Source organism: Protopterus annectens, chromosome 7.part0 (assembly GCF_019279795.1).
Source record: "Protopterus annectens isolate FY-2018-M chromosome 7.part0, PAN1.0, whole genome shotgun sequence".
NCBI classification, from domain to species: domain Eukaryota; kingdom Metazoa; phylum Chordata; order Ceratodontiformes; family Protopteridae; genus Protopterus; species Protopterus annectens.
This window is the reverse complement of record NC_056739.1, coordinates 116295001-116367089: the sequence shown is the minus strand read 5'-3', so window position 1 is coordinate 116367089 and position 72089 is coordinate 116295001. Positions and strand designations below refer to the sequence as shown.

Genomic DNA, 72089 nt, shown 5'->3' with positions numbered 1-72089 from the left:
TCCAAAATGAAGAAAAGCCAGGCTGAATATGGGACTGCTCAAGAAGAGTTGTTTAAAAAAATAACAGAGTTAGAGGACAGAGCACTTAGGGAAAACCTGAGATTTTCAGCTATACCAGAGAATCTGGAAGGAACAGACTGCATTAATTTTATGAAAGCACAAATAAACAACTGGACTGGTATTCCACATCAGGAGCTGTTAGCTGAAAGGGCACATTGTGTGTATGCTTCAAACCTGGCTATAAGAAAGCAACCTAGACCTTTAATAGTAAAGATGCAATCCTATCAAAAGAAGGAATTGATTTTGACAAAACTGTGGCAGAAGGACAAAGTATTAAAATGGGAGACAGTGGAGTGTTTGTGGAGAATGTGCTGCATACTAGCCAGAGAAGCAAATTTTTATTCCACTATTCAGGGATTGTTGAGACGCAGGTCTTTGATTCAAACTACTGTACCCAGCTGTCTTCAAAGTCCCCTGGAGAGACAAAATCATTTTTTGAAGTACATGCTGAGGAGAAAATACAAAAGTTAGTCTAACAAAAAGTGAACTATGAAACAGAAAGAGATTCTGCTTCTTGTGCTTCTGGTAATAAAGATCGCAGAGAGACTGTACCTTACCTGTGAAACATTTTCCAGTGTTTCAATGGAAAATGTTGGACTGAAGGAATGGAGCATGAGAGCTGACTAGAAGAACTGAGAGTACATTGGAAATGAAGCAGTGACAGGATTTGGGAGATGGAGATTAACAGTAATCAAACCAGTAACTTAATGTGGGATTACAGTGCAATAATTATGTGTGAAATATGACAGTATAAGAAAATCTGGAAATACTAAACGTTTTCAGAATGTGTTGGACTTGTGGGGGACTCTAAAGCATATGCCCTACTTCATGTCAGTAATGTTCAAAAAATGCTTTGGGGAGGGGAAAATGAGGGAGAATGTTAACTGTAAGTAAAGAAATGTTTTTCTTATTAGCACTATTTATGTGGCATGTGGTTTTCTTTGCATGCTAAATAATAAAGTTTTCTCAATTAGTTTTAAGTATAACGGGGACTGTAAACAGGTGCTGCTGTTTTTTTTTTTTCTTTTCTTTCTCTCTTCTCTCTTTCTTCTTATTCAGTTTGAAGAAATGTAGGCAATGCAACGAAAAAAAGACTGGTTAAAAGAGCATGACAAAAGAAAAAATAATGTACTTTTTCTCATTCTTGTATGGAGAAATGTCTGGATTAAGGACCTTAGACTGGTTTAGTAACAAGTCTTAAGAGTAAGCAAGTAAATGAAAAAGAATATTGAATATTATGAGGCTTTTTTCTAGCAAAGCATGTATGCTGAGTAGCAATTCTGCAGCCGGTCTTCATTTTTCCATTTATCTAGCCATACAATCTGATAAAGAGAAACTGGCTGCCTGGTTCTCATGTCTCCATGGAGACAATCTGACAAAGAGAAACTGGGTCAAGAACAGATTTATGAAAATATTTGTCATGGCAGATGTGAATTTACATATTATTCCCCAAGATATAAAAACTGGGCTAGCCTAGACAGAATTTACATTTTACAGGAACATGTGCATTTAATTGAAGGTCTTGATACGCACCCAATAACTGTTTCAGATACTGCACCGATAATAGCTAAAATAAAAACACAGGGTAATAAAATATAAATGAGATACTGGTGCTTTCCCACCTATCTGTTGAAAAGAGAGGAATTTAAGGAATGGGCAGAGGAAATTATTCAGGAGCTATTAGAGAGGATAGAAATTTATTCTGAAAATATAGCTAGACAGTGGGATAAATTAAAGGTGGGGTTTTAAAATAGGGTGGAAATAAAGGAAAGGGAGCTATGGTTAAGAAGTAACAAGTATTACTTAGAAGGACTGAAATATTAAAGTATTGCAGAATAGGGGGAATCTCACAGAACTAGAAGAGGATCAACTGCAGAATGCTAAGCAGAAAATAAGGGATTACCTCTTTAATATGCATAAGCTTAGAGAGATTGCTGTTAACCAACTGTTTTTGATAATAACTCTAGAGAATAAAAACTTTTAGCACAATGACTCAAGCAGCAGAATGTAGAAAGGGCTGTTGTCAAGTTTAGGGAGCCTATAATAAGAAAGGTAACAAGAGATCCTGTACAGGTATTAGAAATATTTCAGAAATTCTATTAAAGTCTGTATAAGGCAGAGAAATATGGAAATCAAGAAAAAATATTAATGGAAATATTTACAGAAGAATTAAATATGCCAAGGTTAGAGGTAGATGAGGCTCAATTACTAATGGTGAGGATAGGAGGAGATGAGATAATTGTGATGTATAACCAATCTACAGGAAAGTCCCCAGGAACAGATGGTATTCCTGTGGAAGTTCGGAAGCTAGGAGGGAAAAGACTGATAAAGACCTGGAAGGTTTTGTTTAACAGTATTTTAACAGGAGGAGAAATACCAGCATCCTGGAAGAAAGCAGTGGTAGCTGTAATACCTAAAGATTGTAATGATCCAGCAGATCCAGCTTCATACAGGCCCATTTCAATACTAACCATGATTATAGAGTGTTCATGTCTATAATGGCTAAACGAATGACAAAAGTAATGCCAAAATTGATAGATAAGGATCAATGTGGTTTTGTGGAGGGGAGGCAAACATTTGACAATATTAACAGAACATTGATGATCCAGAGGGAAGCAGAATGTAAGAAGATATCATTGTTGCAAAAAACTGCAAGCCAAAAGAAAAGTTCCAGAAGGAAAACCTGTGCACCCATGGCGCTCACTTGTATGCTGCTGGTAGTGCTGCTTTACTAGTATGAAGAACATACTACCGTCAGTTTCTCACTCTCAAAAGTTAGCAAGAAGGGAACTTCTTGTCATCTTCCTGGTCCTGGACGTTCAAGTTCCCTCTCTCACTTAGGTCAGCATCTGTGTCACATACACATACAAGCTACAATCACATGACAGGTTACTGACCTTATCCTTATCCCAAAGTTACAGATCTGGCTTGCTGACTTCCCTTACCTACATTGTTCTAACATGCCAGTGGCTGTTCATCTTGGAGACCTGCTGCGGATATGGCCCGGCATGAGCCTTAAAGGATGGTGAGAGCTCACCTGACGCCTCCGGAACTGCAATGCTTTCCAGGGCATGGGCCCCTCTCTTGAGGTGAACCCATTCCAGGGTGCCTTGCCCTTTACAAAGAAAAGAGAACTCTCCCAGGGGCCCCCCACCAGCTTCTCCGGGATTGTTTGTGTCACCTCATTGGACACTAGAGGCACTTGTCTCTGCCAGTCCAGATTCAGGGAAATGAACCTCACTCCCTTTTGATTGGCTGAGGGTGACAGAGGCCATCACCCATCCCATTGGAATGACACTTGCTAATTACTCAGGACTGACTGACCCATGTTCAACTGCTGTTCACATGGTACCCTTCTCCACTTCAGCCTTCAAAGCTCGTTTGAATATTTGCTACTTCCACCAAGATATGCACCTGGAGCGGCTCCACCCAGCCCTCATCCTGGGCTTCAGTGCCACCGTGGTGGCCCTCCTACTCATTGTGGTATATCCCCCTCAGCTACCAGTGATGACCAGGTATGGCCTGATGCTCCAGCTCCATCCATTTTCAGGCTAGTTGATTCAGCAGGTGAGTTGCTACACACTTCTTAGCAGATTCTGACTTCCATGGCCACCATCCTGCTGTTTATATCAACTTTAAATTCATGTGGTTAAATATGCAATGACTTCTAGAGGTCTTTTTCTGATGTATGCTCAGATTCTATTCTGATTTTAAAACAGCCTAGAAGTTTTTTTTTCTTTTGTAAGCCTGCGGTGGTGGTGCTGTGGTAGTGTTGTCACCTCACAGTAAGACGTCCTGTTCGATTCTCAGTTAGAGCGTCTTCTGTGTGGAGACATGCGTGAATGGGCGTACCTTCGTTGAAGGTTGTGCATCAGGGCCAGCAACTCGGCATGTAAAAATCTACTGCCAATCATTAGCGGACCAGAGTTCCACTGTGGCGACCCCTAACCGGGAAAAGCCGAAAGACACAACAACAACAACAAAGTACATTGGAACTTGAGCTGTGCACATATGTGATTGAGCTCCATGGGCAGACATGCAGCTGCAACAAGATGCTTAAGTTAAGTGAATCTTTTTTTTTCATAAAAACATTTTTACTTAAAAAAAAAGAAAAAAGAACATGTCAAACAAAAGTGGTGGTGGTGGGGTAGAGGGGTGGGAGCTGCATCTCAACAGTCCAATATCACGAGGTGCCCTGAGTGTTAATGAGAACAGCATGTAAACACAGTCAACTCCAGTACTCCTGGCACCAGAACTTTACCCAGGATAAGGTCATGAAAGGTGGAGGGTAGAGGTTCTTCTCTTGTTGCACTACAGACAGATGGGAAAGAGAGCACATAAAGCTGTAACAGGGCTTTGACTAAGGCTTTCATCATCCTATCCCAACTGATGTTGACAGTGGAGCTCTGTATCTATCTAGTGGACCACACTGACACTGCTGAATATGGTCTTAATCTTAAATAGTTAGATAAATCCTGCACCAAGGAGAAGCTCCCTTCTCTGTTCATCAGAAATGAGACAGACAGGACTGATATTTTCAAATGGGAAACCTCATCAGGAAAAGCAGTAACTGGTTGTTGTATAGTACAGATATGTGTAGAGTCCCTTCTGACAATACTAGGGGACAAGGGTCCTGATGTTGTAACGCATTGTCTGGGCCATGTAAGAATAATATCTCCAAATCAACTGAGAAGACAGATGGTTGAGAAGATGCATGAATCACATTGGATGTTAAAGAAAAAAGAGCAAGAGATATAATATTCAGGCATGGATTGTCAGCTTGGAAAAAAAAGCACTACAGAATAGAGTCATGTGTAAACATACCAAAACAGTGAGTCAAAAGAAGAAATGCTAAGTGATATACAGCATCATCACTCTAAACATAAAGAGTATCCCTGTCTATGAAGTGCAGTGTGCATGGATTTGTTTCAGATTAAAAAGCCACATACCTTATATTTGCAGATTATTATTCGGTGTACTCTGAAGTAATCAAATGACAGACACAACAACAAGTGTGATAAGTGTATCAAAGTATACATTCTGCAGAGAGTTAATACATTCTGATGTTAAATTGTCCAATTATGCCTTCGTTCTTGCTGGATGGGTTCGGAGCCGATCCTCGGCTCCGACTCAGCCACTTACTATAGCTCGAGAGCTCTTTACTGGCTTGAGGCTACCCCTTACCCAGAATGCCCAGTGCCAGCTACCCAGATCTCATTTGCCTCTTTAGCTGCGAGGTTGCAATCAATACTGGCTCAGGCTTAGTATAATTTTTTTGTCTCTTTTAAACTCAATATTGTGCTTAAAATTAAATATAATTCTTCTTTGGTAATAATTTGTAAGTTTACTTTTACTGCAAACCCCCTTATCTCATCCTTGTGCTTTACTTTTGTGCTGTGTTGGTCATCATCCCTTAGTCGCTAGACCTTCTGTGATTCACTGAACTCGTTTAACTTAGAGAGTCCCCCCCCCCCCTTAGGGACAGCTGTTTAAGTTAGAGGCTATCCTTTAAGGTCTTTATTAATTTTTAGTTTTTCCTATTGTAGTTTGACTTTTACTAAAATGTCTAAGGAAGTTAAAACCTCTGGTTTTAAAAAGTGTGACTCATGCTGTCAGAAGATGTCTCTGACAGATGGGCACATTAGTTGTGTTTATTGCTTGTGGCTCTGCACCTGCAGGACTTGTGTGCTATTTGTCGTGCCATTAGTCCAAGGGTCTTGCAGGAGTGGAAAAACAAGCTTATCCTCCATGGATGATTATCACAGGATTCTCCGGCTAAAGCATCTCAGCCAGTGAAACCTTTGAAACGAGTCAAGCCGTCAGCTCCATGTTCGGAACCGACCTGTGAGCTTAACAAACCAAGTGTGTCGGTGCCGGCTGGCAATGGCAAGACTATCCCTCCGTCAGCTCCAACTGTTACTTCGGAGACATCTCAGAGCCACAAAAGAGCTAGGTCTCCTTCTTTGGAGCCAATTCTCTCAGTGCTACAATCATCAATAATCCAAAGCAAGTCCAGTCATCGCTCATCTTCCCACTCCTCTCGATCCTCAAGGTTTTCAGATCAGGATGTGGAAAAAGTGGTCAGTAGGTTGCTTAAGTCACAGGCCCTTTCTAAAAATGCTTTCAAGCCCACCTCAACAGGCTTCGGCTCCATCTGCTTCAATTTTGGTTCCTCCTCCGACAATACTTAGTTCAGAGCCGGGGTCCATGGACACTCCGATAGTGGTTCCTTCAGCTTCAATGACATCCTCATCAGCTCCGATGTTGGCTCTGATTACCTCGATTCTTCCTCCCATTGAGGTATCTGGGCACCGAAGCTCTCTTGTCGGCTCCGAGGGGGGAAGTGGCATCGGACCCTTGTCCGACCCCACTCTCCCTCTCGGAGCATCGGCTCAGTTGAGCTCAGCTCCCACATCGGCCTCGGAGCCATCACCCTCGGTGCAGGGTGGTATTCCTGTCTCTTTGGAGCTGGAGCCATCCTTGTGTCGAGACTGTGATGCTTTCAAGGTCATGTGGAGAGTGCTGTCCCCACAGACGGCTCCAATATCGGTTCCATCGGCTCCACCCCCCTCTGTGCCTGTGACAAACTCTTCTCCTCCTCCAGCCCCAAAGAGTAGGGAACCTAAGCCCCAGGACACCCATTGGGTGAACCCTCTTCTTCCGAAGCCTCCCAAGAGCATTTTGAGCAAGTTCCCCAGAAGAAAAAGTGCAAGAGGAAGCACCTAGTCTCCCCTGAGTCTGTCACCTCAGATACAGACCTGGATGAATCAGAGGTGTCCCCAGGGTCCCCCTCTGAAGATGTTTCCTTTTTGGACATCCTTGAGATTCTCAGGCAGAGGCATAGCTGGACTTCCCTGGCCCCCTCCTAGGATGAGTCTGTATACCTGGACGCATTTGGTTCCCATCCTTCCACCTCCTGGGTGTCTCTGCCTTTTGATCCGCTCATGTCTGTAGTGTCTTGAAAGGCTTGGTCAGCTCCAGATTCCATGGAACCTGTCCCGAGGAGACCCAATAAATTCATCACACCTCCTCAAGACAAGCAATTCTTAACTAAAGTGTCCCAGTTGATGACATGGTAGTAGCAGCAGCCACAAAGAGAGAGTTAGCTGAAACCTCCTCATCTGTCCATCCACCGAATAAAGACTCTCGTACGATGGACAGATATGGGAAGCGAATGTTTTCATCAGCGACCTTCTCCCTTAGGTCCCTGAACTATCTTTCCCATTTTACTAGGCTTCAGAGGGATATCCTAAAAGAGCTTGGAGATACCCTACAAGATCCCATAGCTGAGGGAGCTTCAGCCAAGGTAGCTACCCAGCTGGCGACTCTAAATTCAACAGTCAACTCCTCCATGAGGCTTATTTCATACACAGCCGATGGAGCGAGTAGAGCTGCAGGAACAGGAGTGGCTCTTAGGAGACATTCTTGGCTGCAGCTATGTCAGTTTGCGGAACCTTAAGAGTGTCCTTCACCAATACCCCCTTTGATGGCTCCTCTCTCTTTGGGCCTCAGGTGAAAGACACACTTACTAGGTGCCAGCAGGAAGGCAAGACGCTCTCTGATGTTGGAGTCCATTTTTCCACTTCTACCAGACCATACTGAAAGGGCCAGAAGGGTGGAAAGATGTGGTTTCAGAAATCCCAGGGACCCTTGCCTGATGCACATGGTGAATTTTCTCCCAGGGGCAGAGGGGGAAATAATAACAATGGCAGACGCTGTCCTCATGACAGAGAGGGTCTGCAAAATCAGGGTGACAGAGGTATATTCTCTTCCAAACCCTATCAACATCCCTGAAGGGATGCCTGACTGCTCAACTCTTGAAGCAGTCGGGGGAAGGCTTTCATTGTACCCAATTGCCTGGCAAAATATTACAAAAGACAAATGGGTACTAGCCATTATATCCAGAGGTTACAAGATTCCCTTTCATCAACCCCCTTTTGTTTCAAAAAAATCCATCCCAGATGTTCCACCCAATCTAAGGGATCAGGCAGTCACAAAAGTTTCAAGACTGCTATAAAAAACAGCCATCCAGGAAGTCCCTGCAGACCAAGTAGGATCCAGAACTTACTCAAGATTCTTTTTAGTGCCCAAAAAGACAGGGGACTGGTGACCAATTCTGGATCTCAGCAGGTTAAACAAATCTGTACAAAAAGGAAAGTTCCGGATGGTAACACTGCAGTCCACTCTCCCCTTTCTGGGTCACGACAATTGGATTTTCAGGATGCATACAATCATATAAAAATGGACAGACGGTCCAGGAGATTTCTACGCTTCTAGCTAGGGGCCAGTCATTACCAATTCAGAGCTCTACCCATTGGTCCCACCACAGCCCCCAGGGTGTTCAAATGCATGGCAGTAGTCATGGCTCACCTGAGACGTCAAGGATTCCAGGTGTTTCCTTATCTGGACGACTGGCTCCTCACTGCTACCACCAGGCAACAACTTATAGCAGCACAAGATTACACCATCACATCCTGTGCTCAACTAGACATCACAATAAACTTTGCAAAATCTGCCTTGTAGCCCTGTCAATCTATTACATACATAGGAGCAGAGCTAAACACAAGAAACATGATTGTAAAATTACCTCAGGAAAGAGTTTCCATTATTCTAAAACAGGTGTCACTTCTCTTGAGGAGCAAAAGAATTCAAGTAAAATATGTTCTTCAAGTTCTAGGGTCCATGGCAGCAGCCATTCTTCTAGTCCCCTTTGCACGCATTCACATGAGAATCCTTCAGTGGCTTCTTTTCACACAATGGTCCTTCCAGGAATTACCCATGTCTCACATGATGCTAATTACGGAATTTTGCAAAAGACACCTTTCCAGGTGGGTGGTCTCCCCACTAGTTTCTCAGGGCAGACCTTTCATGGAACCCCATCCGGTCACCACAGTGACCATGGACCCTTCCGTGATAGGGTGGGGCATTATCTAGGGAAGACAGTCCAAGGCACTTGGCAACCTCACGAGTACCACTTGCATATCAACATCTTGGAGATGAGTGCAGTGCTCCTAGCACTGCAAGCTCTTCAAGACTCTCTCCCTGCCAATACTATTGCAATACAGACGGACAACATGTCAGTGGTTTCGTACATCAACAAACAGGGCAGAACCGGATCTTACCCCTTATGCCGAGATGCCCTCAGACTGTGGCAATGGGCGATTTCCTCCCAATGTTTTCTGATAGCAATGCATATCCATGGGACATCCAGCGTAATAGCGGACAGGCTCAGCAGGGCTATCCTCATGCCTCACGAGTGGTCTCTGAAACAGGAAATTGTGGATCTTATTTTCCGCAAATGGGGCCAGCCTTGCTGCGATCTCTTTGCCTCTCCCCTCAATAACAAATGCAGCAGCTACTTCTCCCTTGTTCCTCCTCCAGGTCAGACACCCAGGGATGCTCTAGTCCATGACTGGCCTCAGGGACTCCTTTATGCATCTCCCCCCTTCCCCATAATTCCAAAAGTCATTCAGAAAACAAAATCATTGGGTTGGAAAATGATCCTCATTGCCCCCTATTGGCCTCGACAGATTTGGTTTCCATTCCTTCACCCCCACCTTCTATCCCAGCCTTGGATTCTGGACCGAGTACTGGACCTCTTGATTCATCAGTCAGGTGGGCTACACCAATCACTCCAATCTCTCAAGCTCACAGCTTGGTTACTTCACTTCCAATCCTAGCTAGGCTCCCCAATATTTCCCCAGTAGTACGTGATATTATTGTTTCCTCCCATAAGACAAATACAAGGAAAGTCTATGCTAGCAAATGGAAAAGATTCTCTTACTGGGCAGAATCCAGGAATTTGGAAGTGTCTGTTCCAATGAGCCACCCAGGATTGAGGTGCTAGGGACGCTGTCCCATCCAGCAAGAATGAAGGCGAGCTTGGACAACTTTACATAATGAAGTTATGTACCTACCATAACGTTCCATGTTAGTTGTCCTTCATCACGCCTTCCTTCTTGCGTCCCACCCTCCAGCCCCCTTCCTCGAGGACTGAGAAGAGTTTCTCAATGGTTTCACTGGCTAATTTGTTTTGTTGCTTCTCAATCAAATCATGGCAATTAACTGTATATCCAGGTTTATTAATGGATTATCTTTTATAATTATGTCTAGTGCGAGCTATCTCAAACGAGATCTGGGTAGCTGGCACTGGGCATTCTGGGATAAGGGGTAGCCTCGAGCCATTAAAGAGCTCTTGAGCTATAGTAAGTGGCCAAGTCAGAGCCGAGGATCATCTCCGAACCCATCCAGCAAGAAGGAAGGCGAGATGAAGTACAACTAACATGGAACATCATGGTAGGTATATAACTTCTTTTTATGTCTAACTATGGTACATAACACAAAAGTCAGGAATTTGGAAGATTTATCCATGAGTGGGAGCTAAGTATGTCATAACTAATCTATGATTGTGAAGAGCATGGAAAGGTGGGAAAAATATCCAAATTGTAAAAAATCTTATGAGCAAAAGTAGTACAAAAATGCTAGGTTTGGCTTAAACAATTCTCGGCTCCACAAAGCCTGCTCTTCACTTTTTCCCTTAGATCTGCTCTATTCTCTCAAGTAAAGACCCTATTTTCAATCTATAACCTAGCACTGCTCTTACAAGCAATAATATAAGTTAGCACTAATAAACTAATAGCACTACCTTCTCATATACTCCCTTGGAGTACTCGTCCCCTATTGGTCCTTTTTGGCAGCCATAAAGGAGTTACTTATACTATACCGGCATGTCCAAAGGTCACTTGCTAGTTTCCTCTCCAGTCCAGCTGGTGAATCTGGGAATCCTGAGGCAATGTTACAACTGCCTCATGTACACAGACAACCCTCTCCTCCTCTCAACAAGTACTAATATATGCGAGAGATGCAACCATATAGCCAAACTGGAGGCTAAGCTCTCTCAACGCAGTACTGGCGCAGCCAGTCAGGAGGAGAAGGTAACCATACACACCACAAATCCAGTCGCACATAGACCTACCACATCATCAAACCAAACACATAAACACACTAAAACATACTCGGAGGCTCTAAATACAAATCTGCCTAAGCAGCAGAGACCTCCAAAGCAGACATCCAAGCAACCTCTACCACAAAACAAAAAAAATTAAACACATACTTTACAAAATCAGTGTGCCAAACAATCACAGCCCTTAAGGCCAAACAACACACCTGATACACTTGTAATAGGTGACTCTATTGTCAGGCACACTGACGTCCCACTCACCAGGCTGAAGAAGGAGAAGGTCACGGTGAGCTGCCTGTTGGGTGCCAGGATCCGCCACATAACACAAGCACTCAGGTCACTCCATAGCAAGTACAAATATGACTCTGTCATTGTCCATGCTGGTGTGAATGACCTGAGCCGTACCTCCCTGGACTACATGAAAAGAGACATAGAGGAGCTCTCAGATCATGTAGCCCAGACAAGTATGACCCTGACCTTGAGTAGCATCTTACCCTCAGCAAAAATGATGCCACAGTATAAAGACAAAATGATAAATTTTAACAATTGGCTAAAGTTCTGGTGTCATTCAAAGGGATTCCAGTGTCTGTCAGCCTGGGATGACATGCTCGACAAGCCACGCTGCTTCGCTAGGGACGGCTTGCACCTGTCACCTCTGGGCTTTCGGATACTGGCAAAGGCTCTTGCCACCCCCATAGTGCCTTTTTTAGGCAAGGCTCAAAAGACAAACCCACCTCCATAGACAACACAATGAAAAACAAACTAAGGGTAACGCTGCTCAACGCCAGAAGTCTAAACCTCAAAAGGCAAGCACTCAAAGCTCTCCTCAGCATGGAGAATATCGATGTCTGTGCAGTAACAGAGACCTGGTTCGAGGCTCCCGAGAGCACCCCAGCACTACCAGGTTATACCTCATACCATGCTTTTCGGCCCCAAAACTCGGACTGAACCACAAAAGGAGGGGGAGTATCCATATTCATCAAGGATACCCACACCTCCAGGTTAGTGGCACTGCATGAAGCATCGGAAGCCATCCATGTGCAACTAACAATGGGCAAAACTGCCTTTCAGTTTGTAGTCTGCTACAGACCACCATCCCAGACTCTGGAACCTCACGTGGCTTTCCTGAGAACATTGGAGAATATGAAGGTCTCTCCAAATACCTTTATATTGGGTGACTTCAACTACCCAAACATAGACTGAGAGCACTACTCAAGCCCCAACAGCCTAGCCCAGAGGTTCCTAGAATTTATAAACTCAAATGTTATGGAACAACTGGTCACCATGCCTACAAGAGGGGAAAACATACTGGACCTGATCATCACAAACATGAGGACTCTATGCTCTGCACCAGAGATACACCCCTCATTGGTAAGATCAGACCACAAATTAATCTCGCTGGACATCCACATCGCGACCCCACCACCACCCCAGAAAACCACAGTAAAAGATTTCTCCAAGGCTAATTTCACACTTCTCAAAACCAAGGTGAATTCACTCAAAGCCCCCAGGACAGTGGAAACTACGGCCCAGACTGCAGAATCCTTTATAAATGCATTCTATGGACATCTTCAGGAATGCATGGATCATGAAATCCCAAATAAAACCAAGACCCAATCCTCCAAAGGCAGGCGTCCTGTCTGGTGGATCACTGCCATAAATAAGCTATACAACAAAAGGAGGAAGCTACTGCAGGATAGAGCAAAATCCCTCAATAAGAAAGCATCACTGATCAGTACTAGCAAAAGACTACGATCCCTCATAAAATCTTCCAAGGCCAGCTTCAAGAGAAAAATTGCACAAGACACTAAAGATAACCACAAGGCCTTCTTTAGTTATGTTAGAAACCTAGGTGGCAACTCCCAGATATGTTTGGAGTTAGTCCAAAATGACAAAAAATACACTGAACCCACAGACATTGCCAACATCCTTGCGGATAGGTTCAGTGCAAACTTCTCCCCCCCTTCCCCCCAAAAGAGCAAATATCTATCCCAGCAGAGAGTTGTCTCCCTGTCATCTCAGATGCTCAGGTGGGAGCTGCCCTCTCCAAAACAAAAAACACAGCATCAATGGGACCGGACGGTGTCCCGGGCTGCGTCCTTCAGGAGCTCCAAGAAGAGCTAAAACCTCATATTAGGTTACTGTTCAGTCTCAGCCTTACCACAGGATATGTACCTAAGGAATGGCGTACAGCAACAGTGGTCCCACTCCACAAAGGTGGAGCCTCAACGGACCCTGGAAACTATCGCCCCATAAGCCTGACTAGCCTGGTCTGCAAAGCTATGGAGCGGATCATCATGGAACTCATAAACAAAGACATTGGGGAATTACAGACGCTACATCCTACACAATCCGGCTTTGTTAAAGGCAGATCCTGCCTCTTGAACCTGGTAGACTTCTTTGAAACTGTCACCAAGGCCATAGATGAAGGGAAGGTAGTCCACACAGCATACCTGGACCTCGCAAAAGCCTTTGACACCATACCCCACTCTGGCATCATAGATAAGCCTAAATATTAACCCTATGTCATAAGATGGGTTGCAAACTGGCTCAAGGACAGAACCCACATGGTCAGAATTGCGGGAGCCATGTCAGACTCTAAACCTGTTACAAGAGGCATCCCACAGGGCTCAGTCCTGGGACTGCTCTTGTTCGGTATATATTTTTCAGAGGTACAGGCCAACACGGGAGGACTTTGGCTGACCAAGTTCGCAGATGACTGCAAACTGGGTGCCATAATTGACTCTCCAGCTGACACAGGCATCCTCCAAAAGGGTCTCACAGAGACGGACAACTGGTGACAAAGCCATGGCCTAAAACTAAACGCCAAGAAGTGTATAGTCATCCCCTTTGGGAAAAACAAAGTGCCCACAAACTACCACATAGGCGGTAATCCATTAAGTACGGAGGAAGTAATTAGGGACCTGGGAACCCAAGTTGATAGTAATCTCTCCTTTGACAACCACATTGAGGAATGGAGAAAAAGTGTTTTGGTACCGATTTTTAAGAATAAGGGTGATGTGCTGAGCTGTAGTAACTACAGAGGGATTAAATTAATCAGTCACAACATGAAGTTATTGGAAGAGTAGTGGAAGCTAGGTTAAGAAGGGAGGTGATGATTAGTGATCAGCAGTATGGTTTCATGCCAGGAAAGGGCACTACAGATGCGATGTTTGCTTTGAGATTGTTGATGGAGAAGTACAGAGAATGTCAGAAGGAGTTGCATTGTGTCTTTGTGGATTTAGAGAAAGCATATGACAGGGTGCCTAGAAAGGAGCTGTGGTATTGTATGAGGAAATCAGGAGTGTCAGAGAAGTATGTAAGAGTGGTACAGGATATGTACGAGGGTAGTGTGACAGCGGTGAGGTCTTAGGTGGGAGTGACGGATGCGTTTAAGGTGGAGGTGGGATTACATCAAGGTTCAGCTCTGAGCCCTTTCTTATTTGTAATGGTGATTTACAGGTTGACAGACGAGATCAGACAGGAGTCCCCGTTGACTATGATGTTTGCAGATGACATTGTGATCTGTAGTGAGAGCAGGGAATGGGTAGAGGAGACCCTGGAGAGGTGGAGATATGCTCTAGAGAGAAGAGGAATAAAGGTCAGCAGGACTAAGACAGAATATATGTGTGTGAATGAGAGGGAGGATAGAGGAATGGTGAGGATACAGGGAGTAGAGGTGGCAAAGGTGGATTAGTTTAAATACTTGGGATCAACAATTCAGAGTAATGGTGAGTGTGGAAGAGAGGTGAAGAAGAGAGTACAGGCAGGATGGAGTGGGTGGAGAAAAGTGTCAGGAGTGATTTGTGACAGACGAGTACCAGTAAGAGTGAAATGAAAGGTCTACAAGAGGGTAGTGAGACCAGCTATGTTATATGGGTTGGAGACAGTGGCATTGACAAAAAGGCAGGAGTCAGAGCTTGATGTGGCAGAGTTGAAAATGTTAAGATTTGCACTGGGTGTGATCTGGATGGACAGGATTAGGAATAAGTATATTAGAGGGTCAGCCCAGGTTGGAAGGTTTGGAGACAAAGCCAGAGAGGCAATATTACATTGGTTTGGACATGTGCTGAGAGGGATGCAGAGTATATTGGGAAAACGATGCTAAGGATGAAGCTGCCAGATAACAGGAAAAGAGGAAGGCCTAAGATAAGGTTTATGGATGTGGTGAGAGAGGACATGCAGGTGGTTGGTGTTACAGAGCAAGATGCTGAGGACAGGAAGACATGGAAACAGTTGATCTGCTGTGGCGACCACTGACGGGCGCAGCCGAAAGAAGAAGAAGTAACTTATGGTAGTTACAGTTAAGTAGTTTCTCTCCTTCTCACCAAAAGTAGAAGGCCAGCAGTTATAATTTTATAATTTGATAATTCTGTCTATTCCTACCCTCCTAGCTGTTCTGCTGGCCCATTTATTCGTCAGAGGTGATTGCCCTATGATCTGTTTATTCCTTTTGGGCATCAGCTGAGTAGATGTTCATGGGTGTGTACTAAGCTAACAACCACTGGGGCCTTTATAAGTCTAGCCATGCATCCCAAATCTTCTGGTACCCCTGGTAAGTGTACGCAGGGGTTTTGGAGATGCAACATTTACAAACAGGGACCTGGGAGATGAGGCATTTTCAAGCTGTCTCTGTCCATTAGAGATAGAGATGCCAAATCAGGGGTGAATTTCCAGTTCCCTATCCAGTTGCCCAAGTTACTTGAATTGGGTTAAAGAGAAACTCTGCTTTACCAGAGGACAGGTAGTCTCTGTCTCTCTAGCAGGTCCTATTTATATCTCTGACAAGGTTTAAGTCTTTAGAATGGGTAATTCTGGTGGTTTGTTTTTCAGATTTGCAGAAGGTCCATCAGGGTGAGGTCTAAAGATGCCTTGTATGCCAGGCATAGATCTCCACTCAAAAGCCTCTAAGAGCAGAATGTAAGGATAGGGATTTGGGCTACTCTGCATATGACATGTTATTTATGCTGACCATTTTTTTTAGTGAAGAACCTCTGTTGATGTTCCAGTTGTTGGATGTTCCTGGTTAAGTACATTACAAAGGGGGCATTGTAGTCAGTGATAGGTCCAGTAAGTGCTAAATACAGTGGAACAATAAACTCCTTGGACTTAGATACCATACTTTTATTTATAAGCTGCACAACATAGAATGATTTCCTCACTATCACAGACATATGGTGGTCAAAGGCTATATTACTATCTACATGTGTCCTCAAGTCCCTGACTACTGGTTTGACTCTTAGAGGTGTGCTATTAATATGGTAGTTACTAGGGGTGGCCAACTTCCTAAAGGATACTGTTTCTTGGCATTTAGTATTAGTCCATTCCTCTGGTGGCAGTTATTTGTCTGTGTCCGCCCTTCATGGAGAACATTAGTGTCAGTGGGGGATTCTATAGCTGCTTGTAATTTGCAGTCATGCCCTTGACTTCAGAAAAGTAGATGCCAAAAAGGAGTGATCCCAAGACCGATCCCTGAGGGACTCCACTAGTGACTGGACTCTTTGTAGAGGTAGACTTTCTAACTTCCTGGGTCCTGTCTATGAGTCAGCTGGCTATCCACCGAGTAACATTAGGGTTTCTGCCCAACCTCTTGAGCTTATCAACAATATCTGAGTGGAGTATTGCATCAAATGCCTCGGTCAGGTCAAGGTAAGGAGCATGAATTATTTTGCCTTCATCTTTAATGGAAAAGTCCACTAGGATGAGTAGGCATGACCCGCCCTTGACAAAACCAAACTAGGTTGGGTCCAGTGACTGGAGGATTCCTATGTCATTATTGATCATTTCCATGATATTTCTTTCCATGGTTTTGGAGAAGAGACTTATGGGACTGTAGTGTCTAGGGTCCATAGATGGGATGGCCTGTCTTTGCGCAGACGGATGATGGTTGCCATTCTCCATTCCTGAGACATGAAGTCTGTTTGGAAGCTATGGTTAAATAGTGACTCCAGAGGGCCTGATAAGTCATGTTTCATGCTATTTAGAAGGCAGCCTAGACACTGTCAGGTCTTATTGATGCAGTGTTCTTGGCCTTAAAGAGAGCATTGAGAACCTGTTTCCTAGTGATAGTTGGGGGAGTTATATTTGATGGTATTTCCTCAGGGGGTGCCGGGGTGGGGAGAAGGGTAAATTTAGATTTGAATTTATCTGCCAGTAGATTTACTATATCTTTTGGGTCATTGTAGGTGGCTCCATTAGCAGTGAGTGCTGCACACAATTGTGTTTAGTCTTTGAGTTTGCAAACTGGGAAAGGAAGCTGTCATCAGCATGTCAGGAATCGGGTATCTCTACCGAAATCCTTTCTGTGATGACTTATTAGCTATACAATTATTGCTTGAAAGGGCTGCATATGTGTGCTATCACACAAGCTAACCCCCTCATAACTGGCACATGTCTGCAGCAAATACTTGCTTGGCTCATTGCTAAGGATTTTAAACCTGTCTTCCTGCAGGTGTCACCACTACAGTAAACTGATATGTCACTCCCCCCTCCCCCCAGGATGGCTTAGCTGGTATCGGCTGCTCACCATCATCCTCCTGTCTAGTCTCTCCGTTGCCCATGCTACTAATTGAATGTGGCTCATTTGGGGCAGACTCTGGATTTCATTCCTCAATGCCATTGCAACTGACCAGTGTTGTGCCACTTCCCTTATACACACCATAAACATTTGGGACAGAATAATAAAATTCTTCATTAAAAAAAAATAGGCAACAAAGATTGAAAATTAAATTTGTAAACAAATTTATTTTTGCACAGAGAAATGTGAAGTAAAAAGTTGTGAACAGACAATTGTCATAAAAAAGTCTAGCACCTAGCTGGTTCTACCATTACCATTAAGCAAAGATAACTGTAATTTATCATCTCTTTTATGGACATTTTTCAGTACCAAAAGGCAAAAAGACAACATTTATAGACATGAAATCACTGAGTGTGAGTAGCAGGCTTTCTCTCTTTGTATTTTTATTCCACAGAAATATTTTCATTACTGCTCCCAACCTTGTTAAAAATCTATCAAATACTCCAAAAGGAAAGCACAAACTGATGAAATAACTGTTGAGCTGATTTTCAAACAGGAGTCATTTTAGGTAAGTATTAGGTTCATAGGTTAGTACTAGGCTAACTGCCCTTGCGAGCCATTTTAAGCCTAGCCAGTTATCCCTTGGGAGACTTGAACCCTGCACCTTGTGTTTGTAAGGCAAGCACCGTAACCATTAGGCCACCCTCCCAACCCTTCAGTTAGCAAAGTCTCTTTTAGATACCCCCCTCCTTTTCTACATTAGGAAAGAAAACTTTAACCAAAAATAAGGTAACATAGCTTATCATAGTAAATAGTAATCTAAGGAGACTAACATTCTATTAGTGTGGGTGTGCACATGCCTATGTGTGCTATCTGTATGTATCTGTGTGCACACATGAAACAGTTTTATTTTTCAAGCCTCTGCTGCATTTTTACATAAAACAATTATTTGTTCTGTACAGCATGACACATTTAATATATTTACTGAAAAAATAATGATTGTATACCTGTTTTCACATTTTACATCTTTCTGCATCTTTAATGAAAAAAATGCTGATTTTTACACTGTTTTTCATATTTTGCATCCTTGCTTCAGATTTTACTAAAAAAATGCTACCTAATCTGCCTGTCTTGATAAATTATCTGCATTTGTATCATTGACACCACCGCTGGGCTTGGCTATCAGAATGATTTGCTCACTGACCCTGTGTAACCACTTTAAGAGATTGCTATCTGTAAGCACTCTGACTCTTTCTAACATATACATAAGATTTACACTTTTGGAGAACCTAAACTATCACAAACATTGTTCTTCCAGAGTTGTGTAGAATGCCTCTGCTGGTCGAGATGTACAAATATGATAGACTTTTGAATGCTCTTCTTCTTTTGAAGTGATTTGGCAAACTCCGGCCTCTAGACTACTTTTTGAAACTTGTACTTGCATGATAATCTCTTGACAGTAATCAGGACTGGTTACTACATTGGGTCTACTCAAGGTCACCTTGAGCATTTGGAATGCCTGCTCAGATAAGCTATTTGGTCTGTTGTTTGGGTGTTTAAGATCTGTAAGAGGAATGACTACAGTCCTATGTGAGGTAGAAACATCCTATAATACTCTGTTGTCCTAAGGAATATCCTGATTCATGGAATGGGGAAGACCATGTGTTAATAGCCTCCAGCTTGGCTGGCACTGGCTGCATTTTGTCACCACTCACCTAATGACCAAGACACTTCTACCATTCCTACATGGTGTTTCTTTGTCTTGATAGATAATCGTGCTCGTTTTAGCCTGCTTAGCACCCTCACCATGCTAATCATGTTCCTGCCAAGACTTACTGTGAATTGCCACATCATCTATACAAACAAAAGCACAGGTGGCTCCCTATGAAATGTTGGCACTTGTAATGCTGAGTACCAACCCACCAAAAAAACATTGAAATGCAGAAGAAGAAATATTGAGCATCACACTCTTCTCATTTAAACTTGTTTTCTGCAGGGGCAAGCCCCCCATCATCCACAAACTCTTATATACCAACTCCAAGATTGCCACACCTCAGAGAAAAGGGAATATTCAGACAAATGGCCATCTCAGACTTGATATATGCAAATCCATTTTTTTCAGCCATTGATGGGACATTTTTTTTCATCCCAAAAGTAATTTTTGGTAAATTTGTACAACCCAAAAGAGGTTGCCATGAGTGTTAAGTGTACCTGCCAGTAATCCTTAGTTGTCTCCATAGAACTGCTTTAAGGCTTACTTTGTGCTCGCCATGGGAGAAGACTCCAAATCTGTGTGGCTGTTTAGTTTACTATAGTCTACACAGAATCCAGTGCTCTTATCTTTCTTTCTTTGGCACAAAGACTACCATTAAGGTCCATGGATGATGGATTCTTGAACTGCTCTAAGATCCAACATTCTGGAAGTTTATCCTATGTAGATCCCTTGATTTGCTGAGGTACATTGAGTTGAGCATATCTAATGGGCCATTAGATCTCTCTGTCCACATGATACTTCACCAGCTGAGTATACCTTGTTTTAACAGTAAGCATCTCCCTAAATGCCTGTAGTACTGTACAGATTTCTAGAACCTGAGTAGGAGATAGGTGCTTTGAGATCAGTATCTCATATACTGAGGTGTCAGACTGAGCCTTATTTTGAAGGTCAACCTCCAGATCCCCCTGTAACCCAGTGGAGCTACTGAGTGCACATACGTATCTGCCACTATAGGGCTTTACCACTTTAACTTGATATAATTGTTTTTCTGCCTGTTATCTTGCAACTCTGCAATATAGTTGATGTTGCTTTTTTATTACACTAGTCAAATAACTCTCCCATGCTGCCTACAACTTATTCTGTCAAACAGGAGCAAGCAGTCTCACTGTTTATGTGTATTCTCAGGTTCTATATATCTGGTCATATCAGGCAATTTGCTGCTGTTATGCTTGTGTTAGCTGCTTCCTTCTCAATCCCATGTGCTTTCTAAACCTGGAATTAAAATTTAACACATACTCTACTTCTCGTGAGAATCAAATGCACCCTTCTCTTATCACAAATTTAATCTAGGAGTCATTTCACTTTATGACCTTAAATGAAAGAGTCACAAACCCATGGACTCTTGGAGCAAAGAGGAAATGGAGCAGATACGTATCCCACTGCTGCTTAAACTGGTCTCTGAATGGCCTCAGCATGATCTTAAAGGTACAGTTAAACCTATTCATGGGACTAATTGTTCATGAATATTACAAGTAGTCCTTAGCTGTCTTACCAAACAGTGGTTCCACAAACAGTTCAGCAGGTCCAATTTCAATTAGTACCTGTTTCTAGCACCATTTTCTGGAGAGCGTTCATTCTGCAAAAAATTTCTACGAGAGCATTTGTTACTTTCTCTGTCTCAGGATATGTTGTTGCATGGTTTACCACCACCTAGCTATACATCTTTCCTGTTGTGACTGGGGTATTAAGAGGTCCCAAAACATCCTTGGCTACATTTTGAAATAGATTAATAACAGAAAGCACTAAAACAGCTTTGGATTAATCCTCTATCTTGTCAACTTAATGGAACTGCTCGCATATTTTGCAGTACCCTTTCACTTTATTTCCAGTACCTGGTCAATTCAAATTTTGCATAAGCCTCCTTTTCTGTGCTTTATGTCCACATGGCCTAAAAAGAAATATCCTGGGTTCTGGTCAGAAGTCCCTGATGGCAGACCTGTGGTCCTGCTAGCTACTGCACCACTTTTTATATCTTCTCTTCAGGAATCCACTCTGTCCAATAATCTTCTCTCCCAGTAAACATACTCCCTTGCCCTCAAGAACTGGGAACCTCTTTGGCTACCTACCTCAAGCCCTGAAAAGTTGAATTTAAAGCTGTACTTGTCTCAATCATTTCTTTGTGATCCTCCCCAGTTCTCTTCCAAAGGAAAGCTTACATTTTTTATATCTGTAGCTTAAATTCAGATTTGCTGCTACTGTCTAGCTTTTCCCCTAAAGTATCCCCTTCCAAAGGATGCCCAGTAACGTTTGATAGCTATGGCTCTAATGCAGGCTTGCTGCTACTAACCAGGTTTTCTCCTGAACTGGGAACATTACTAGCCTCTGTTGGCTGTGTGGCTATTGTCTGGGTCTGTCCTGCTGCCGTCCTCTTGCACTTGTTGCCATCCTTTGCTGTGTGTAACTGCATGTATTTAATCATTAAAATAATTTTCTTTTAAAAGATCTGCTAGAATATAATCAAACACTGCCAACTACTCGATTTCTCTCCCCTTTTCCATTCTAATTAAACTCTGTCCATCTGTACCTGAAAAGTTGTTCCTTCTATGGTTCTAATTGGTGTGAACTACATGAGATAGTAAAACTCCTTTCCAACAAATGAATGGTTAGAAGTTATGTCTAATGTGGTATTGCTTTTACCAATGCCCCTCTCCCCCAGCATTTGGTATAGGGTCATGTGGTAGTTTGGAATAGTTGCTGTCTCAAGACAACCTACTACTGCAGTGGTGCCACTTCTTTTATCTCTCTCACTTGTTTTTTATTTCACACCCAGTTACTGTGGACATTTGAAATGTATGTACCCAGATGGTTACAATGGAAACATTTAATCCTTAAGACCTGGACATGAAGCAACATCTTCATTAGTATATCCAGGTATACACATGCACCAAAATGAAACATTCTCCCAAGCAACCCCTTCAGTAAAATGTTGAGGTATGCACAATCACCAAAATCAAACATTTCCCCAAATGACCCTTCAGTAACATGTTCGAGTATGTGCAACCACCAAAATGATGCATTCACCCAAGTGACCCTTTCAGTAAAATGTTGAGGTATGCACAATCACCAAAATGAAACATGTCCCCAAATGACCCCTCAGTAACACTTCCCTGTATTGTGTAGCCACTAAAATGAAGCATTCACCCAAGCAACCCCTTCAATAAAATGTTGATGTTTATTCCGGGTGCAGGTGTAATATAAAACTGAGGCATTACCATCTGTTAGGAAAAGACCAGAATAATTCAATAATAGTAGTACAACACCTTTCCAAACACCTGCAGCAAACGGAGAGACCACAAAATATTCCTTACAAATAAAATTCAGGGTCTTCAAGATCTGTCTTATGCAAACAGGCTGGTCATTGTCACTTTACTCTTTGTCACACCGACTGCTCAGAAGTGACCTGTGCCTTGCATATAGAGCTATCTCTGACCCAGCTGTAATGGAAATCCTACACATTCACAAGTCAAATGGCACATGGATCACTCACTCAAAGGACCATAACCTGGTGTGTGACATCACCGAAACTGCTGGAGAGACATATTTGTCTCACAGAGGTTGCCCCACCTTTGGAACAAGCTAGCTATTCATGTTAAACAAAGCCCCTCGTTGGCCTTATTTAAGTGTAATTTGGACAATTGGATGGGTAACCAGGAATTCACCCCAGGGAGTCCACCTGTGTCACTCTTGGACGGGGGCAATAAGTGATGATTGTAGTGTGTACATGACCCAGACACCCTTGGGAACACGGGTTGAACTTGGCTAGGCTTGTAAGGGCCCTGTGGCCATTAGTCTAGTAACCTCCTATGATCCTATGAACTGTAACCTGTGGTTTCACCTTTTGCCTGTGGAATCTGCTTGGATGGTTTAAACTGTCCCTATAGGTTCCCTCATGCCAAAGTGTAGGTCACCTTCTCTTGTGCACCTGTGCTGTGTTGGCTGGCAAGACAGAAATCACTCTCTCTATTTTCTCAGCAGTATTACACTCCCAGCGCAAAACAACTCTTGTGTAGCTGTCTAATGCTGGTAAGATAGAAGTCACTCTTTCTATCAATTTCCTCAGCAGTGTTATTCTCCCAATCTGTCAAACTGGTTTATATATCCTTGGACAAAATACTGAGTCTTTGCACCCATTTCAAAAGTAGTAATTTGTCATCCTACATCTTACCTACTGAAGAGCTTAGTTCTGCTCTCTACGCTTCTTCTATGTTCTCTAAACATTTTTCCTGTAAGCTTCAAGAGCTAACTCTGCAACATTCCCAAAATGTTTAATTCATATATAATCCAATCTGGGTTGCTAACCATATACCTTGCCTGTCCATCAACGAAGGGATTAGAAACTGCACAAACTGCCTCTGGTCTACTTGGTGCTGATTCCACATGCATTTGACTACCTGAATAAAACTATTACAGTCGTCCCTCTTTTATACTGAGGAAGCAATTTAGTACTGACCCTGGCATCCACAGCTGGGTTTATCCATGCTACTGATATGCATCTGGTGAAGGGTGCGCATCTTATCCTGGCACTGCTTTTCTCTCCCACTCTTATTTTTTCAACCACTCTGCAGCTTTGACCTCTCTTGGTTCTCATCAGTTATACCTCAAGCTGCTTTATTCTGTTTGCTGTTTTGATAGCCTTGCATCTCAGCTCTATCTTCACCTCCAGTTTCCAAGGTTCATATGCATTTTGAGACCATTTCTGGATGTACTGCATTGCTCTTTTGTATTAAGATGCACACATGCTGTTCCTGCCAGGCTGTTTCCTGATTCAGCAGACTGAACTTCAGTTGCACAGAAGGTGGTTATGAGATCATCCTTGATTGAATCAACCTAAGTCCCTTTGGTTTACACTCTTTAACCAGCTGTGACACTGACATTTTGCAATAGTCTTCAGAACTCATGTATCCTGTTTACTAACTTATACTGTCTAACTAAAACTAATTGGTATGCAATTTACATTTCTGTATATTTCCCTTTTGCTTGAAAGGGCAACAAATCTATTTTGCAGGCTAGAAAATTTGAGTTTACCAAGTCCATATTGCTGTCAGCAATTAATATGCAAGGTATATACATGTACACTGTACAACTGACAACTTGTAAACTAGCTGCTTTGCCTTAACAGAACATTCCCTGTCCCCTTTTCCACTCCAATTAAAATGTCAAATGAGCTCTGATGCTTTGGGCTACAGTCAGTTCAAGCTACACCCAAACAAGTTTCATACTGAATAGCTGAAGAGTAGAATTATGAACACTGGCGCCCCAGAAATTTAACCACCTCACTCTCAGACCAGTGAACTTCAGTGCTATCTTACTATTTGTAACTGTATCTTGGCTAAATCTACTTTGCATACACACAGACTATGTTTTCCAGGAGGAGCTAATACTTTTCATTCAGTACTATTACCCCTTCCTGCTTCTGCAAAAAAATGCTGTCATCAACCAGACCATTCTGGCACACCAATGTCAGAATTACTGCTTACTCTCAAAATGAATCAACTGTATTATTAGCTTATGGTGACTATAGTTAAACAGTCTCTCTCTCTCTCTCTCTCTCCAAAAGGTTGATGTCAACATTATATTTCACTTGTTTTGTGCATGTTACCCTTAAGTGTATAATTTGAAACAGTTTAATAAAATTATTTACTAAAGGAATTAGGCAACACAGTTTGAAAATTAAATACATAAACGAATATATTCTTGCACAGAGAAATGTTAAGTAAAAGGTTTTGAACAGTCAGGTGGTATAGGAAAAGCAGTAACACCTGGCTGGCTCTGCAACTACCTTTAACTGAAGATAACTGCAGTCTGTTTGTCTCTGATTGCTATGGCCATTTAGGAGTTGCAAAAGACAAAGAGACAACATTTTGACATGAACTCACTAACTCTGGGCAGCAGTTTTCCTTTTTTCATATGTGGCCCATGTATAGATGATCTTCACTTGTCTCAGGCTTGTAAATGGTCCAAATACTTCAATAGGAAAACACAGACTGACTGAAGTAACTGCTAAGATGCTTTTCAAAGAAAGTATCACTTTACTTGAAGGACCTCCAGCATGGTATTCAGGAATGACTGACACAGGGAAACATTTGACTAGCACAGCACTTTAAGACAACCCCCCACTTTCTACACTAGGTATATAAGTCCTTATCCTTTTCTTCCTGCTGGGTATTTTTTTAATCCAAATAACTACCTGCAAAGCAAAGAAAGTTGTAACACCAAATAAGGTAAAGTATTTTTTTAAATGACTTAGGTGTATATATGCATGCCAGTAATTGCATTTGTGTGCAAGCATACATGCACGTGTGCAATTGCAAGTTTCATTTTTCAAAGCTCTGGTAGATTTCTGTAGAAGGAAAAATACTTGTTCTGTGCAGCTTATCATATTTTATGTCTCCATTGCATACTTATTCAAAGAAACAATTACAGCAATTACAGATTTTTTACTGATTTTTCATATTTTGCAACCTTGCTGTGTCTTTACTGGATAATAATTGCATATTTTGTACAGTTTCTCACAGTATCTAGTATAGCAGAGTACGCACATGAACTCCAATCACTGTGTTTTTCAGACGCTAGATTGTCACTAATGAAAACTCTACAGGATGGATTTAATGTGCTCTTGCTGTTGCTTAAACATAGTGAGCTTGTCTTTAATAAAAAATATATAAGATTATATATTTTGGCAATTAAATAGTATGACTGGCTCCTAGTACAAACAAGAGACAGCATACAACAAGGACAAACCCTTGATTCCCACTTTGCTTGCATCTGGAACTACAGACACTGTGATCATCTGGAAACGTTTTGGGCCTGGTAAAAGCCTATAGCTTAAACTTCAAATACCAAGTTCACTTAGCAGTTAGGGAAGTCAATAAGAAAGTCATGGTGCTACACCACATAAAACGCCAGCTCACATCAGGGACACAATGTTTGCTAGCTAGTACGGTACTTTAAACTACTGTATGGCTGTTTGTTCTTTGGTTAAACAGGACTGCAGAGTGGTTGTGGAAGCTTAAATAGTGTATAGGTGAATTCTTGGATTTGCTGATGGGATTTCTGCAATTTCTTATTGCTATGACACATTAAATAAACAGGAATGGCTGAACCATACCTTCTCAGCTCTTAAATCAAGAAAACCGAGCAAAGCCTTACATAATGGGGAGACAAAGGCCCAAAAATAGGGACAGTTTTTAAATATTGCTCTTATAAACTTAGAAGGTAGCTAGAGTAACAGGGTTTGTGTTAAAATGCATTTTCTAAAGGATATGACATCTTAAACTCATATTTATGTCATTATTTAGTAATTTCATTCCTCAGATCATGACAGTGATTTGCCAGAAAACCACAAATTTTATGAGGAACAGACCGACATTGTGAGGCAAAAATCTGGACATTCTGCAAAAATCTGTACAGTTGAGAGGTATGGGGTAAACTCAGAAACAAGATAGTTCAGAGATACAATTTATTTATTAATTGACATTTGATTACTGGGAAAGTTCTAGTGGGCAGGAGCCCATTTTCAGCAGAGACCTGGGAAGAAAAGCTCCAAAATACTACAAAACATTTTAAGAACAATAATCTAACAGTCTTTAAAAACAATGCAAAAAACAAATACAGTTTAAAAATTATACCAAATTAGACATATGGAAACATTGGTTAAGAATAGATACAAGAGTTACGAAAATTATTACTATTTAATAGAAAAATTGTTGCTGGTTTATAGAGAAATTAAAGGTAAGTCAGTATGATACAAACAGAAATTGTAATACAAAGTGAAAGAAAAGCAAGCTTGTGGTATATTTAGAGAGAAAGCCAGGAGGGAGAGAAATTGATAGAAGTAAGGAAGTGTGTGAGGAAGGGAGAATAAAGAGATGTAACGTATGAGTAGGTATTTGTCCACATTTAGGAATATAATTTATCCTTGTGTTGAGCAAAAACAGAGCCAACTTTTAGCTAGGAAGCCTTTCAGAACGGTTTTGAAGGATGGGAGGGAAGATACTGACCTGATGGATAAAAATTAAGAGTTTCAGGCCTTAGCAACATGGTATGAGTACAGACAATGCCCAGCAGATTTGACAGGTTTGTGGGCAGACAGGAGTTTTCAGTCAATGGATCATAATGACCAACTAGGAATATAGTTGTATAGAATGTTATTTAGTGCTGGACAAACAGATTCTGGATAATTTTATAGGTGGTAAGAAGCTGTGTATATGTTAGTTAATGGGGTAGTTCTAACCAATTTAGGCTTTACAGTGGTGGATTACTTCCGCAGTGGTGCAGTGGTAGCGTTGTTGCCTCACAGCAAGAGGTTCTCCCATTCGATTCTCGGCTTGGGTTGGGAGTGCCTTCTGTGTGGAGTCTGCATGTCCTCCCCGCGGTCGAGTGGGCGTTCGAAAGACATGCGTTGAATGGGTGTGCCTTCGTTGAAGGTTGGGCATTGGGCTGGCAACTCGACACCATAAAAAAAAAAAACAACTGCCAATCATTAGCGGACCGGAGTTCCGCTGTGGTGACCCCTAACCGGGAAAAGACAAACAACAACAACAAGTGCTATACAGTGCTGGGTTCTGAAAGGAGTATTTGCTGCAAACTTAACAACTTTGTTATAACATTGTTCAAGTTTTGATTTTTGCGATGCTTTGAAAGTTAGTAAGGATGGGAGCCCCATAAAGAAGAGCGGGGAGGAGATACGCAGTGGCAAGTGCAGCTTTAATTGTGTCAGTGAAAAAGCTTTTGGGTCTATAAAGCAATAGGTTTTGATAAGATTTTTCTTATGCAATTTTGTACAGGTCGAATTTAAAATGATCATCCACTATCATCCCTAATAATTTGCAATGAGAAGTGACTTCAGTGGTTGTATTATCAAGAGAGAGGACTTTACATTTTGCTTTTTTCATGGGGGAGGGATGTGAGGGGGAAAAGTAGTAGTTTGTTTTTTTTATGTTTGAGCATGAGTTGTGAGTTACAAAGTCATGTTTCTGTTGCTGTTAAAGCTTCTTGAGTAATTGTTTGGAGGTGTGCGATGTTGTCAGATGTGCAAATGAGTTTAGAGTCATATATGTACTGTATTGTTTTATTGAGATGGAGCCTGTCTGCTGCTGTTCTTCCTGGATCCCTTTTAGAAAAGCTCTTTTCTCAGCATGGTTATTCCAAATATCGCAATAAAGTAGGTAAATAAAAAAAATCTGTGGTAAAGGCTTTATTAATTTAAATAACTCTTCTTAAGTATTATTGTCAGTTTGTCTCACTGAAAATGATTTTACTTCTATGCTCTAAATATCCAACATGAAAAATTAAATGGCAGAAAACAATTTTTATTGGTAATTGAGTGGTTTTATTAGGCCTGTGGCTGATCTAAACAGTAGACCCACAATGCAGCAAATAACAAATATGATCTATGTACAAGAACCGCAAACACAGTATCTACCCTTGTATGACACTAAGGAAAACTGCAAAGTACACCTGGCAAAAAAATAACTATAATAAACATGAAGCAAATGGAAGAAAATGCAGAATATACAGCAACAGTGTAATTACAGAGCACTTACAATGCAACAACAAATGGGCAGCTTAATATTTGATTGGAAGTAGCAGAAGATTTTCAGTTTTAATATTTTTCAGCTTATACTCCTTTAAGAATTAGATTGTACACTTTACAGAATTCCATGCTTTTTGCTAAGTCATACAGAGTGCTTTTAGCTTAAGAACTTAACTGCATGCCTCCATTGTTTTACTTATTTTGTTTGACAACCTGTTATGTACAGGATTTGTTTTAGCCACAACTAGAGCCAAAATTCTCATCTGTCCTAATTTTTATGGGCATGATTAATTCTGGCTCAGAATTTTGTCCTTTCTCCTAAAATTGGATTTTTTTAGAACAGGTAGTACATTACAGTTGATAACTACTAATAATATTTAACAGTTTTTCTTTACTTCATACTTCAGAAAATACAAATTCATTCATATTCTTTCAACTTCCTTAATTAATAGTATGACTGACATTGAAAATGTGCTTATATTTTTGTGCTTTTTCACCTTAATTACATTTTACTTTGTCTCTACTTCTGGAGGTAAAACCCAGGGCTGTTGGACATGCTCCACTTAAAGAAATCCCAATCCCTCCGAGCTACACGCTCTAGGGACCTAAACCTTGTCACCACAATAAACAGAACATGCTGGAGGGATAGATTCCTATCTTAGAGACTTCCCATATTCTGGAACAAACTACCTATCGATATCAAACAAAGCTCCTCATCAGCACTCTTCAAGAAAAATCTTGATGATTAGATGGGAAATAGAAAATTCACCCCGGGGATCACTTCTGTGGCTCTGCTTGACAGGGGCACAGGAAAATAATTTTCTTGGGTGGCAAAAGCCAGAGTACCGTTTGGCTAGGCTTATATAGGTCCTGGGGTCAATAGCCTAGTACCTACCTATGAACCTATAAGAGTGCGGCACTTTAAAAAAACACAACAATTTTAGGCAAAACAAAGTACCAGATGATACCCCTCAACTGTACAGATTTTTGCAGAATGTCCAGATTTTTTCCTCATATTTTCAGTCCATATTTCATAAAATCGTGGTTTTCTGGTAAATCATTGTCAAGTAATTAAAAATTGAAGTCTGAAAATAATGACAGACGTTTGAGTTTCAGAATTCATATCTTCTACAACATGAATGTAACACAAAACCTGTTATTCTATCAACTTTCTAAGTTTGTAAGAAAGAGCAATATTTTTTAAAAAAATCCCTATTTTTTGGAACATTTGTCCCCCATTATTTATGGCTTTGTCCAGATTTTTTTGAAAGTAAGACTAGTAATTTCACAGTTTTAAGTTAGTGCAATTTTGATCATTTACACTGACTATCTCTACATGCCTGTGATATGTCGGTTACCTTCTAAGCATAATAGTCTAAATATAACATGATATATAAAACTGTATTATGTATAAAATGAATAAAAAAACATAGGCCTGTGTCAATCAAGTGCAAATATATGCCTTCGCACAGAGAAAAATACAGCCCAGCTGCTCAAGGGATGTTAAGATTCCGGTGTACAAACCACGCTGCAATGCACGCTTCATGCTGCCTTCCTTGAACGTTCTGACTTAACTATTCGAGCTGCTTTCTAAGAACAGCACCGTAGGAGACCGAAGGAGTCCCCTCCCCACGTCCTACTGTGCTTGTATGCACATCGTTCGTGCGTCCAAGCTGTAAGGTATAGAAATATACTTATATTTATAACACTAACGTAATCGTTTTAACATCTGATTGGCTGCGAGCGATGTTAACCGTGACACTACAATGTGAAGTAGAGGGAGAGTCACGTGACCGACTTTCTGGGAAAATTCCTGGAAAGAGGCGGCAGTGGCCTCGCCCACTTACACCGACACAATGAACGCTCGAGGAGCGCCGCGCGACATTCCAAAAGTCAGTGCAGGAACAAAGGGGCGTGTGTTTTGCTGGAGTCTCACGGCAGCGGTGGTTGAGCAACGATTCCAGATAAGGATAGCGGAAAGGGACTCCCCCCCCCCCAACCCCCAAAAAGGGCAGAGTGCTTATGAAAGGAGCGGGGCACTTTGTTTTCACTAGTAATCCCATCAGCTGGACACCGGACGCCTCAGGGGTACAAGGAGAGTGGACAACGGAATCAAAGAGGTGCGGCACAGGTGGCCCGCTCCAGAGTGATTCTAAGCACCGTTTGGTCTGGGTAAGGGTGCAGAAATAATATTTGTGTGTAATAGTAATAAAACGGAATCGTGTGCGTGTGATAGTTACTGTACTTAGGGGAGTGTTACAATTTATGTCTTACTCTTTGGGCACAATTACATTTGAAGTTTAGGTAGCAGAGTGGCTTCTTGCTGTTAGTTGTAGCAGCTGTTTACCCCGGTTATGGAGACTAACTTTGATATTTACTGACTTTGATTTTTACCTGAACCTCTTTTGAAGCCTCTTTAACGTGAAGCATTTGTCAAGCCTAATGCTGATCGTGGACCTTTTGTCATGCTCCCCTTTTAGATGTTGTATAATTCAGTTTAATCGTGAGGGTATCCATAAACAATTCCCTTGTTTCCTTAATATTTATTACAGAGTATTTGGACTAAAGTTATTTTCTTCAGCGTAGTTGGAGAAGGGTGAATCTGCGGTTTTTCAAGACAAGCCGTAACCCCCTTGTATAATCAGTTGTTGCATTTTCATTTATTACCAAAGTGCAGGCTGGCAACCGTAAATTTTAATTTTCTATATTTTCTGCTGATATGTTTTAAGTGCAGCATATAATTTTTCTGCAGCATTTCAAGGCAAGTTAGACATATTTGTTCTCCTACAGTATCAGGCAGTTTTTTTCCAGGACACTAAAATCCAACTGAGCAGGAAAGTGCTGCCTGGTGATACTTGAGTTTCTAGAGGTAAGCCCAGTACTCGAACTTTATCCTTGTGCCAAACCCCATCGAGCAGGATGCTGCACGTTCTGTACATCTTTCAATTGTTTTATTTGATTTAATTTGTATTGGGTAGTTATACCGGCAAATGCATAAGTAAAACAAATAGATCTTTTCGTTAACTCGGTTGAAAGGTTCAGAAGGAGAATCAAACTTGTCTTCTGCGTAATACACAACCACCTAAATTATAAGCCCGCTGCATGTTTTTGAACTTTGCATTGTACCTTAGCCAAAATACGTTAGATTATGAACAATGTTTTTTATGGTTTGACATGCCTGCCAAAGTGCATTTCAAGGAACCGTACATTTATTAATTTGTTTCACAATCCGTTATACTGTAGTTTGCTGTATAAATGTAAATTTCTTGGTTGTTGTTTATTTCTTTGGCAGCACAGTGGAGTTTAGGTGATTTAACCTTTTTGTTTAACTCTGCATTTTAAGAAGTATTATTCATATGGGGGTAGAAGGTCCCTGTCTTAAGGGACTATGCTATAAGATTCCTGCATAGAAACTCCCAAACCTTGTACATTTTGAAGCTTTCAACTGCTCGAAAACCCTTGCATATAATTTATTGTCTCAAAGAGAACCTTGAAAGAAACTAGATTATTGATTTGTGTGTGTGTGTTTCTGGTATGCAAACGTTAATTAAAGATCTAGATATAGCTAAGCAATAAGGGCTTTTCATTTTGCTGTAAGGAATGCTGAACTTGAAAACTATACTTGACACAGCATGCTGGCAGGGCAGGCATACATCTAAGAAATTTAGCTAAGCACTTCTTTAAACTTACCTGATGAGTAAGCCTCCGGTTTCTGTTTTTAATTGATTTAAATGTTAATAAATGCACTTTAGCATCCTTTTTACATTTTCTAGATTGTTAGGTATTTCAATAAATTTAGGCTTCTTGGAGAAATAACAGCCTCTTTTTTTTCTTTTACCTTCATTGCCTTTGCATGATTTTTGTTTCAAGGAGAGATCTGCTTTTGTGATAAAATAGCTCTTAAATTAGTATGACATTCATGTAGACTTATTTGCACTACCCTGTGTGGTATCTCTAACAAGACAGGCTGAACAGCACGTAAATGAAGGCTGGCAGTTTGAGGCTTTGCATAATTTCAAGTATTTTTCAGCAATCTTTGCATTTTAAAATTGCACATAATAGAAAAGGAGTTGTTTAGAACTGTCATTTCATCTATTTGTTAAATTAGAACTTTGTTCTAGAGACCCTAACAGACGGAAGCTATTAGCGTCTGATGCTCATAATACAAAAATTGCTTTTGAAGACTGACCCAGCAGTGCATGGAAACATTTGCAACGAACTAGTGCCCACATTGCACTGTAGAAGAAAATTAATGTTGCCTCCCGTTAAGGTTGGTGTCTTTACAACGTGGTGGAATAGAAAAGAGTATTTTATCAGTGGTACTAATACACTGAAGATATAGTAATTCATGGGAATTAGCTTGCTTATTCTCTGTTCCATTTTGAAACATCAGGAATTTCATTTTTAAGTTTTGCTTTTTTTCGCACTGCCAGTTATTATTCAAAATACAAAAAAGTGCAATTATTGCAGATCACTAAAAGCTGATCTACTTGGTCTGCTCTTCAGAAGTCTGATTGTTACTTTGTCGTCATCTCCCTCCTCTTTTTCCTTTGCATTGATCCATTAGAAGAACAAAGAAAATTGTTTTTCCTAGAAATCTTGATGCGAGAGATTTAGCTGGGATTAACTGAAAACATGCTTTTCTGAATCCCCCAATCCTGCAGCGTTTCAATATGAAACGTGTGTTGTTTACCCAGATGAGTTTTTTTTAAAAAAGAAAATCTGTGATAACATTATTAGGGGTCAGCACCACAGATATTTGTTCTATCAGGATGATATTGCTAACAGGAAGATCTTAACATGGTTGTGTTTATGTGGATTTGACCTAGGTAGTCTGCAAACCGGGAAGCCGTGTGCAAGAGATGTGACAGGAACTGCACCCATCGTTGTATGTGTTTAATACAGAGAACATTTTACCCTGAGTTTCTATTCTCTAGGAAACCTCCTGAGGGTTATGAATGTCCAAAATGCAGTACATATAATTTGTTATTTTGCCCTGATTCTTTTTAACTATTTCTTTTCTTGGTGTTTTTTGATTTCATGCATGTTACGTAAAATTTTCAACACTAAGATGGTGTCATAGTTCTCAGTCTTCCCTCTCTGATTTGATTAATGATTCAGTATTTACTTAAAAATCGTGACAAAGTATGCATGTAACAGATCCTTTCAGTATAGAACTGTGAGGAACGTGGATTTGTTTTAAGACAGAGTGAGGAATACTTGGTATCATTAGCTACACTTGAGAGATGTGCATAGCATAAATCCTGCAGCTTGCTGCAAGGTATGGGGAGCCTTTCTATGCTAAGCTTGTCCACTCTAGCCCATTTATGCCTGTAGGCAAAGACCTGGTTGTATTTTTGCCTAATCATGCAGAATGTAGTTAAGTTATTCCTCAATTGCAGAATAAACTTTTTTTTTCAGTTTTGATCTTGCTTTGTGGATTGTTTCACGGCCCATACCTATAATTTTGTTGAAAGGCAGTGCTTTTCAGGAGCCCCTGTGGAATGGTGCCCAGTGCCACCACTGGGAAATGGTTGACCACTGGCATTGAGGGGGCTTTGTAGCAGTATTTGTAAAATATAGGCAGCAGTAGGTCAGGAAAATGTCCTCCATTGGCATCAGTGCATAAGTGTGTGTGTGTGTGTGTGGGGGGGGGGGGGGGGGGTAGTTTAGAACCTGTGTAAGGACGTCTGTAGCATAGTGAGAGAGATAAGTTGTCTCATCCTTGACACTAATGGTGATTTTATACAACCAATATCGTAAAAGAATCCGTTGAATCAGAAGAGTGTAGGTGCAGTTCAGAAGGTGTCCATTTTTGTGTAAACACGACACTTTAAATGTTAATTGTTGGGACGCCATCAGCCAGTGGAATGCATTTCTGTCACTGGACAGAACTCTGCCCTTGTGCTTAAAGATTGGTTGTTTTAGCTCATCCAGTTTTCTGGCCTGGATTGTTCATCTTCTGGACCGCACTGTACTTAAGTAATTAAAATCCACTTAACTCATCGGTAATACTTGCATGTTTTTGTAAAATTCCTAGAAAAAATATATCTTCCTAGAAGTGCTGTGTTAGGCAGTAGGTTTGTACTTTGGATTTTTTTTCTTTTGGGGAGAGGACAGGGTTTATATCAGTTTTACATTTCTACAATTCTCTGTGTCAGCTGGGGAGGTGTGCTGGCAAACATCCAAATCTTTTAGTACCACATATCGCAATCCTAAATATGGTAATTAGTTTTCTGGACTAATGCTTGCATTGTGTGTGTGTGTGTGTGTGTGTGTGTGTGTGTGTGTGTGTGTGTGAGAGAGAGCAGAATGCATTACAAAATCAGCTAACAGTTTTGGTGGTATTCTCACAAAGCACTCAGCGGTGGTTTGCACGTATGTTGGCCCCATTCAGACCACTGTGTTTCCGTGACACTTTTCACCTGTGTCCATTAATGTCTTTGCTTACATTTGAGTAGTGGTGATTCACTCGGTTGTTCTTCCTCCACCCTTGTTCTAGGTGAATTTTCATAATGTCTTTGCTTACATTTGAGTAGTGGTGATTCACACAGTTGTTCTTCCTCCACCCTTGTTCCAGGTGAATTTTCATATGTTGTATCTCTTTAAAGAGAACACACCTTTTAAGGGAAGGTTTTTGTCCAGGAAATGCCTGTTTGACCGTTTCTCTGCTTGTGCTTCTCTTTTCTAGCCAGCAACCCTTCTAGGTAGGTCTGGGACTTGGGACAATATCTCGGTGTAAACCTTTATCCCTTTGGCTTGTGTGTAGCTAGCCGAGGCCTCTGCCAGACTGGAACTTCATGAGATTGGTGAACAACTGTATTTGTTAAAATACATCTTGCTCTACCACCCTCCTCTACAGATGAGTCTTTTTAGGCAAAGTTGTGGTGCACAATGCATCCCTGTGCCTCTCCGGGCCGTCCGTTTAAGGTATAACACTTAACACTTTTCTGGCCTTTATTGAAAGGACACTTGATAGTGGTCTCCCCTTTGGGGTGGGGGGCATCAGATATCTATTGAAAGTTTGAAGACATAACTACATAAATGTGTGGATGATTGGGGGAGACTGTCTTCAAAACTGTGCTATTTAGAGTACCTCTGAAATATAATGATTGAGCTCTGTAGTGGGGATGTGTGGGAGGTAAGGTCCCATCTAAGTGCTTTAAAGTTATAAAAGTGGGTTTTGGAATTTTTTTCTGAATCTCAGTTAAATTTTGAAATCTTAAAACACTGTGGTGGGTGTAGTATTTTAAGGAAGGAGCCTAGGGCACTGTTCTGCTGCTAACTGGTTCTTGGTGTTCACATCTTTTGCCAGGTCCGCTCCCTGTGATTTTAATGCTTAGCCCATGTAGCTGAGTACTGAAGTCATTCCTGATGGTTAGACTCCAAGTAATCTAAGATGAAAAGGTAAAATTTTGTATTCAAATGTGTCCTGATTGTAGTAGTTGTGGTGATTCGGTGCTGCAACGTTCTGTAGGGAGTTGGAGCGATAGAAACCTGGGGCATTTTGGGGTCTTGATACTCAATCTGGAGTGCCTGTGGTGTACACTGGCAAAGCTTTTTTGGTCTATTGGTGATGTTGGGGCTAGTTCATAGGCTGTTTGTTAAAATAAACTAGTTAATACATGTGAAACTTGTGCTCAAAATGTCTTAAGGGTATGTCATTGGTTGGCTTGGAGGAGTGGAACTAGTCACAGAGTGGTGGGGTTGAGAACTCTCCAGCCATGCAAGAGCCTTGTTATATTTAAAGTACAGGTAAACATCACGACTCGTGCCAACTGAAAATAAATAAATAAATAAATCAACAAATGTAAAATAAATAAAATAAATAAATAAATAAAACACTGACTGGAGTCACAACCAGGAGAATTTACTAAGAGGTGCTTTTGTCCAACCCCTTAAATAATGATTTGTATAACCAGTCACATGATTTCTAGCCTGTCAAAAGCCTTGAAATATAAAAAGCCTTTGTTTTCAGGTATTCTGACATTTTTAAACTTGATTGGGTTTCATCTGTAATGGATAGTGTCATTCAAACCCGATTTCTTATCTGTAGTTAAATTTATTTGCCAAAATAATACCCCAATTACTTTTTATTTCTCTACTTGCTTACCAGAGTGGACCATATCTTTTTGATCCAGGAGCACTGTCTGGTTAAGTGACTTCCTCAGAGCTGGGTAGGGTAGGCTGAGGGAATCAAACCCTGGACCACAGGAAACATCTTCTTAATCCTCTATGTCAGCTGCCAGACAAGTCACCACCAGCTGATTTGGCATGAAGCTTTTCTAAAACAAACATTTGTTGTAATTAGTGCAAGTTATTTTGTGCATGGCTAATGTATTACCTAACTCTAGTTTCTTTCTTCTGCATTTTCCTTAGTGCATTAATTGTTTTCCCAGTGTAAAATGCAGGACACAACAATCATATGTCCAAACACACTACCCCCTTAGTCACACAATTATAATGACCATTTGCTGTGATTTTAAAGGTAGTAATAAAAATGACTTTACACTGGTGATAAGCACTGCATCATATATCTTTATTGTGGATGCTCTCTTTCAAACAAATGTATGTTCTAAACCCAAAATACAACTGTCTTCCTCCAAACCTCTTGGTGCATTTTCAGTCGAAAATGTGATAGATTATTAAAATTATCCAACACTGAGTGTTCACTTGCTTAGCTGTTGATAGGCTTTAATAAAAAGTGGAGCAATAATAAGTCTTATCTTTTTACTAACACTTCCTGAATAACAAAGTCAGTCAAAGAACATAGATATTCTGTATCTAAAACCATCTTTTTAAGCTTCACCACCTCTTCCTAAAAATGCAGTATTTCTGGTAACTAATCATGATAGTCGCTGATCTTTGACTACATTCCTCATTCTAAAAGGATGATTAAAAATGCAGGTTAGTGTTGGGGGTAGTAGTAGAAGATGTATAACAGTTGTTTCAAATTTACTTAATTTAGTATATTAAAACGTTAAAAAAAATATGAAGCCAACATTGCAGACAAGGCTACATCTGTACCCTGCACAGTGGGTGGGTTGGATGTACATATGGAGAAGGCTACATCCCTGGCCAATGCCTAACGCCTGACTGGCTTTTCTCTTCCTTTGCCTTTTCACCAGATTGTGGCTTTTTCTCTGCTTTTGCCTTTTCACTTACAGCACTAGAACCCTTTTTGCCAGCCTTAAATGGCATCTTCCTAGTGTGCACATAGCATCCCTACCATCTAAATTGGAGGGTGTTACTCTCTGATTGTGGGTTTTAAAATCTTCAGCTACTTTTGTTGCCATCCTGCATAATGCACTGAAGCTTGCTAGCGGTACCCACATCTGTTGATTTCACATTTTTCTCCATTTTTTCCCGCTAACAGACTACCCCCTATTTGTCTTTGGTGTGGCATCTGGAACAAACAACAACATACTCCTATTAGTTCCTTGCTTATCACTCAAAGATTCTGCTTCTCTTTTCTAACAGCTAGCCATTTTTTTCTCCATGACATCACCTTTGTGTAGCGCAGTATATTTATGTTTCCTGCTATACTGTTCCTGAAGCAGGTTCGGAGGTACTTTTGAAACCCACGTTAAGTCATGTTCGCTGGAATTTGACAACTAAGCCAGAAGCCGATGAAAAGTAGTAGTTATATACAACTGTTTTGCACAGAAGCAACTAGTGGATGAAATCTGAAGTATAGGGAGCTGGAAGGAGAGATGGTTTAATTAGTCTGCTGTTAACCCCAACCAGAGGTCTGTAAGCAGCAGCTCTAAACAGTGTAGTTTGAGAGATTTATTTCTTAATTAGGTGTGGATGCTGATAAGATAGCTCATGTTGCAGGGCAAAGGAGCCCCAACAGCACTTTTGTGACTAGCTTTGGCAAGTGACCAGGGCAGACAGTAAGAGTTGGTACCTAGTGGGTAACAATCTGCTCACTTATGTTTGTGGGTGGGTGTTAGAATATTCTGTTGTTCCGCTGACCCCTTGTGGAGATGCAGGTATGACAGATGGTGAATACATTTATGTTATGTAACTAGGAGCAGTGTATGGGTATGTGTGCAGATCATATTGTATTCACTTCATGGCACAAATGGGGAATACGAGGTTGTGTGTAAAAGCTCCTATGAATGCAGTTGTAGCTCATGGCCTACAGCTGTTTATGCAAAGTCTGTTTCCTCAGACTTTTTAGGAGATCCATATTTACTTTAACCTTTTTTTGTGTGTGTGGTGACTCCCCCACATAGGTAGATTTGCCTCTGCACTTCCTTGTTCATTACAGTTCCTGATGACGCTTCACAAAGGATTCATAATTCAGAAGCTGACGTGCTGTTGGCAAATGTTTATGGTATCACCACTGTGTTCCAGTCTGTCATCGGATCAGCACAACATTTTTTCCCACTTTTTAGGTCTTGGCTGGTATTTGAGCACAGTAACCTGTGTATACTGGTAAGCCATATATTGACCTTGGATCATGTCTCACAGCCTCTAGATGTCTCCTTTTTGATCCTTTGCATCTGTCATTTGATTTCTGTGTGCTCATTCTTCAGAGTGAACACTTAGCTGGCAGGTGTTGCCAAGTTAGCAGAATAGAAAACAGCATCCATGAGAACTTGGCCTATGTTCTTGATTACTTTAGGCCAAGGTCATAGTGCATCCTTTGTACTAGTTGAAATTGGCGAATTTGTTAATTAAGAGGGAGATAACCTAAGCTCACTGCCTTCATTTCTACCACCAGCTATTTGGATGACTCTTGTTTCTTATGCAGGATAATTTATTGTACTGTTTCACCTCTCATCTCTCCACCACATTTGGATATCCATGTGAAGCAGGTAAAAACTGTCTTAGAATTCATGGCTCAGTTTTGTGCATCTCTGCTGTTGCTATAACGTTTTTGCATGGTAGGTACACTGCATTACTACAGCTAAATTACAGAGGAATTTTTTCCTTAAGACGTACAACACCTTGGTAGTTTACACAAGGTTATGACTGTAGAGGCAGTCTTTACTTTTAGGACTTTGTTGATTCCTTTTAAAGCAGCTAATGAGACATTTAGTATTTGTTTGCCATTTTCTCTGACCTTGTGGTGTCTTGAATTTGACTGAAGGATTCCTTCATAAGCAGTTCTAGCGTTGGCAATGGCATTTTGTTGCAGCCATGAGGTAAAAGATGGCAGATGATGTTGTTTTAGATTTGACACATTCTTTAATAAAACGACTATGCAGGAAACTTATTTTTGCTACCTTTTATATTGCCTTAATTCCTTTAGTCCACTGTTATCTGATGCACTTTTGAGTTAAATACTGAATTTACTGCCCTCCATTTGTACCTATTGCCCCCCCCCCCCCCCAGCTGACAAGAGCTGTTTTTTTTGTTCTTGACCTACATTGCAGTCTTAATTTAAATAGCAAAGCTATGAACATACTTGAAAACTGAATTGGTGCTTATGCTGTGCAAAGCACGCATAACTATTTTAATTGCAAGTCTTAACAGCAAATTGAGGCTGTTAAAAATTAACATGATTCTGCTTAATTCTTGGAAAAGCTCAATGATTCCAGCACTGAGCTGTACTACATTGTTAATTTTTGCTGTCTGCGAATAATCCAGTGTGATTCCCGTTAAAGGATGTTGATGTTTTGCAGTGTGCTATGTCAGTGCATCTCTCGGTTCATGCAGTTTTATGGTAGGAAGAGTTCACACTCCTGGTTTTGTAGAAAAAATAGATTCAAGTGTAGTACATTTTTTCCATAGGAAAATAAATTCAAGTTGAAGCCTGTGCTTGAAGGGGGATGTTTATTTTTGTGCCTTTCATTATCGACATGTAATATGATCTGGAATTACTGAGGATATCTAAGTAAACTAGGAAGTAATGTGATCAGGGGGTGGTGAGCATGATTATTTTGTAGGCCTGGAAAATGTTGTGCTTGTATTATTTTTGTCTGTTAGTGAAATGCTCTAGAGATGTCCAGCCCAGCTCTCTAAATTTACCTAGTTAGACTTGGTATTTGTCTGCATTGATATGTCTGTACTAAGTGTAGATATACATTTACATATGTATTTATTCATTGAGAGAGTGTGTCTGTGTGTATAAGTAATATGCCAAATATGTGACTTAAGTAGGCAGATGGAGGGTGATGGAACCAGACCTTGGACTTTAGGACTAAGTTTGTTAGGAACATCTAGCTGCAGCAACAGTGATGTATATGTTAGCTTGGTTTGCAATAAGTACGCAACATTGATCATGTTAATGTACAGGAGAAATGCATTGTTTGGCATGTGCATCCCAGAGAGCAGCCATTTTGTAGTTGTGCATGCCCATACTGATGAGGATCTTGGAGCACATATAACGATGAAACATTACAAAGTTGGTGGTGTCTCCACCCAAGTTCCTGATTGCACTGAGAACTGATAACCTTGCAGCTGTATCTACCTTATTTAGGAATGAAGTCTTAATTTTGTCTGCATACAAAAAGCTTTGTGGTTACAGTAATAACCTAGCAGCTTTACCATCTTTGTTAATATAATGCCGCCTGCTTTTCTAGCTGCTTGTTAGTCCGAGACATGGACCCAGCGCAGTTCTCCACTTTACCTGTGTAATGGTGTGAGTGAAGGCGAAACTTGTCTAGTGTGCTGCTACAGTGGTCTGCCTGTGCTGTTCTGTTCTGGTTTTATTTGGAGCTTGGGTGTTGTGACTGGGACAGAGCTGCATTACAAATGTTTTCATCATTCTTTTGGATTGATGTCTGTAATGTGAATGCCAGATCATTGGCTGTCAAGGGCATCTCATACACACCAAAATTCTTGTTAAACAAAATTTCAGTGCTTCAGCCACATTGCAGGAGGAGACACAAACTTAAATAAAATGAAGATCCATAAAAACAGTAACAAATGCGTTAAAGACATTGGATCACCAAGAAATATGAGTTTACAGAGGGCTATGCCATGGAACATGCACTTAATTGCAAACCCATGCATTGTGCTACTTACAAATGGCCCTTTTCAACATAAAGGGATTCTGTGCACACTAATACAATGGTATTTTAAGATTTACACTTGAAATGAAAATCATTCTTGGATGTGACAGTTGAAACAATTTCTCTGATCCTGTTTTTTTTCACCTAAAACCATACAGACATGGTGTAAAACTGCGAATGTCCTGGTTGGTACCGTCCTCCCTCCTTTTACCAGGCAGTGAAGAACCAGACAACCACCTTATTGCAAGTCCTAGCTCTGCGTTTGATTTTGTATGACACTTCGACAATCTGGATTCCAGAAGTTGTTTTTTTAGTACTGAAAATCTGAAAATTGTGTATTATTGTCCCCCCCCCCCCAGAAGTATCCTGCTTTGTTCAGTTTCTTAAATAATGGTGGCAGTGGTCCGTGTGTACATTAGTTAGGTTATTAGGTCGTTACAATGCTTGCAGTCTAGACCCCTTGACACACTTGGCCATAAGTTACTATTGTCATCTACACTAGGGGCAATGTGTGTAATTAGGTTTCTGTTTATCATGCATTACAAGGTAGCAGACATGATAAAAGAATCGTCTGAACACTAAAACCTTTGCTGACAATTGGACCTTATTTTTGTAGATGTAACCCATAGAGTGGCTGTCTGTTTCACTTTTACCTGCTTGTGTAACAGGACTTTGAAGTTTGAATGTTCTGTTGTCATGACTGTGGTTGTGCTTTTACTTTGTTAGCATACATTCACAGTGTATTTGTGCTGTACTCCCACAATGTGTATGTGTCACCATTCAAAACAGGTTTTGTTCCTAGATACTGCTACCGAGTTCCAAACTACGGTGTCTCAGGTCAGCACAGCTGGTAAAATGCTTTATACGCACCTGAATTGTGTGCAGTCTGGACTTTGTCTTGATTTACTCTGCGTGCTTTTGAAGGGACTATTGTAAAACTGAGACCTGCATCTGTAGGTCTGGAATTACAAACAGTACAACAAAACTACTACAGGATAGTGAATGTTGAAACTTAGTGTCCCCCTTTTAAAGTCCTTTTTTTCTAAGGAGTGGCCCACTGCACTCCTTAATGTGGGGGTGGGGCTGTACAACTCACAGCCTTGCTGGTTATGTATATTAACTCTAAAATCTACCTCTGCAAAAAGGGAAGCAAAAAAGGGGCATTGTAGTTCTATTATAGTGAGTTATAGCAGCCTTGGTCTTTGTATATACTGTCCCTCCTATGCAAAGTCAGCCATGGTATGCTGGTACTTGGCAGGTACAAGCCACTGGAATCAAAAATGGTTACAATGTTAGGGTAGTAAAGGACCTATAGCATGAAGCTGGGCTCCCTGGTACGTTCGTGTATCAAAGGTTGGCTGTATTTGTAGCTCTTTTTACTGTACTGGTCATTTGCATTGTTTAAGAACAGAACGATTTGTTTATTGTAATGGTGCTGTTGTTAAAAACTTTATTCACTAGAATGTTTGCTTAATACAGCCTCATCTATGGTTCGAGTGATATTGCCAGACCTCCACATGATGAAAACCTTGTGAAACCTACGTAGAAGGGGGATGCCCAACCGTTATTTAAAAGCCATTCAGCAGTATGAAGTCTCAGCATTCCATGATCTATCCAGAAAGGATATCGCTGCCTTGCATTGGACAGATGGATCAGTCACAAAACAATCTGGACTTGATTAGACTTGCATGTACCATGAGTCACCTTGAACAAGCAGGTACCCTGTCGTTTATTTTAATCACAATTATGTATTTTCACTACTGTAACTGATAGTTTATATGAACTCAGTTATATTTCAGTCTTTATAAAATGTTTGCTTAATTTCATCTTGTTTACAGCCATGTCTATATAGTACAGACATTTTGGAATTTGGAAGGTAGAAAACATTGTATATGTGCCGTTTGACTTTGCTTGAGGTTTAGGAAGTAGCAATTCAGCCTTATTTGTACAGGATCCCATGAGTAAGCAGTGTGAATGGGGCACAGTAGTTTGCCCAGTTGCTCCATTTTTTGTTTGGTTAGTACTACTCTCCTGTTGGGACCTCATGAATAATTGAGGGCCAGTACCTCCAGGACATCGGCCCAGTTGCTTTAGCTGCCGCTGAGCCAGTGCTACCTTCTTTGGGGGAGGTATGAGTGGTAAGTACCCAGTGTTCTAGCACAACATTTCAGGATTTCTAGTGAATCTTGCTTGTGCTTGCAGAGTATGCAGTGTGTTGCCATATTTGTGTCCGAGCAAATCTTGCTGGTGAGAATATTAGTTATAATTGCAGTCTGTTACACATGGCTGTGTCAAAGACTTTTAACTTTGGAGGAAGAAATATTTCTTTTCTTCCCACATCTGCTGAGATGCATTGATTTCTAGGTGCTGTTCTCCAAGTCATGCCTGTATTGAGCTTGTTGCAGACCCACCTCTACTTTTCAAGGTATTGGGACCCGTTTCTGTCTTTGTGTAAATCAACAGTGCAAGATGTGTGTGATGGTATCCTTACCGAAATAGGGATATTCATTTTAATAAGGGGAAATGTGTATGCCCACCTTTTTTTGACATATTTGAAACCCATGTGTCTTTTCTTTTTTAATAATTATTGACACTTTCGTTGAAGGTTGTGCGTCAAGGCTGGCAACTCGGCACGTAAAAATCTACTGCCAACACTTTCTTGGCCCATGTCGTTGCCTTTCAAAGGCAATGCAGGTTGTTACTGCGCTATTCTCTTCGCGGACTTCGCAATGCACACCTTATTTATATGTCACATGCAGGATATGACTGTGAACCACTATGTTCTGATACGGGCACAAGTACTTATTTTTATGGAATGGATATTATTGAGGTTTAGAGTTCACAGATAAATACCAGGCTAGCTGCCCTTGTGGACAATTTTAAGCCTAGACAATTTCCCTTTAGTGCTAATCAAACCCAGTACCTTGTGTTTGTGAGGTAAACACCTTAACCATACCTGCCAACCCAGTAGAAAGACATAGGTGAGATCATTTGTAAGATCAGTGAACCCATATGATTCAATTTCTTCGAGTTTTTCTTTGTGTTGTTTTAGATGTTTTCCTCCCCTTTGCTTTTAATATCAGAACACCTGAAAATTTCTCTCTAAATGTGACATTGCAGCAACCATCTTACTGGAAGGAATGATAGCACAGCTCCTTGTAAGTGAAAGCAGTCTTTCTGAAGTAGATCTAGTTTTACTGAAATTTCAGAAAGGTCGGGTCTGGGGGGGGGGGGCAAAGCCATCTACATGCTCCATGCATGGTGTGGATTTGCCCCACCTCCCCCCAAGTTTAGTATAATTTACCTTTAAGGTTCGTGCACATCACTTTTGAGGATCTTACCCCAGCTACATTCATTGATGAGCTGTACAATAGTCGATGACCAAACAATCGTTGGCAAACTGTATTTGGTAAGTTATATTGCATGTAAAGTCTACATTAAAAACATGTTTGCAAACAAGTACTTTGACAGAATGGGGTGCCTCTGGCTTTGCTTTCTCCTTCTCGTCTCCCATTTTTGTCTTCCCTAGGACCGTCCCCTTCCTGCAGGTGAGATATATTGATTAGCAAAATCCATGGTCTGCTTGGCACCTAGTGTTTTATATGTTAGTGCAGCGGTTGTAAATTTGTTTGCCTACTGACATTTTTAATAGTTTTAACCCCCAGGGATGCATCTGAACAAATATATTTGTCTGTGACATTCCTGTTTTTCAGAACTAGGAATGTGAGCTCAAACTCATCTTGTCTGTTGATTTTAAGTTGAGTTAACAGTCTTGCAAGGAAGCAAGTGTAGAGCAAGTTGCATAGGTGTTTAGGCAGGTGTACTACCTTTAGGTGAAGGGACGTCTTGAAGTGCACTGTCCTGTGCAAGAAGGGGTTCTTGGACTGCTTTGCAGGGCTTCTTCTTCCTGCCTTGAAACTCTTCCATGACAGCTTATCAGACCAGAATGGGACATCTAGAGGATGGAGCTCGTTTTGTGTAACATTCAAGTGTTTTACAGGGGGAAACCTCTCTAAGGAGTACATTTTTGGTAAAATGCTCACAACTAGAGGGCATAGGATGGAGCTGAGTAGGATGGCACTCAGAGTGGGGCACTCACTCAAACAGCAGCTGCAGTGGTACCCTGCTCTGCTTTTGAAGGTGAATGAATGGACGTCTGTGGGTTCTGCCTTGCACATGTGTGCATTTATTTATTTAAAGCAGTGTCATCTTTAATATCTGTGGAGTCTTGTATGTATGTTGTATAGTCTTGTTTTTTGTACAGTATTGTAAACACAAAGGTAGCAGTGTGTAGTCATTATTCTGTCTAGCCTGTTTTGTGCTGTGTAGTATCAGTTTAGTTACATCATTACTCAAATGAAAGATGAATACATATGCAGCCATTAGGATGTCCTCACACAATTTGCCTGTGATTGTACTGTGTTGATCCAAAAAGCTGGTGTATTTCTGACTGTAAGTATTATATCTGAAAGTGTTTTTTTTTTTTTTTTTGTTTTGTTTGCATCTGTTTACCAGAAAAGCCTGTGGAAAAGCCCCTTTTCAAAAGAGGCCTAAGAAGAAAAGTACCAAATAAAGATAAAATATACAACACACAACAGAATGCAGAAGTTGTGATTACAGTCGTAGAAAGAAAATCATTAAGGTGCAAAGCTAATATAGCAAATGATTAACTACCATAATAACGTCTGCAATCTCTGCAGAAAGTAAATCAAAAGTCAGATTAGTGAGCAAGTGGGATAGTAAATATACCCATTAATTTTAGCACTGAATGAATTTATTAACAAAGTATTCAGAATTATATGCAGTAGAACAATATTTGCATTATGGGATGGATGCAGCTTTAGGAGCTTTTCTAGGGAAAGAATGGGGAAGGTGGTGATTAGAAATATCTGAAAAGATTTACAGAGGGGAAGAAGCCCTGAATACGTTTCAGGAGGCAAGCAGAAAATTCCTTTGAAACAACTTAACTGCACGCCACAGAAGTATTTGCCCATAACCATTACAAGGTTACACTGAGTCGATATAATCTTAAATTATGGGATTACAAAAAATTAAGCCAAAGACAGAATTTGGTAAGAGAAAATTTATTGGCATAAGAAAGAGCCACATGTGATTTCAAAAATGGTCAGATGAAGGACAGTTTGTTGAGGAACAGATTTAACATCCACATGATTATATGCAGAGTGGATGAAAAAATGTGTAAGGTTACTTGCGAGACAGAATACAGTGGAAAATTTGAGTCACAAGAGCTTTTGAAAGCGTAATAAACACGTTAAGCTCCCTACTTGATGTGGCTACAAGCATACTGTAAAATATGTTAACTAACTGTGGAAAAAGAGAAAAAAAATTGCTTTGTAAACATCTGCAAAATGAACAAACCCCCCATTTTAAAGGATTTGCATGTAGTACAACAAAATCATGAGCATGATTCCTGTTGAATATCGTGGAGTTAACAGTATACAAGAAAAAATAAGAACAACTCATTTGGAAATCTGGGTAGAAAAGCTGAAAGAAGACCATCTTGTCTGGAAATTTAACTGTGGTGGTCAGTCTAGATGCTGGCGCAGTGCATATGTAATTTGAAAGAGAATAGTGCCGGTGCTGAATCTAAAAGACATAAATGAAGTCATTATGTAAACTGCTTGCTTCAGTAATAATGTAGAACATTTGGGTCAAAAAGGGCTTGTGTGTGAATATATGAAAAAGAAAAAAGTAGGATTTAATTCCAGATATGCACCTTGCAGCTGCTGTGATTCAGGACTGTTTGCACCTTGCAGCTGCTGTGATTCAGGACTGTTTGCACCTTGCAGCTGCTGTGATTCAGGACTGTTTGCACCTTGCAGCTGCTGTGATTCAGGACTGTTTGAAACTTGGCACTGGGAAAATAGTGTAAATTCACACACTGTTTCTTTTTTAATTGGTAGCCAGGAGGGCATCCTTATCCAGAGATCCACTGATTGTCTTAAACTATAACCCACTACCCTTCTTCAACAGCTACGTTGATGAAACTCTTCAAAACAAACTCCCACCAAAGCTGTAGGTGACATAACTATTAAAGTTTTCTGCATAGAGAAAGCCCCCTCCTCACAACCAGCAAAGGTATCCCTCTAACTTTTATGTAAATCATTTCCACAGTCACACAAATGTAGTGGGGAAGACTCCTGGTAAAGGTGGAAAAATGGCTCTTACAAATGCACTCTTGCAGTAGAGCTGTTGTATGTAAAACCACTTCCAATAGCTGTGGTTTTTGGGGAGTTGGAGCTCAACAAGATAGCATTCCTCATGTTAATATTCACGCAGTCTTATGAGGTACCACTTGAGTATTAGCCACTAATAACTAATATACAATACAAGAAGATTAATCAGAGGCACTTCTCATCAATCTTCCAGTATGTCTTTGCAAGTGAGCATTGATCAAAAATAGTATATAAGTTCATAGGTTCATAATAGGCTATCTGCCCTAGGGCATTTATAAGCCTAGCCAGAGTTGTGTGGCTTTCAGCACCCCTTAGGTTGAAGAATACTATACCCATTAGTTTGCAGTGCCTCTGTCCAGCAGTGATACAGAGATGATCCCCAGGGTAAACCTACGATCTCCCATCCACTGGTCAAGATTCCTCTTGAACAGAGCCAGCGAGGTGCTCTGTCTCACATGGACCGGGATTCTGTTCCACAGCATAGGGAGTCTCTGGGTGATGAATCTGTCCCTCCAACACATCCTATTTATATCTGTGTTGAGGTTTAAGTCTCTTGCTCTTGTGGCTCTGGTGGATTTGGATTTTTTGAGGTGGAGCATGTGCATTAATTCCGGGTTGGACATGGCCTTGTATGTCAGGCACAGGTCACCTCTGAGCAGACGGTATGTGACTGAATAGAGCTGGAGTTTCTTCAGTCAGGCAGCATATGGCATATTTTTGAGCCCCTTTATCCTTTTGGTGAGGTACTTTTGGGGTCTTTCCAATTGCTGCAGGTGTTGGGTAAGATACATTCCGAATGGGGCATTGTACTCAATCATTGGTAAAAACAGAAACAGGTTGTCTCACCACGATGCAAATAGATTATAAAGCCCTTAGATAGTTCGTAAAAAACATCTAAGGGCTTTATAATCTATTTGTATCGTGGTGAGACGACCTGTTTCTGTTTTTATCTTGTATCCTTCAGTCTTGACGGGAGTCTCTTTGGCAATACAGCGGCAGCTTTTTTTACTTCTTACTCAATCATTGGTCTGATAAGTGAAGAGTACAGGGGAACAATGACCTCCCTTGATCTGGATGTGAATCCCTTCATAATCAGGTGGGCAATGTAGAAGGTCCTCCTAACCACTTTGGCAGTGTGAGTGTCAAAAGAAAGGTTACTGTCAACTTGGGTCCCCAGGTCCCTGATAACCTCTTCTGTGCTTAATGGATTGCCACCTATGTGGTAACTTGAGGTTACCTTGTTTTTACCAAAGGGTATGACTATACATTTTTTGTCGTTTAGCTTAAGGCCATGGCTCTGGCACCAGTTATCCGTTTCTATGAGACCTCTCTGAAGGATATCTGTGTCTGATGGATTTACAACTATGGCCCAGTTTGCAGTCATCTGCAAACTTTGTCAGCCACAATCCTCCTATGTTTGCCTGCACTTCTGAAAAGTAGATTCGAACAAGAGGGGCCCAGGACTGAGCCCTGTGGGACACCGCCAGTGACCGGCTTGGAGTCTGACATGGCACCAGCAACTCTAACCCTGTGGGTTCTGTCCTTGAGCCAGTTTGCAACCCATCTTGTGACATATGGGTGTACATTTAAGCTGGTGAGCTTTTCTATGATACCCGAGTGGGGTATTGTGTCGAAAGCTTTTGCAAGGTCAAGGTAGGCTGTGTGAACTGCCTTACCCTCATCAATGGCCTTGGTGACTGTTTCAAAAAAGTCGACCAAGTTCAAGAGGCATGATCTGCCCTTGACAAAGCCGAATTGGGTAGGATCCAATGTCTGTAGGTCCCCTATGTCTTTATTTACGAGTTCCATTATGATCCTCTCCATAGTTTTGCAGACCAGGCTTGTTAAGCTTATGGGGCGGTAATTACCAGGGTCTGTAGAAGCACCGCCTTTGTGGAGTGGGACCACAGTTGCCGTATGCCACTCTTTGGGTACATATCCTGTGGTAAGGCTAAGATTAAACAGCAGCCTTATGTGTGGGTTTAGTTCCTCATTGAGTTCGTGTAGCACACAGCCGGGGACACCATCCGGTCCCATTGATGTTGTATTTTTAGCTTTAGAGAGAGCAGCTCTCACCTGGGCATTTGAGATGATTGGGAGGCTGCACTTTGCTGGGATAGATATTTCTCCTTTTGGGGGGGGGGGGGAGAAATTGTCTGCCAGTATGTTTGCAATGTCTGTGGGTTCAGTGATTTTTGTATCATTTTGGACTAATTCTGAGAATATCTGGGAGTTTCCACCCAGATTTCTAACATAGCTAAAGAAGGCCTTATGATTGTCTTTTGAGTCCTTGGCGATTTTTCTCTCAAAGTTGGCCTTGGATGCTTTTATGAGTGATCGTAGTTTTTTACTAGTATTGATCAGAGATGTCTTCCCTTTTAGAGATTTTGCTCTATCTTGTAGTAGCTTTCTCCTCTTGTTGTAAAGTGTGTTTATGGCTGGGGTCCACCAGATCGGGCGCTTGCCTTTGATGGAAAGGGTCTTGATTTTATTTGGGATTGCTTGATCCATGCAATCCTGGAGGTGCTCGTAGAAAGCATTTGTAAGGGATTCAGCAGCGTGGGTTGTGGTTTCCAATGGCTCAGGGGCCTTGAAGGATACCACACCAGTCTTAAGAAGTGTGAAGTTGGCTTTTGAGAAGTTCTTCACTGTGGTCTTTTTGTTGGGGTGGGGCGGGATGTGGATCTCCAGTGAGATTAGTTTATGGTCTGATCTCACCAATGAGGGATATACTTCCGGTGTGGAGCATTTTGTCCCCATGTTTGTGATGATCAGATCTAGTATATTTTCACCTCTTGTGGGAATGGTGACAAGTTGTTCCATAGCATTTGAGTTTATGAACTCCAGGAACCTTTGGGCTAGGGTATTGGGGCTTGAGTAATGTTCCCAGTCTATGTTTCGGTAGTTGAAGTCACCCAATATGATGGTGTTTGGAGAGTCATTTATACTCTCCAGTGTCTTCAGGAAGGCTGTGTGGGGTTCCTGAGTTTGAGAGGGTGGCCTGTAACATGCTACAAACTGTAGAGCAGTTTTGCCTATGGTTAATTGCACCTGAATGGTCTCTGATGCTTCGTGAGTTGCCACCAGCCTGGAGGTGTGGGTATCCTTGATGAATATGGATACACCCCCTCCTTTTGTGGTACGGTCTGGGTTTTGGGGCTGGAACGCATGATATGAGATAAAACCTGATAGTGCCGGGGTGCTCTCAGGAGCCTTGAACCAGGTTTCAGTCACAGCACAGACATTGATGTTCTCCATACTGAGGAGGGCTTCGAGGGCATGCATCTTGAGATTTAGACTTCTGGCATTGAGCAGCATTACCCTTAGTTTTTTTCCATTATTGTTTTCTAGGGCGGTGGGTTTAGAATTTGAGCCTTGTCTAAAAAAGGCACTATGGGGGTGGCAAGAGCCTTTGCCAATATCCAGAAACCCAGGGGTGACAGGTGCAAGCCGTCCCTTGCGAAGCAGCGTGGCTTGTCAAGCATGTCATTCCAGGCAGACAGACATCGGATCCCCTTAGAATGACACCAGAAATTAAGCCAATTATTAAAACTGATCATTTTGTCTCTGTATTGTGGCATCATTCTTGGTGAAGGTAGGATACTGCTCAGGGTCAGGGTCATACCAGCCTGGGCTACATAATCTGAGAGCTCCTTTATGTCTCTTTTCATGTAGTCCAGGGAGGTATGTCTCAGGTCATTCACACTGGCATGGACAATGACTGAGTCATACTTGTACTTGCTGTGGCGTGACCTGAGTGCTTGTGTTATGTGGCGGATTCTAGCGCCCGACAGGCAGCTTACTGTGACCCTCTCCTTGTTCATTCTGGTGAGTGGGACGTCAGTGTGTCTGACTATGGAGTCACCTATGACAAGTGTGTCTGGCATTGTGTTTGGCCTTAAGGGCTGTGACTGATTTGCACACTGACTTTGTGATCTATGTGTTGCTTGTGTTATGTCATGAGGTGGCAGTTGTTTGGGTGTCTGCTTTGGAGGCCTCTGCTGTTTTGGTAGATTTTTGATCAGTGCCTCCGAGTATGTCTTTGTGTGTTTGTGTTTGATTTGTAGTTGTGATAGTTCTATGTGAGACTGGGTTTATGGTGTGTGTGGTTACCTTCTCCTCTTGTCTGGTTTTGCCAGTCCTGAGTTGAGAGAGCTCAGCCTCCAGTTTGGCTATATAGTTGCATCTCTCGCATGTATTTGTGTTTTGTGGGAGGAGGAGAGGGTTGTCTGTGTACTTGAGGCAATTGTAACATTGCCTCAATATTCCCAGATTCACCAGCTGAGCAGGAGAGGACGCTAGCAACTGAACCTTTGACATGCTAGAAGAAATGAAAAAGTTTGCTGTGTAACTGAGTCAGAAAGGACCTATAGGGAAGTGGGTACTCAAGGGGGTTTTAAGCTAGTGAAGTACTTTGTATAATATAGAAGTGCTTTACCTGACTAAAAATGCTTTAGGAACATGTGCTGAGCTTTACAGATAGAGAATAGACTGTTTAGATTACAAGTAGAGCAGTTCTAAGGGAAAAAATGAAGAGCAGACTTTACGGAGCCAGAAATAGTTTAACCTTGTTTAACCGGCGCTGCCCGATGGTGCTCTAGTGGCAACTCCGTGCTACATGCAGAAAAGGCAATAAGTCAGTAGTACAGGCTAGCACACTTTAGTGGGCAGCCAAACAATTAAATTAAACAGCAAACAAACACTTTTCGACTTGAATTAGACTAATTTCGACTAAAATGTACTTTTAAGTGCAGATAATAAAAATGCAGTAAATAACTATGAAAACAGTTAAAGCTTGCTCTAGGTAAGCAGTAGAAGGTAAAACAAATATAAAAAACAGCAGGATACTTAATCAGGAAAGCAGTCACTTTTTTTCAGTTCTCTGTAGCCAGGAAGACTCAACAGGACCACGTGGAGCTGTGTCTGAGCAATATGGCTTCAAAAAAATGCCAGAGGCAGATTTTAACCAGGGAACTTCAAAAGAGTTCTTTCATCGGCCTGAAACATGTACATTGGTGTGATTTGAGAGATACTTGAGCAGCTGGTGAGAGTGGTATGTAGGAATAAAGCCCTGGTTACAAGACAACCTGTATGTGGCACGGGCGCTTGAACCTGTATGTGGTATGGGCACTTGAACCTGTATGTGGTATGGGCACTTGAACCTGTATGTGGCATGGGCGCTTAAACCTTTATATGGCACAGCTGCTTGATTGACAGATATGAAGGATGGGCATGCCCATCCTGGGGGGGGGGGGGGGGGTGGTTGTTTCCATCCAGTCTTTGCTGCCGCCAAAATTATGGTGCCTCGGTTGGAGAGTGGAGGCTCATCATGATGTGAGTGTGTCTGCAAAAGCCTGTGATGGTAGCCCTTCTTAACACATGTGAAGGAACATGCACTTGTGGAAAGAGGGACATAGGTGGCCCTTGTTCGGGTGTAGTTGCGACACCAACAAGGATGGTTTTGGGCCATAAATAAAAATGGTCTCATTACTGACATGCTGGTGAGAGCACAAAGCACCCTCATGGCTGCCTGTATGTCATCCTCTACCTCAGATGGTGTAATGTGTGATTGTGGGAAGACTTGATGGTCAGGAGGCATGATGCAAAAATAGCACAAAAAAAATTCGTTGAACAGCAGTTTTACTGTTTTTCTTGTATTGATCATAAGGTCTTAAAGCGATAAAAAGAAAGCACAGTAAGCTTTGTATATCTGAAGTGGTGTCTGCCATGCTAGGAGTAAAGTATTTCTGTGTGCTGTGTAGCTAGCAGGAGACCAGGGCAAATTTCAGCTAAAATTATATGAGTTGCAGTAAGAAAAGACATTTCTCAGACTTCATTTGATTCATTAATGCGTGATTCAGAAAGCTGTTACATAAATAATGAGGGGGGCTGATAGTGGTGTAATTTCGTTGGTGTACTAGTACTGAATCAAACCAATGGAAAATTAGGAGAATTGCATAGAAGTTATTGAAACTGAGAATAAATTATATGAAACTAAAAGGTAAAATCAAGAGTGGCAGAATAGACATAGGACATTAGAGCAAGGACACATAGACATAGGACATTAGAGCAAGGACACATAGACATAGGACATTAGAGCAAGGACACATAGACATAGGTCACTAGAGCAAGGACACGTAGACATAGGACATTAGAGCAAGGACACATAGACATAGGTCACTAGAGCAAGGACACGTAGACATAGGTCACTAGAGCAAGGACACGTAGACATAGGTCACTAGAGCAAGGACACATAGACATAGGACATTACAGCAAGGACACATAGACATAGGTCACTAGAGCAAGGACACGTAGACATAGGTCACTAGAGCAAGGACACGTAGACATAGGACATTACAGCAAGGACACGTAGACATAGGTCACTAGAGCAAGGACACGTAGACATAGGACATTACAGCAAGGATCAAGATTGGGGTACCAGAGTCCATCAGTTCTGTGACATGCGCATGCTTGTGTAGCAGGGGTGTATTATGTCATAATAATAATAACATGAAAAAATGCATCTTCTGGAAGGTAGAGAAGATGTTCTCAAATGGAGGATCATGATAGAGGGGTTGTGATGCTGGAGATTCCAGAAGCTATATCAGGGTTCCAGGTAAGATTTTATATAATGGTAAACACTTAAGCTGGTGCTGTAACTTTTATAATGACAACTTTTTTCTCATACCAGTTGTAGTTTTTCTGTAGTGTTCTCTCTCTTTTTTTTTTTCTTACTTTGTCTGCCAGTCAACAAGTCTCCCCCCCCATCAGCAATACCTCCTAGTCCCTGGTCTGGGAATTACCTAGTTAGGAGAGGCTGTCATACAGGATTTGCTTTATCTTTACCATAATTTCAGCAGTAAGTCCTATTTATTTAGGCCTAACCTTTCCGCTGGGCGGGGGGACAGATGACCTGCGTCACTGTGTGGACTGCAGGTGCACAATCGTATATACTTGGAATGACAATTATTGCTAAAGCAACTTGGTGAGTGAGTACCCCACCTCCTGGGTCCATCTCTTGCTATGACGCCCCTCCTTTGAGGAATTATGGTACTGGATAGCTCTGAACTCTTCCTGCCTCCCAGGATGGGCCAACCTCTCCTCTTCTGTCAACTTCAAGTACCCAAGCTGCTGATTGATTGATCTCTGCTAGTCTAGCCATAGTAAAGGCCATCTCTCTACACACCATTGCTAATCTTGGACCATAGTAAAGGCTGTCTCTCTACACTACCATTGCTGGTAGTTTGGGCCATAGTAAAGGCTGTCTCTCTACACTACCATTTCTGGTAGCTTGGGCCATAGTAAAGGCCGTTTCTCTACACACCATTGCTAATCTTGGACGATAGTAAAGGCTGTCTCTCTAAACTACCATTGCTGGTAGCTTGGGCCATAGTAAAGGCTGTCTCTCTACGCTACCATTGCTGGTAGCTTGGGCCATAGTAAAGACCGTCTCTCTACACTACCATTGTTGGTAGCTTGGACCATAGTAAAGCCTGTCTCTCTACACTACCATTGCTGGTAGCTTGGGCCATAGTAAAGACCATCTCTCTATGCTACTATTGCTGGTAGCTTGGGCCAGAGTAGAACCTGTGTCTTTGCTGACTACTTTTCATGTTGGCATCTGCTGTTTGAGGTAAAAGTACACAGAAGAAAACGACTATGACAAACTCTGACTGCCATTTATTTCGTATCTTGTGAGTTCAGAACCTCGAGATGGTCTGAAGAATGTGAAATCACTGTAATTTGAGGTTTTGTAAGGATGCGTACTTGTTACAGATTTACAAGTTTTATACATGATTGTGCAAATTGCTTCTTTTGAGTCCTAGTAGTTCAAAAATGATACGTTAACTAAAATGGGAAAAGAATAAAAGGTTATTTTAAATACGATTGCTGACTCCTTGATCGCATTATGAAATGCATCTTGTGTTGAATGCCTTCACTTCTTTCCAGATCTGAAATATGGGTTATAGGTTCTTTGCACCACTGTGATGTTCTACAACTGTGGTTTTGTTCTATACGTGGTAGAACCTTTTCAGGCAGTAGACCATTGCCTGGTAAAAATGTCTTAGACTGCCAGGTGGGCTGCTGTTCGGGAATGTGTGATCAGTGCAGTTTGTATTCATCCAAACCTTTTTTTGTGGATTTATCAGAAGAGGATTTTACCAAAATGGGCCATTGCATAGTTGGGGGAGGGGAGACTTTACCTCTGGGAGAACGCTATCTTGTAGTTTTAGATGGAATATAAGGGGTTGGATGTGTGTTACTATGTGGGATTTTGTCCCCTCAAAAATGTTTTACTTTAGCTAATTTAAATAGCTTTCCTTTTGCAAGCAAAGCTATATTTCACCAGTTTGTATTTTGATAACTAGTTTGGGTGCCTAGTCCACACAATGTGTGGATAACAAGCAGTGGAAATGTTTTTTTTTTTTTTTTTTAATTTAACATTTGTTGACCGGGAAAGTCCGACTAGGTTCCACAGATCCTGTTTTCAGCGGAGGCCCGGGGAGAAATGCTCCAGAAGCATGTCTTTAGAATAAATTGTAGAATAAATGTTGCCATAATTAGTGGTTGAATGTTCAACTAGAGGGGCAGAGAGGGCACAGACCTCTACTAAGTGGGTCTGTGGAGATTAGTGCTGCTGTTTTTCAATTTATTAACTGCATTTTCAAGTCTGTGTTTGGCAGTTAGCTTACTGTTGGAAATAGCTGTTTTGATTTCATTTGGTTGGTGGTGTGTAAACTGATGCATTTTCATGGAAAGACAGTGTTTATAGTAAAGCACTATCATATGGTGGGTGAATTGGTATAATGGTTAAGATGTTTACCTCACAGATACAAGGTACAGGGTTCAGTTCTCACTCTTGAAAAGAATATTCACTACGCTTAAAATGGCCTACAAGGCAGCTAGCCTAATATTTACCTATTGACGTAAGAACAAAGGTAACAAGCTACTCACTGTACAGGTTACTGTTTTGCAGTAGTTGCACCTGTATTTACATGTGCCCTTCAAATAATGTAACACTAGCAAGGGCTGGTGATTTTGGGCCACATATTTCCTTTAGAGACACAACATATACAGCATCTACGTCTACCCTCTTCGTCGAGGGTAACCCTGTCAGATTCCCAGGATATTTAGTGCTAACACTCCCCCTTCTCTCACTTCAATCAGCAAAACCCCATCCTCATACTTTGTGATCCATGTCTCCCAGTATAAACCTCCTTTTTGGGGAGGGGCTGTTATGTAAACAGACTTCTGTCAGAAGTAGTATGCATAAAGATTTTTTGTTGCAGGGTTACCCAAGGCAGATCCTTCCCCATTTTGCACCTCCATTTTTCATTTGCACTTGCTTTTAATCTAATCACTAGTGGCAATCCCATGTTCTGTTCCATCTCTGTTTACTCTAGAACCTGCTACAGTCTTTCTCCTTTTCTAGCTGACCAGCCCATTTTAGTACATCCGTGCTCAGCAAAGCTTCAACAAATTGGTACAGAACGTTTCCGCAGTGATTATGTGCTGCTTGAGGTGGAATCAAATAAGTTAATTTACTGATCATCTTAATAAGCTACACATGCAGTGCATAACAGAATGAACATGCTAGCATTAGTCGGATGCAGTGCATAACAGAATGAACATGCTAGCATTAGTCAGATGCAGTGCATAACAGAATGAACATGCTAGCATTAGTCAGATGCAGTGCATAACAGAATGAACATGCTAGCATTAGTCAGATGCAGTGCATAACAGAATGAACATGCTAGCGTTAGTCAGATGCAGTGCATAACAGAATGAACATGCTAGCGTTAGTCAGATGCAGTGCATAACAGAATGAACATGCTAGCGTTAGTCAGATGCAGTGCATAACAGAATGAGCATGCTAGCATTAGTCGGATGCAGTGCATAACAAAATGAACATGCTAGCGTTAGTCAGATGCAGTGCATAATAGAATGAACATGCTAGCATTAGTCAGATGCAGTGCATAACAGAATGAACATGCTAGCGTTAGTCAGATGCAGTGCATAACAGAATGAACATGCTAGCATTAGTCAGATGCAGTACATAACAGAATGAACATGCTTGCATTAGTACTAGCCAGAATGACTGGTCAGTGTATTGGCACCCCCACGCACAACTGCATATTCAGAATATTTAGCACGCTCACAGTAACATAAAGCTAAACTAATCGTTAATGTGCTACAAAGCAGCTTGAAATCCTCATGCTATTCATTCATAGCTGCCTTCTGCTTCATTAAAGTCTGGTTGTATCAATTGAAATTGCTTGTTTATTAATAATGAAGAAAAGCAAAAAAGACCTGTGTTCTGGCTGCAAGCAGGGAACTCTGTAAATGGTGCTAGTGGTTCTAAGTTGGAGAGTCTTAAATCACCTCCCAGTGAACCTTCATGCCAGGTACGAGTCTGTACAGAAGGGCCAGCTTTAGAATTTTGTGGAATGTAGTAAGATTAGTCCTGGATCCTTAGCAGACAAGTGCAGTTGTGGTGCCTTAACACAGATAATGAAATTAGCACACATGCTCCAGAAATAGTGGTTGTAATGTTCGGGGGGGCCATTCATGAGTTAACAGATATAGGGGTGTTAGCAGCATTCACATCAGAGAGCTCCTCAGTATGTCTGGGTAGGGGATTTCATCATCATTAGCAGATCTGGGGAGTCCAGCGCCTAAATTTCAACCCTGCGTGGACTTAATCAAAACAAGGACCCAACTAAATTTATTAGTGAGGGTTGGGCAGAATTGATTCAGGGGACCTACGGCAATAAAAGAAACTGGAAAACCATACAATTAACGTAATCTAGAGGCCTGTCAGTACAATCAGAATTGAGAGATCCCAGGTAGGAGTATCGGGCTTAAAAGTGCCCTTGAATTATGGGAATGCCAGCAGTATTAAAAGAGTTGTACCCCTATGGTCATACTCTAGTTCACTCAGCCATTATAGTGCAGTGTGTTTCATCCCATCGCATATATTTGGGCCTTGGGAACCTAGAAGGGTAAATGGAGGTTATGGATATGCAGCAGATGTGCTGAAAGGGTGACACCCTACTGCTTGTTGAGCATTTACCCCTTGTAAAGGAGTCTGGCCTGTTTGAAGTACATCCAGTTGTGTGTGAGAATTTTAAAGTGACAGCAGTACTACTCCTTGACATTCTTTGTCCAAAGGTTGTCATCGTATATGCAGTTTAACTGTTCATTGCACAACCTTGTGCTGTATTTTTTGCATAGCTTAATAATAGCTCTGTGTGCTGCACAAGCATTTTGACCGACTTTTTAAGCATCATATTAAGATACATGCTCTGCTAAGTTGGGACCCCTGTGTGACCACACAGGCTATTGTAAATGGATGCAGTTACTGAAATAAGGTGGTTCAGCCTTCAGCCTCCTGAAGATCATTTCCTCAGATGGTAAGTCCTAGCATTTCAGTATTCTAAAGAAAATTTGAAAGAGCAAGACTAGACAAATACATTTAAAGCAAAGGGAATTTGGTAACTCAATAAAACTATCAAAAAATGTCATTGAAAAAGGATAGTTCAGTTTAAAAATGTTTAGAGAAAGACTGCTATCAATATTCATGGAGGAAGGGAGGGGTCACATTCAGATATGTAGCCCTGGCAGGCAGGGAAGTAACCAGAACTGTCTTAGTACACTATCATCTTCCAGCATTTTCCTTTTTCTTCCCACAGCATAGATTATAAACAAAGAATTCAGATGTACCACATACACTAACATTACATTATTAGCTATACAATCACAATGTTACATTGTTAGCTATACAATCACAATGTTACATTGTTAGCTATACAATGACAATGTTACATTGTTAGCTATACAATGACAATGTTACATTATTAGCTATACAATCACAATGTTACATTGTTAGCTATACAATGACAGTGTTACATTGTTAGATATACATCACAATGTTACATTATTAGCTGTACAATCACAATGTTACATTGTTAGCTATACGATGACAATGTTACATTATTAGCTATACAATCGCAATGTTACATTGTTAGCTGTACAATCACAAGCTTTTTAAGTGTAACAAGTACATTGCCCTAGACCACTGTCTTCTTTACTGATTTGCAAGCATGTATCACTGTGGAGGCCACTGTCCCAGTAGACACCTAGGTAATCAGGGTTATGGTGCCTGGAGGGGCTATAATGGCTACTCAAGACTTTTGTAAAACGTTTGACATGGTACACCATAGGTTAATGAGCAGCTGGGACTTGACCTAGTTCCTAAAGGAAAATGCACAGGGAGAGTAATACTAAATGGAGGTCTGTTAGGAAAGATTTTTCCATGAGGTACGAAAGAGGACTAATATAGTTGCGTTCCTTTATTATCTTTAAACGGGTCAGAAGGTCTGGAAAGGAAAGTGCATTTGTTTGAGATGTTTGCATTAATTATAGATGACTTATCAACTGTGCTGCCACAGCAGTAAATGTTAGGGTGCAGTGAGCAGCATTGGCCACTAGGTGGAAGCAACCTGCTCATTACAGGCATCACAAGACAAGGACCCTTTTTTGTTCCAAAGCCTCAGCTACAGAAATATTTCAGTTGAAGTAAGTGGGACATCTTTATGTGCTTCATAGAAAAGACAACAGCAAAAGGTTCACTGCCATGTTCAGGCAAGATGTATAAAGCTGTCACCAGAACTCCATGTTACAAATGTAGTAGCTTTTATTGCAAACTGCTACACAAAAATGAAGTAAATGTACAGGATACTAAGCAGGAGAAAGGGAAGGAGTGTGCAAGTATTAAAAGGAAAGAAGGTACTAATGCCAGACATCTATCTGGCGAGTACCAGAACGGATAGAAGTGTTAGTGTATGAAACAGATCGGGTAAATGGTGAGGGTATGGGGGGAGAGGGGTAATATGTATAAAATGCATCAGCAGGCAGAGCACTTGTCTTTTAGGAGATGACAGGAGTAAGAAGCCCAAGAATGAAAAGGACAAATTTTTGTTTTTATTTAAAAATGTTGCAGTGATCACGAAGGACGGGTTTTGGGCATTGCCTGTGTATGTATAAAACACAAAATAAACACAAGTTTACATAGGGAAATGAGTAGGCAAAGCTCCAGTAGCCCAGATAATTAGAGCCCTAGCCCTTAGCATCTTAGGCACTCAACTATGCAGGTGGCGGGGGGGGGGGGGGGCATTATGAGTGGACCACAGATGGAAAACTGCCACAGTTCTGGGGAAGGGAGCTGCACAGTGTGTTCTGGGGAGGAGTCTCTTCTTGGTGAACTGCTGTTTGATATTAGCCTTTGTTAGTAAGTGTAACAGAGTGTATCCTCACATAGGCGAAGGTGTTTTGCATTCCTGCAGTGATGATGGTTGCCCATCTCCCCTCCTAGTGGGTGAAGTTAGGACTGTAGTGCCACCATTAGTTGCCAGGATGCTGATTAGGGCACAAGAGGGCTTCATGGTTCATAGGTAAGTACTATGCTCTCTGCCCTTGTGAGCCATTTTAAGCCTGGCCACTTCTCCCTTTTTGTGCTTGAAATAACCTGTCCCATTTTGTTATACATGAGCCTTACTCATACCACGGTCGATAATTACACATCATCCGTAATGAGAATAACTGGGATCATTTCATATATAATTTAAGGGGACCCATATGCGGAGTAAAGCATTTAGGAGCTGACTCTGTCCATTAGTTGTAAAGGGGACAGTGCTGGGGTAGGTTCTGTTTCTCATCCATAGCTCTAGGTTGAATATAGGAGTGATGAATTTTTTTATGTGGATGAGGAGTCTGTCTTACAGCAGTGATATCCCCTGCAAGATAGAATTGTCCTTCCATGCTTGCTTGACAGCTTTCCAGATGGCCATGCCCCTCATCGTTGGAGGGGGGAGGTGTTCATGTGCTCCGAGTCTTAGAGTCTGATGGGGAGGGCTTGATGGTTGGCAGGAATGGGGGCAAAAACAACTGGATGAAACTATATATAAATCAAAGCATGTTGTATAGGTTGCATATGATGTATAAGCTGTTTGTAATGGAACTATGCTAAATTACATACAATGCAGATGAGTTTTGGAGCTTAGTGTTTCATTTTATGTACCACATGGAGTACATGTTATACAATATGTTACAATCTGTAATGAATATGCAGGTTTTAAATTATGAGTAAATGGAGGGAGGATATTGTGTGGGAGCAGAGAATGCTTGGTCAAGTAACGCTCGTGTGCTTGTAATAATGGCCTTGGGATCTTTGTAAGAGGAGAGCTCTGGAAAAAAATCAATAAAAATATCCAAATCTTCTTGGAAATGAGTAAGTTCTTGTACTGAAACTAAAACCCACATCTTTGAATTTTTAAAACTGAGACTTGTATTGATTTTAGAGAGAGAGGAACTTTTAAGACTTGAAAACAGCCTGCATGCTGTGAAGGGTGAAACCCTGTTCATGTTGCTGGAAGTAGCATTGTTCTGTGGCGTGCAGCTATGTATACCTTATTCATTTCAACCTGTTAGATCATTAGTCTTAATGTCATTGCTAATTCTGGAAGATTTGATTAGAAAGTGATTACGAAAAGCAGATTCTGTGCTCATGTAATGTAGACTTGTTTTATGATTAGGGTAATTTAGTGAAGTAGAAACATAAAACAAAACTTACCTTTGTGTGTGTGTTTTTTTGCTTGTACATTTGCACTCCCAAACTGCAAGCTTATTTGTGTGCTTTGGGGGGGGCACATTATATGTTATGTATTCCTGAAGTCTCCTTTTTCCAAGTGCCACTTTGTGCACTAGTGGTTTTGAATTCCGTTGCCCCTAGTGCTTTCAGCTGGACTTGTGAAAATATACGGAAAGCTTTTACAGTAGATTTTTGCATTGTTTCAGTTTGATGTCTCTTCTTCCAACATTCTTGTTTAATTACCTCATTAAGGACCACTCCACCCCATGTGTACACTGACATCAGCCCATTGTGCCTACCCATTTGCTTTAGTACATTCATATTTATTTTTAATTCCTCCAAAAAAAAATATCTTATTTGACTCAGAAGTTTTAGTTCTCTAAGAGAGATATGAAGATTTAAAGTGAGCAAGTGATACCCAAAGTAAAATTAAAATTCATCCTAAAGCCTCTGTGTTTTTGAGGGCACTGTTCTACTCTGCTGAGGTGAGTGACTGAGGACTGCAGATCAGGAATTCATTTAGCAGACCAACTGTTGGCATTGTGTATATAAATAAATTATAGATGTTGTCAAATATTTATACTAAAACTGAAGATTTTAAATTTTGTGACTTTTTTTCTAAATAGAAAGTCTGTCTTGATAAACGATCTTTGCATGTGGGTAGGGTACTCCTAAGTTTCTTCTTACTGGAGCTGGTGGGTGTGAGAACTAGAAGCGACATAAAATGCAGGAACTGCAAAGCTGCAAAAACTGTAATACGTAGTGATTCTGCTAATGTTTGTTTTTCTCTTTTAAGGCTGGTACTGGGGTTCTATGACGGCAACAGAAGCTAAACAGCTCTTGCATGAAGCTTCAGAAGGAACATTCCTTATGCGGGACAGCTCAAGTCCAGATTGCCTGTTGACGTTGTCTGTGAAAACCAGTGTTGGCCCCACCCATATTCGAATTCAGTATGATGAGGGTAAGTTTGGCTTCGACTCTGCACTCCTGGCCAAACCAAAGCTAAAGCATTTTGAGTATGTGGTCGGCCTGGTGCAGTTCTATGCTCTTGTCTGCCAGAACTTGAATAATAACCCTCAGATGGAAAGGTCTGTTTCAAAAGCACCATCTATCCAGCTGAAACTGACTAAACCACTGTATACCTGCATTCCATCACTACAGCACTTATGTAGGATTGTGATTAACAAAAGAACAAGAAGCGTACGGGAGCTCCCACTGGCCCCCGGCTTGAAGGAGTACTTGCTGAAATATCCTTTCCTCATGTGATGATGCATACGTTACAGAGACTGGACAATAGGAGTTCTTTTTGCTTGTACTGTTTGCATGAATTTTTACTGTATAAAGTCAGTTAAATTCCAAACTTGAAACATTGCTATGATTACTGTATTGCTAAACATACTGATTTTTTTATGCACTTTGTTCAATTTTTTTGTACATTCTTAAATTACTGGTCACTGCAGCTCTTCCATCAATTATTGCTATTTTAACTTCACTTGGTGCTGTTTCGTTCCCTTCTTTCTAAAGAATATGAGGCAGCTAACATTTAGGTATGCTGTAGTAATGTCACTGCCTTCTCTCATGGAAGGTGACCAGTCTTCTGTCCTTGTGCCTGTGATGTAGTTGCACAGTTTGTTTTTGTTGGCACTGTGGGCAGTATGGTTGGAAGTAAAATTAACAAAAGTGCAAAGAGCTGCAGCCAGAGGAAGGTCACTCAGGTGTACCCCAGGCAGTGCTGTTCCGCAGAGGAACCTGGGGCTTAAATGGTAGAGGATGGACCATGTGGACTGCTGTGCTGGGGTTAGATTGGTAGCCAATGCCTTGTTTCTGCTGACGGTAGGCCACAGAGCACACACTGACCATGTAGCAGTAAATGGTCCAGTATGGTACAACCAGGTCTGCGGTCATAAATGGAAAGGGTAGTAGCAAAGAGGAATTTTCTTGTTGTAGACCCCCCCCCCCCCAGTGTGCACACCCATCCGTTTACTGAATTGCATGTTGTATAACACATTGCTGTTCGAGGGTTATGGGTAAAAAAATACAGGGACTCCAAACCATGACCTACATCGAGAGGCTGAAAGCCCTGTTACTTTAGTCTGTATCTTAATAGGTTGCTGAGAGGCCGTCGACTTGTGCCTAGCCTATAGGACAATCTCCAACCCTGCCGTAATGGAAATGCTGCACATCAACAAGTCAAATGGCACAAGAGTCACTCGCTCTAGGGATCTTGGCCTAGCCTGTGACATTAACAGAACATGCAGTAGAGACATATATCTCCCAGAGATTGCCACTTCTCTGTAATTGACTTCCTATTCACATAAAACAGAGCCCCTCACTGACCCTATTCAAACGCAGCCTAAATAATTGGATGGGAGACTGCAAATTTGCACCTAGGGTGGCACCCATGTCCCTCATGGACAGGGGTAGGTGGCATTGATCACAGACCCATTCTGTTCATATATTCATTCAGCGAACTACCCAGAAAGAACAAATGGGGATACTTGGGGCTAACATTGTTAGGTTTGTAAAGGCTCTAGGGCTGCTAGCCTAGTAACTTCCTATGAAACAGGCTGAAGAAAAGGAGTGGAGAAATAAAATAAGCACCTTGAAAAGGAAAATGAATGCACTGCAGCAGATCCTGCGTTTCAGCACATGCATTTCCAGCTTTTGTCTTTTTTTGCCTCCTTTCAGTCACTAGTGCTGGTGTTTCATAACCTTATTTGTTTTAAGATTTTTGCCCTACTTCATCATGATTTGCCCTCTGTAGTTTGTCAGCATTGATTTGGCATTTACAATATTTTATTGTTAATGTACATTAACTTACCAAAGCAGCCCTGTACATGTGCTCTGACTGCTACTGCTCTGCTCTCCACGTGGAGTCTGTGCAATGGATCCTCTTGCTACTATGTATTGTGCCTTTGTTTGGTGTTGATAGAAACCATTTTCCACTTTAGCCTTCCTGGCCTATTTCTAGGTGTGTCCTTAATATCACTTTTTTCCCCTCTGCTGGAGTTAAGAATGATTTCTTTTTTTGTAGTTCACTCTGCACATTTGGTTACCACTGTAGATGTTTGGCAAGGCTGAATTTTTTTACTTATGAAGGTCATACAGTGTAGTTTCCAAAAACAAAAAATGCCACCTTCTCAAGTTGAATACAGATAGTGTTCTGTGCTGCACTATTATTGGGTAGGGGGAGCAGCAGACCTCCTCATGCTGGGCCATCACCTTGTATTTAGGGGTACTAGACACAATCTTTCTTTGGGCAGTAAAACTGCCTGTGTGTATGGATGTTCAGGTCCTTTTAACAGTTACTTGCTGTGAACATCATCTGGTCTGTTTTACATGAGCGTGCAGTTAAGCCTTCTTTGTCAATAAATGTTTGGATACCTACAAAAGAAAATTAGCAGCTACCATTGTAATAGTTTATGTTGTGTAATAGCAGTGATCCTAGTAACAATGTTTTTGACTGAGTTTGTAGCTTCTCTGTGACTGTAGATTTGAGGCTGTGTAGGATTCCCAGTCAGTAGAGCAGAAATTTAACATCTCCCATGAGTAGGGTGTTAAGTTGGATGGTGAGTATGTCCAGGAGGTCCATGTACACAATAACTCCTAAAGACTGCTGCAGAGCTTTAATTTCTGTCTATTGTACCTTCTCAGTAAATGTGTTCTTAGTTTTAAATAAAAAATGTAGTCTTGGAGATTGCATCTCAGTTTATTAGTGCTTTCTGCAGGTGTTGATGTTTTGTTTTACCAGATAGGTTGATACCAAGCTTTACCTTAGTGGCAGTCTGGAAGATTGATCACATCTGCCCCATGCATAAACTGATTCATACCCATGTAATCGCTTATTTCCTCCTTGTTAAAGGTAGCTAAGAATGGATTGTTCGTTTTCTCAGGAGAATGAACTTATCTAAAAGGTGAAAGTGAGTCTGGGTAATGAACCAGTTGTACTTGCTACAGTAAGATTTTAAGGGTTTGTTTTTCCCTACACATTGGCTTTCCCAAATTTATATTCTAGAAGTAGTATTTCAAAGAAGGAGGGATTTGGTCTGGCCCAGAAATTAAGATGTATATCCCCTTTAAGGAGACTTTATAAGACTGAGAACAAGGGCATTTTTGTAAATGTCTTCATTGACTCTAGCATCCCAGTCCATGTATTTGTATGAGCTCGATAAGGGGATTGGTTAAAAGCATATAGATAAGGACACTGTACCCAAGGCTGGATAGACTGTTGGAGTATACGGAGAAATGGGAAGCTCTCAGATTGATGCCCCCTAGGAGCAAGTAAGGGCCTTTATTTGCAGCAAGTTGGTCATTTCCCCCACTTTATAATGCCTGTAGACATTTTTTGTTGTGTTTCTTGATGCTGAAAGCCAAGACAACAATTTTACACTAGAAATTGGTTACAGCCAACCCCTTTTGGAGCATTGATATGTCTTTGTGGAACAGGCAGCGATACAGGTTTGCAGTCATCGAAGAGCTTTGTCATACAGTGGGTATTGATGTCAACCCAGGCATCATGTTGGGGCTCTGAACAGATGGTCCTACAGGTATTTGACCAAGTAACAACCCTTCTATTGTCTTGCTGGTGATGTCTGTTGCCTCGGACCATTGGCCATTCACCTTAGGATGTTCTTCATCTCACATTGCTGCAGTCCTAACACTTGGGTAGTCCGCTGTCCCTCGGTCGGCCCGAATATCAGAGTATAAGGCTGACGTCGGTCAAGGCGCATTTGACTGACATCAGAACGTCAGGGTACAAATGCGCATGACCGACGTCATATCCTCAGTCTTTTTTGCCGCATGGTCCGATGCAGAAGCAGTGTTGCAAGTGCCGTTCGGCGTTCTGAAATTTTTCGAATTCGGAGTTTCAGACCGAAGTCAGAGTTGGTTAAGTACCCTGTTGGGGAATATTTTGGTTTTTTCTTGCCTCAGTGGTTTACCGGATGTCAGAAAAAGTGAATAACTGTATTTCTTGTGGGAAACAGATACCGCATAGAGATTACCATAATTTGTGTATACCTTGTTTGGGACCTGAGCACGACGTTGTTGGGTGTCGCTTTTGTGCTCGGTTCAATAAACGCACTATAAAGCGTAGGTTGGATTGTGCCAGGTTGGTCTTTGGGAAGCGGTGCAATTACAATATGCCGTCGGATGCTCCACGCCGGCTTCCTCAAAGAAGCGCAAAGACAAGGCAGTTAAACCTAGGTTAGAGGAGTCATCCGAACCGGACGCCGGTTCTTTAGAGGCGTCAGTGGAACCGGTGGTTCCGACGGAGGCCTCTCTGGAGTCCCAGGGAGAAACTGTGTTTTACAGGATGTGGCCTCCCAGGAGGCAGGTCAGGCTGTAGGGGCTTCTCAGGTAACTGTACTCCCCTCCCTTCCTAAGGTGTCTAGGCCCTCTCTTTCTGCTTCCAAGGCTTCTCCTAAAGGCAGGTCTAGTTTTGCTTCTGTGGGTGTCACTCCTAGTTCTTCAGGTTCAGTGCCCAAGAAGCACATGCTTAAAATGGCAGAAGATTTAATTACTTTGATTAGAGGCTCTATGCCCCTCCTGATAAGAGGCCTAGGATGGAACCTGTGTTGGGGATTATGAGCAGGCTTCGGATGTGTCTGAGTCTTCGGCTGAAGACTTGCAGGAGTATTCTCATTATTCTGATTCTGATGTGGATGATTCTACTCCTTCTGCTTCTCCTCCTGAGGATTTTTCTTTTCAGAGACCCTTCACTCCATGAGAGAGCATTTTAAATGGGAAGGTCAGGATTTCTCTGATTCCAGGAAAAGGCTTAGGGAATTTTTGTTTTACCCCAGCATAGGCCTTTAGCTATACCTCCTGTTCTGAATGTGGTGGAAGATGTGTTTGCAGAGGCTTCTCTTAATCCTGATTCTTTGCCTCCTGCTCCTGTTAAACCGGATAGGTATTACAGGGTGCCTGAAGCTCATAAGTATCTTTTAAGAGTCCTAGGGCAGACCCAGAAACTGTTAGTCAGGGGCCTAAGGGTGTTAAGGCTTCTGTTGTCAAGAATCCAGTTCCGGCAGATAAAGAGGCCAGGGCCTTGGATAGGTGGGGAAAGAAAGTTTATACTTCTTCCACTCTAGCCATGAGAGCTTTGAATTGCCAGTTTCACATGTTGAAATATCAAAATTATCTCCTTTCACAGTTGAAATCTAAGGTTGATGCTCTGGCGGAAGGTATTGATTGTAAAGAGTTACAAGATTTAGTGCATGTTTCTGAACAGGTGGGTAAGCATTCTTTGCAATGTGGTTTTGATGCTGTTCAGGCCTCGTCTAGGGTGGCTACCACTGGGTCAGTTCTTCGCAGGCATGCCTGGCTGAGGGATCAAAATTTATCTGACCATGTTACAACTAGGATTTTGGATGCCCCTTTGCAATCTGATGTTTTGTTTGGTTCTCCTGTTGAGGCAGTTTTAAAGAAAATGGAAGACAAGGCTAAGTCTATGCAGACTGTTAAAGATTTTTTGCAGGTTCAGCCTCCAAAGTTTAGTAGAAATTGGCCTACTAAAGGGTGGACGTATCCTTCTTATGATTCCCAGTCTAGGGGTAGATCTAGACGTGGCAGGGGCAGAGGTCAGGGCTCTTTCAGGCCTAGAACAGGGAGCTCTCCTGCACAGTCTTCGGGTGAGGGCAGGGGTCAGTCCTTTCGTAAACAGACCCAATGACCTACCTTTTCAGCTGCCAGAACCTTCTCGCCTGGCAGCACCTTTGGGAGGAAGGTTGGCACTTTTCAAAGAAAATTGGAGTTTGATTACCCAAGACAGATGGGTACTGGATATCATACATCACGGTTACAGGTTTTATTTCCATACCTTGCCTCCTTTCAAAGGCATGCCAGACATTCCTCCTCAACAAAGAATAGAGGCTCACAAGCAAATTTCTCTGTTACTCCAAATAGGGGCCATACAGCCGGTTCCTATGCCAGAAAGGGGCCTAGGATTTTATTCTCGCCTGTTCCTTGTGCCAAAAAAGGGGAACACGTGGAGACCAATTTTGGATTTATCTATCCTCAACACTTATCTGGACATTCCCAAGTTCAAAATGTTGACGTTACAACAGCTTTTACCTCTACTGGGCAAGGATCACTGGATGGTAACTTTGGATCTCAAGGAGGCTTACCTTCATGTTCCTATCAGGTTAAGTTGCAGGAAATATCTGCGTTTTCGGACTGGGACTTCTCACTTTCAGTTCTCTGCATTGCCCTTTGGCTTATCTACTGCGCCCAGAGTATTTACGAAAGTTCTGGCTCCAGTGATAGCTTTCTTCAGGCTAAAAGGAATACAAATCTATCCTTATTTGGACGATTGCCTGATACTGGCTCAAGGAAGGGACGAGCTTCTTCGTCATTTGGAATATGTGATAGCAGTGCTAAGATGCCTGGGGTATTCTGTGAACGAAATAAAGTCCAGTCTAGTACCCTCTCAAGACATGTGCTTTCTGGGTGTAAGACTGAATACAGCATCCCAGATGGCCTTTCTAACCCCGGACAAACAAAAGAATCTTTCCCTTTACTTCCATCATCTATCTCTTCAGTCCGGGCTGACTGCAAGGACAGTCCTTCAAGCCTTAGGGTTCATGGCATCTTGTATTCTGGTGCTTCCCAATGCCAAACTGCATATGAGGAAGTTGCAATGGTATCTCAAAAATGTATGGACACAGCACTGCCAGCATCTGGACACTGTCATTCCAATAATACCTTGCATTCAAAAGGAATTTTTGTGGTGGGCTCAGGAATGTCACCTAAACAAGGAACTCTCTGTGACCCGGCCAGAGGCGAGTCAAATTTTAACGACAGATGCCTCAGACAAAGCTTGGGGAGCTCATCTAAACGGAAAGTGGATACAAGACAAGTGGCCTGTCAGACTACAGCATCTACATATCAACTTGAAGGAGATGTTAGCAGTCCAGTTTGCATTAATAGCTTTCAAGGATTTACTTCTTCCAGGGCAGGTGTTGATTCTAACAGACAACACAACTGTCATGTGGTACATCAACAAGCAAGGGGAACACATTCTTATCCTCTATGCAGGCAAGCAATGATTTTGTGGGAGACTGCTCTCAGTTTACAACTAAGTCTTCAGGCAAGGTTTCTGCCGAGCACAGAACTCCTTAGCAGATGTGTTAAGCAGACAAATCATGGATCCCCACGAGTGGAAACTGGATCTTCATGTATTTCAGAAATTGACAGTGTCCTGGGGAACTCCAGACATAGATCTGTTCGCTTCTCCACTAAACCACCAGCTGCCAAAGTTTTGCACAAAGCGGTTTCATCCCACAGCTTGGAAAGTGGATGCTCTTTCTTTCAGTTGGAAAAATCTTCATGTGTATGCCTTTCCACCTCTGCCTCTCCTCCCAAAGGTACTTCTGAAGGTCAGACAGGACAAGCCAAGGATGATTTTGATAGCTCCAGATTGGCCTCGACAGCACTGGTACCCATTACTGAGAAGTCTAGTACAGAAGCCTCCATGGCCTTTGCCTTTGATTCCACATCTGTTGTCCCAGGAGAACAGTCATTTGCTCAATGTCAAACTTCACTCTCTTCACCTAACAGCATGGCATATTCTGTTTTAAGCCATAGAGGGTCTCAACTTCCACAACAAGTTTTGAATGTGATTTTGGAAGCTAGAAGGCCTAGTACAAGGAAAGTGTACGCAGATAAATGGAAGAGATTTTTATTTTGGAGTGCAGCTAAAGATTTGGATGTTTCTGAGCCTGATTTAAGTGTGGCTCTTCAATATCTTACTGAGTTATTGGACAAAGGTTTGTCCTTCTCTTCTATTAAGATTCATGCTGCAGCAATTTCAGCTCACTACGACTGTGACCCACCATTGTTTTCTCATCCTTTGTTCAAGCAATTTCTTAGAGGAGCAAAGAATATAAGACCCCACGAAGGGCTCCTACTCCTGCTTGGGATCTCAATTTTGTGTTGGAGAAACTCACTCTACAACCTTTTGAGCCTGCAGCTACTGCTGAGTTGAAATATTTGTCATGGAAGACTGCTTTTTGTTGGCCATTACCTCTGCAAGAAGGGTTTCTGAATTGCAGGCCCTTATGGCAGTTGAGCCTTTCTTAATTTTCCATAAGGATAGGGTATCTTTACGTACTAATCCTTCCTTTATGCCTAAAGTGGTTTCTAGTGTGGCTTTAAACCAAACTATTCATTTGCCTACTTTTTATGCAAATCCCCAAACTAAAGGGGAAAAGATTTTGCACACTTTAGATGTACACAGGCAGTTGCGATATTATTTGGACAGAACTAAAGGATTCAGACAATCTCAGCAGTTATTAGTTTCTTTTGCTTTATGCTCTCAGGGCAAGCCTGTGTCAAAACAAACTATTTCTAAGTGGATTGGATTTTGCATTGCTTTCTGCTATTCCCATCATGGCAAAGAGATTCCAGCTGGGATTAGGCCTCATTCC

At 41.4% G+C, this 72089-nt stretch overlaps 1 protein-coding gene across 1 annotated transcript; it reads left to right on the top strand.

The window, feature by feature from the left end:
* Nucleotides 1-30712: 30712 nt before the first annotated feature.
* Nucleotides 30713-64939, top strand: LOC122806273 (suppressor of cytokine signaling 2-like). Its single transcript, XM_044076549.1, has 3 exons — nucleotides 30713-31018; nucleotides 43294-43531; nucleotides 63458-64939. The coding sequence occupies exons 2-3, from the start codon at nucleotides 43402-43404 to the stop codon at nucleotides 63925-63927; spliced, it is 600 nt and encodes a 199-aa protein (XP_043932484.1). The 5' UTR covers nucleotides 30713-31018; nucleotides 43294-43401; the 3' UTR covers nucleotides 63928-64939.
* The last annotated feature ends 7150 nt before the right edge of the window (nucleotides 64940-72089 follow it).

What these genes read in the sequence shown, in the direction of transcription:
- LOC122806273 (XM_044076549.1), top strand. Translation starts at nt 43,402, where the DNA reads ATGAAGTCTCAGCATTCCATGATCTATCCAGAAAGGATATCGCTGCCT. An exon ending in GAGTCACCTTGAACAAGCAG is followed by an intron (nt 43,532 to 63,457) that starts GTACCCTGTCGT and finishes TTCTCTTTTAAG; the next exon opens with GCTGGTACTGGGGTTCTATG.